Source organism: Amblyraja radiata, chromosome 8 (assembly GCF_010909765.2).
Source record: "Amblyraja radiata isolate CabotCenter1 chromosome 8, sAmbRad1.1.pri, whole genome shotgun sequence".
Taxonomy (NCBI): Eukaryota; Metazoa; Chordata; class Chondrichthyes; order Rajiformes; family Rajidae; genus Amblyraja; species Amblyraja radiata.
This window is the reverse complement of record NC_045963.1, coordinates 19,011,222-19,073,032: the sequence shown is the minus strand read 5'-3', so window position 1 is coordinate 19,073,032 and position 61,811 is coordinate 19,011,222. Positions and strand designations below refer to the sequence as shown.

Below are 61,811 nucleotides of genomic sequence, written 5' to 3'. Positions count from 1 at the left end.
AACAATAAGCGTTCGGTATTACAACTGCGCATGCCCAGGTCATGGGTCATTCGGGATAAACATTCTCGCCAGCTGAGCTACTGTGTGTGTACGGACCTGCGTATTCATTTCAATGAGATTTATAAATAAATTTATCCAAATATGTCAGCAGTGGGCCACAGCTTACTGCAGGCTGCACAAATCCACAATTGTATCTATTTAAATTATTGACTCAATACAGCACCAGCCTTGAAAACGCAAGAATGCCTGGAACGAACTTGTCAATTACCAAATCCCTGGCATTAGCCTGACTCACAGCCATTCAAATTCGATTTTGATTTACACGAATTACAAGTTGTGTGGTCAACCAATTTGAGACAGTACTTACATTCCAATCTAAACAACCTTCCTGGATTGAAGGAATCGAGAATGTGCTGCGTAGGGGTAGGTTGGAAAACAGATTGGATTTGAACAGGCTGGTTAAACTTTCGAAGTGGGTTGGATTAAATAAAGATGCTGTTGCTTTAACCTCTCGGGTTGGTCCTACCTGTCAGGGCACACAGTTGGGAGCCGGGTGACCGGGCAGTGATAATTATGAGAATTTGCAGCTATTTGAACCGCAGCCAAACTAGAGGTTTCACTCAGGGTGGGTCGCAGCTCCCCAGCTGAAGGGACCTCGTCTCGCTCTCCTTGAAGGAGGCGCCGACCACCCCAGCGAGTGGGCAAACGCGGAGCCAACCCGTAATATGTGTGGGAGCATTTTCTCAGTCAGACTTTGTCGACAGTTGGGGTGGGGGATCTGGGAGAGAGAGAGCTGGCGATGCCGCACAGTTTAATAACGACCCATTAAAATCCGCCCTTTGGCCACGCGACAACCTGGGCTGATCTGATCTGATCTGATAGCCCACCCGCTAGCTCGCTGCCTGCCCGATCCTAACGCAGAACTCCACGAAACCTTTGGGCTTCGGGTAACACCTGCACAAAGAGCCTCTGCTAACAAGGGCTGGTGAACTGTGCTGGTCAACGTGCTCTGGGCGAGATGGCTGGGGGAGACCCACCGCAAACTTGGAACAGCACAGACCCTCCACTCAATCTAACCAATAGTAAAGGGCAAGCATTTCGCTGTTAAATGTCTTATATCGGATTGGCGACTCCTTCACAAAGCCAACCCTGTACTCAGTTTTCCTCGAAGATGAATCTTAACGGTACATTCACACCGCCTGTAGATAAAGCATCAGCCCACATCACACTGATACAGTCGCTGCCTGCCTCAGATTAAATATATTTTTACACTTAAATTATGAATAAAGATAAGAAAATGTTTCAAACATGTAATATTTTCTAATTCCAGTAGCAAACACATTGAGGATTAAATGAAAATAATACATTCTTTAACTTTTTGAATATCTCATAATTGCAGATTAATGAACTGAACTAGAACTGGGACTGTGTAAGTAGTGTGTGAACAGCAGAACAAGAAAGGAAGCTATGGAGTTGACAGAATTCTAGATTAATTTATTCGTAGAATAGTTAACAATTTATACACAGTTTATACAGCGCTGCGTTCGCTTTATTTGTATCCCGAATGACCTTTGACAAATCCCATGATTCCTTGCTTTTATCAAGATACCGAACTCGCTTATTTCATATGAACAACACCCAAGTCCCACAGTCCCACACCATTCTGACTTGGAAATATATCACCAATCCCTTATCGTCACTGAATCTAAATCCTAGAAATTCCTGCCCAATAACACTGTGGTTGAAGAGGGTGGCTCATCCCACCTTCTCAAGGGCAATTCAAGTTGGGCAATAAATGCTGGCCTTGCAAGCAAAGCCCAGAACCCAAAAATCAATTAAAAAATTCCCAGATTTTGCTAAATATTTTTGCAAGCCAACACTTTATTTATTAAGTATGTATGTTTTCTTCATTCCGTCTCATGTCTAATCTTTCTCATGCTCTCTTCCCAATACTGTGCAGGGTCCACTTTTTTAGGCCATACGAACATTAGATGTAGGAGCAGAAGGAGATTTAACCCTTTGAGTAGGCTCCATCATTTGTCAAGATCACGACTGATCTGTTTCAATACCATTTGCCTTGATTTGCTTAAATAAATCAGTGTCTGGTATGGAATTCCAAAGATTCATCACCATCTACACCATCTTATCTCCGCCCTTTTTACGGAAACTGTGATGCACGGTTGTAGACTTCTCTGCCAGCGAAAATATCCTTCCTGTGTCCGTGCAGTAGGAATTTTGTAAGTTTCAATGAGACCTCTCATCCTTCTAAACTTTGCAGAATACAGGCCTCATCTACCCAAATTCTCATGAGAGCAAGCCCTCCAGCCCAGAAACCATCCTGATGCATGTACAAGGAGTTTAGAAGAATGAGGGGGGAACTCATTGAAAAGACAGAATAGTGAACGGCTTGGATAGAGTGGATGTGGAGAGGATGGTTCCACTAGTGGAAGAGTCTAGGATTAGCCGTCACAACCTCAGAATTAAAGGACGTTCTTTTAGGAAGGAGATGAGGAGAAATGAGGAGTGGTGAATCTGAAATTCTTTGTCACAGAAGGCTGTGGAGGCTGTCAGTGGATATTTTTAAGGCAGAGATAGATTCTTGATCAGTACAGGTGTCAGAAGGCACAGGGGAGAAGGCAGGAGAATGTGGTTAGGAGGGAGAGATAGATCAGTCATGATTGAATGGTGGAGTAGACTTGATGGGCCGGATGGCCTAATTCTACTCCTATTCCTTATGTCCTTATGATAACTCCAAGAGATTATCCTGGTTTGATTCTTCTGATGTACACAATTGTTAAATGTTTAATATTCTCATCAGGAACTTAAAAATGGATTGATTTGTTTGTAGTTGCAATTTTAAAGGATGTTATACGCTGAGTTCCATTCTCAAACTGTCCAAGCTCTGCCTTTAGTGCCATATGTAATTGAAGCCAGCTGCTCACTCTTATACAGTTTCCATTCTGCTGTATTCAATAGATTGTAGTTTCCCCCATTCCTTTAGCCAGTGGTAATACGTGATTCAAAACGTTTTTCTCTTGAGAAGAGATGACAGTATCGTGGATGTTTGTACACGGTGTGATGTTGGGGATTCAGCAGTGACCACACCGACACTCACGGTAGGGTGAACTCACGTATATACTTTATCTACCGTGGTAGGGAAATCCAGGACCACATGGAGTGGGGGCTGACCCTTGATGTCAGGGAACAATGGGAAGTGGCACTGGCAATCTCAGCCTTGTCCCTGGCAGCCCGATCCTGGTCTTCGAAGGAGGAGGTGTGACGATCTCAGGCTTCTCCCTGTAGTTTTCCCTCGATAGGAGGCACTGGCAGTCTCCAGTTTATCCTGGCGGCTCAACTTTGACTTGAATAGGCAGTGCTGGTGGTCTGTGGACTATCCTGGCAGCTCAGTCTTTGCCTGTCTGTGTGTGTGGGTGCAGTTCCTCGTTGTCCATGGGCAGGAAGAGGCTGACCAGCTGGCTGTCGAGGGCTTCTTTCCCTGCTGCCCTGTTTTGACCACACAGTGGCGCTGGTGATCTCAGGTTTGTCGCAGTGGCTCAGCTCTTCCCTTCCTCTTCCCTTTCTCTTCCTCTTCCCTTTCTCTTCCTCTTCCCTTTCTCTTCCTCTTCTCTTCCTCTTCTTTTCCTCTTCTCTTCCTCTTCTCTTCCCCTTCCCCTTCTTCTTCCTCTTCCTCTTCCCTTCCTCTTTCAGGTGGCCAAACCAATATCAACTAATTGTGCCAGGCTTATACTAATGATGCTGGAGATTGGCCTTTCCTGGCCTGGCAGCCAGTGATAGGGATCAGAGCAGCAGCCAAAGGAGAGGGTGCTGTCACAACAGTTAAAACAGAACCCTTTGTCTCTGGAGGATAGGGATTCCAAAATCTTAGTTCCTGAGACGTTTCAGTCCACCCAAACTATACTTGCGGTGTGTAAACTTGTGCAAAACCATTCGTACATTATTCCCAGGACCAATTTAATCTTCTGGGAGAGGTCAAACTAAATACAAAACTTATGTGTAGGAAGAAACTGCAGACAGAAAGCTGGAGTAACTCAGTGAGTCAGAGAACATCTCTGGGAAAACGGAATAGGTGATGTTTAGCGTAGAAACCCTTCTAACTGAGAGTCAGGGGAAAGGGAAACAAGAGATATAGACGGTATAGAGAGATATAGAACAAATGAATGAAATATATGGAAAAAAGTAACGGTGATAAAGGAAACAGGCCATTGTTTAAATATCTATCTATCTATCTATTATTATATAAAACTGTGTGCCTGCCGCCGTCCGTCCACCGTCCGTCCGGCTGCCTGCCTTTCTTCCTTTTGATTCGTTCCATCGTGTGATGTCACAATGCCCAATGTTCACTTATATGTCCAATCGGAATGGATCCATTTACATATGCCTTTGCAGGAGCCCCAGCCCCTGGTGAACGTTCCATTGTGTGATGTCACAATGCCCAATGATCACATATGTCCAATCGAAATGGATTCATTTACATATGCCTTTGCAGGAGCCCCAGCCCCTGGTGAACGTTCCATCGTGTGATGTCACAATGCCCAATGCTCAAAGACATTGTTGCCATAGAGGGAGTACAGAGAAGGTTCACCAGACTGATTCCTGGGATGTCAGGACTTTCATATGAAGAAAGACTGGATAGACTCGGCTTGTACTCGCTAGATTTTAGAAGATTGAGGGGGGATCTTATAGAAACTTACAAAATTCTTAAGGGGTTGGACAGGCTAGATGCAGGAAGATTGTTCCCGATGTTGGGGAAGTCCAGAACAAGGGGTCACAGTTTAAGGATAAGGGGGAAATCCTTTAGGACCGAGATGAGAAAAACATTTTTCACACAGAGAGTGGTGAATCTCTGGAATTCTCTGCCACAGAAGGTAGTACCCCTACCCCACTCTACTTTCCCTCCCAAATCTCTCCAGTTTCCTCCTCCTCCTCTCCCCTCCCTCCCCTCTTCTCACCCTCCCCTCTCCCCACCCCGTCTCCCTCTCCCCCCCTCCCCCCACCTGTGTGTTTGGGGGGTGGTTAGTGTGAGTGTAATGCCGCAGCCCCCCTCCCCCCCCACAAAAGCGCGTTGGGAAAACAGATCCAACGGGTCTGCACTTGGTCTAGTAATATCTAAAAGTTTGTGGATGACACAAAGCTGGGTGGCAGTGTGAGCTGCGAGGAGGATGCTATGAGGATGCAGGGTGACTTGGATAGGTTGGGTGAGTGGGCAGATGCATAGCAGATGCAGCATAATGTGGATAAATGTGAGGTTATCCACTTTGGTGGCAAGAACAAGAAGGCAGATTATTATCTGAATGGTTTAAGAAAAAACTGCAGATGCTGGAAAAATCGAAGGTAAACAAAAATGCTGGAGAAACAGCATTGAGGCTGTGAGGGTGAGGCAGCATCTATGGAGATTAGGAAAAAGGGTGGTGCATTGGGACCTGGGTGGCCTTGTACATCAGTCACTGAAAGTAAGCATGCAGGTACAGCAGGCAGTGAACAAAGCAAATGGCATGTTGGCCTTCAAAGCAAGAGGATTTGAGTATAGGAGAGGGAGGTCCGACTGCAGTTGTACAGGGCCTTGGTGAGACCACACCTGGAGAATTGTGTGCAGTTTTGCTCTCCTAATTTGAGAAAGGACATTCGTGCTATTGAGGGAGTGCAGTGTAGGTTCACCAGGTTAATTCCCAGGATGGCAGGACTGTCATATGATGAAAGAATGGATCGACTGGGCTTATATTCACTGGAATTTAGAAGGATGAGAGGGGATCTTATAGAAACATATAAAATTCTTAAGGGGTTGGACAGGCTAGATGCAGGAAAAATGTTCCCGATGTTGGGTGAGTTCAGAACCAGGGGTCACAGTTTAAGAATAAGGGGTAGGCCATTTAGGACTGAGATGAGGAATATTTTTTCACCCAGAGAGTTGTGAATCTGTGGAATTCTCTGCCACAGAAGGCAGTGGAGACCAGCTCACTGGATGTTTTAAAAAGAGGGTTAGATATAGCTCTTATGGCTAACGGAATCAAGGGATATGGGGAGAAAGCAGGAACAGGATACTGATTTTCAATGATCTGCCATGATCATATTGAATGACAGTGCTGGCTCGAAGGGCCGACTGACCTACTCCTGCAAGTATTTTCTATGTTTCTATGTTAGCTGTGGGCGAGGTGAAAACGAGTTACAATGAGACTCAACAAGATGACTTTGAAGCTAGTACGATGACTTGGGTGGGGGAGGCATGGAAGAGAGAGGTACTTTTGGAGTTACTTCTAAAGTTAGTTCTAAAGTTAGATAAATCAATATTCATATCGCTGGGTTGTAAGTTGCTCAAGCGAAATATGAGGTGCTGTTCGTCCAATTTGCATTTGGCCTCACTCTGACAATGGAGGAAACCCAGGACAGAAAGGTCAGTGTGGGAATGGGAAGACAAATTAAAGTGTTTGGCAACTGGGAAATCAGATAACTCCAGGCTGACTGGGCGCTTAGCCATTGTGCACTTGACCATAGACTCGACTTGACTTGATTCTGATGGGGAATTGAAAGCAGTCTGTAAGGCATGCCCCAATGAAAGTTCTATATTGTGCAGTGATCGCTTTTGCAGCCATTGGCAGCTTTGGCACTCACTTGAAAATACTTACTGCTCATTGAAGTACTTCTTCAGGGAGAAAATAAAGTCGGCATTTAATCTATTAGAATATCAGGATTGTGACCCCCAGTTCATCTAAGCTTAATTAAATATATATGCACTTTAATTAATCTGTCAATTTAAAGTTATTCTGATCTCCTCCCTTTCATAAAACGATTATGGTTTATTGACACTTTAATTAATGTATCGACTTCAACATATAAAAGGGAAGGGAGATCAGAATATCTTGAAGTAGACACATGAATTAATGTGCCAATAAAACCTTCCTCAATCGTATAATTAGGAAGATTGCAAAGAGAAATAAAGAATATAAATTATTATTATTATTATTATAAAAGTCAGAAAATAATAAGTGCCCCAACTGGTAAAATAAATGCAGCCCATAAATATAGGTGTTAATAAACGGCTCAGATAATGTATTAAGGTTGATAAGAATGTGGACCAGCCCCAACAAAATGTGTTTAAGGCAACAATGTGTTGAAGCTTCCACTGAAACAATGATCTGCCATTTTTCATTTTCCGACTGATCTTCGAGTGCCTCAATGATTTCTTCAGGATAATGGGAGGTTCAGTTGATAGGTTTGTGCCTCTGGGTACGGCATGACATGGCTTTGATGAACTGTCACCAGAGCACAGGGCGCTCTTTGTCTCCGTGTTGGGGCTGTACGTGTGCGTCTGTGGCGCGGCAATTATAACTTGGATGCACGTAACCTATCTTCAAATACGGCGCATTTACAGTGGCCTACATAATGTTTGGGACAAAGACCCATCATTTATTTATTTGCCTCTGTACTCCACAATTTGAGATTGTAATAGAAAAAAATCACACATGGTTAAAGTGCACATTGTCAGATTTTATTAAAGGACATTTTTATACATTTTGGTTTCACCATGTAGAAATTACAGCTGTGTTTATACATAGTCCCCCCATTCAGGGCACCATAATGTTTGGTACACATGACTTCACAGGTGTTTGTAATTGCTCAGGTGCGTTTAATTGATGCAGGTATAAGAGAGTTCTCAGCACCTAGTCTTTCCTCCTGTCTTTCCATCACATTTGGAAACTTTTATTGCTGTTTATCAACATGAGGAACAAAGTTGTGCCAATTAAAGACAAAAAAGCCATTATGAAACTGAGAAACAAGAATAAAACTGTTAGAGACATTAGTCAAACCTTAGGCTTACCAAAATCAACTGTTTGGAACATCATTAAGAAGAAAGAGAGCACTGGTGAGCTTATAGTAATCGCAAAGGGACTGGCAGGCCAAGAAAAACCTCCACAGCTGATGACAGAAGAATTCTCTCTATAATAAAGAAAAATGCCAAAACACATGTCCGACAGATCAGAAACACTCTTCAGGAGTCAGGTTTGGATTTATCAATGACCACTGTCTGCAGAAGACTTCATGAACAGAAATATAGAGGCTACACTGCAAGATGCAAACCACTGATTAGCTGCAAAAATAGGATGGCCAGGTTACATTGCCAAGAAGTATTTAAAAGAGCAATCACTGTTCTGGAAAAAGGTCTTGTGGACAGATGAGATGAAAATTAACTTATATCAGAGTGATAGCAAGAGCAAAGTATGGAGGGGAGAAGGAACTGCCCGAGATCCAAAGCATACCACCTCATCTGTGAAACACAGTGGTGGGGGTGTTATGGTCTGGTCATGTATGGCTGCTGAAGCCGTACTGGCTCACTTATCTTCATTGATGATACAACTGCTGATGGTAGTAGCATAATGAATTCTGAAGTGTACAGACACTTCCTATCTGCTCAAGTTCAAACAAATGCCTCAAAACTCATTGGCCGGCGGTTCATTCTACAGCAAGACAATGATCCCAAACATACTGCTAAAGCAACAAAGGAGTTTTTCAAAGTTAAAAAATGGTCAATTCTTGATTGGCCAAGTCAATCACCCGATCTGAACCCAATTGAGCATGCCTTCTATATGCTGATAAGAAAACTGAAGGGGACTAGCCCCCAAAACAAGCATAAGCTAAAGATGGCTGCAATACAGGCCTGGCAGAGTATCACCAGAGAAGACACCCAGCAACTGGTGATGTCAATGAATCGCAGACTTCAAGCAGTCATTGCATGCAAAGGATATGCAACAAAATACTAAACATGACTACTTTCATTTCCATGACATTGCTGTGTCCCAAACATTATGGTGCCCTGAAATGGGGGACTATGTATAAACACTGCTGTAATTTCTACATGGTGAAACCAAAATGTGTAAAAATGGCCTTTATTAAAATCTGACAAATGTGCACTTTAACCACGTGTGATTTTTTTCTGTTACAAATCTCAAATTGTGGAGTACAGAGACAAATAAATAAATGATGGGTCTTTGTCCCAAATATTATGGAGGGCACTGTATTAATGCGTAAGGACAAATTTGACTGTTTTGCAGTTCACGACAGGAATAATAACGTTATTGTTCCACGCTGTGGGATAGAGGGTATAACGGTATAAGCCGTTATATCCAATGTTAGTCCTATTTATAAGGGAAACAAGTCTCTCGGTGAATCTAAATGTTTAAATCCGGCTTATTCTTTCCAAATTGACCCAATTTTAGTGGCCCCATGCCAATAACATTCTTGAACAAATCAGCTTCTACTGGCAAGTTGTGGAGCAAGGTCAGAAATTCTCATCTCCTGTTCCTTTTTGGGAAGAGGCGGTTCGGTGCCCTTTAAACCGAGGGCGGCCAGCCTGCGTGACTGAGTGGGGTTTCGGAGATTCTTTCTTTCCTAAATGATAAACCAAGGCACGTGACTGAAAGTTGGCAAGCGCTATCCACGAAAAAAACACTCATGACAAAGTGAAACTGCCAAGACCGCTTTTAGTTTTACAATTACACCGCCGCGAAAGAGTTTTGATGAGCTGTGATCGATGGCAGTCGGCGCGCTGGACTTCTGTCCCACTACATGACCTGTCCCGGCTCTCGACACCAGTTCCAATGGGAAATCCGGCCTCTTGAAAGCATGCGACGCTGAACCCTCTCCTTTTGCAATCGCTTAACTGCTGTGTTTACAAACACGTCTGATTATTTGTGTGCCATGTCTGGGTTAGAGTCTGAAGAGTTCCTCGCTCACAGTTCAGCCAACTGCAGCGACACGGACCAGGCGTCTCAGGTCAGTAGAAAGCCCCCTCTTTACACTGTATGCAATGCACTGCTGCACGGGCCACTTCTCACTGCGTGTTGTAAAGCAAGCTCTGGTATTTGGACTCTAGGGCTGTGGGACGGAGAAGAAGAAACTTCGAAGAAGGGAAAAAAACAGAATTGCTGCGCAAAGAAGTCGGAAGAAGCAGACCTTGAAGGCAGACGAACTACACGAGGTATAGTGCTGAGACACAGATCCAGCAGTGGCTCGATATTTAGTAACATGATTTCCGGACACTCAAATGCGCAGACTACTATATTGAATATTTTAGATGCTACCAATAAATGCTACCAGTAAAATCTCCCTTCTGAGATAGTAATTAATATGTTTCCATATTAGTTAACCTCTGACGCTGGAACACAGCTTCAATTTAAACACTGCTTCAATGTAAATCTAATACGGTTAATTATATCTACTGGCCCAATAGTAAAACTGGGACTTCCTTTAAAAAAAATCCTGCAGCGTGTGGGGAATTTTCTTGCATTCAATTTGTATGCGGTATGGCTGTACATTTCCAAATCATGAAAGTATCGGTAGGAAGACATTAAATACACATTCTGCCAATATTAGTTTGCGTTATGTGCTAGAGGTTCCTTCTGTTGTGAATATTGAATATTATAGTGGGAAAAGGTGAAATATAACGGGATCTGGAGGTCGTTCATCAGTCAATGCAGGTAAGCGTGCAGGTACAGCATGCAGTGAAGAAAGCGAATGCATAACGAGAGGAGTTGAGTATAGGAGCAAAGAGGTCCTTCTGCAGTTGTATAGGGGGGTTGCACGTAAGGTCACTAGGTCATAGGGCTTGACGCACGGAGCCGCTCAATCCATCTGGAGGACATCGGTCACTTCCGGTATATGTTATTAATGCTAGAAACGCGTACTTTCCTACCTGTTAAAACCCGCCAAAATGTTGAATTTTTGCGCTGTAAAAAATTGTGGGAGTCGGGGTAAGTGTGAGAGAACTTTGGAATTCCAAATTATCGCGTTTGCTCACTGCATTTCATCAAGTAAGGCATTATTTGTGTTTTTTCTTGATTCCTTTGGTATCTAAAAAGTCTCAGAAGTGATAAATCTGGCTGTAAATTTTTCTTCAGATGCGTTTTCATTTTGTATGTAAAAACCCACTTGGGAACCATGGGCGATTTACAAAAATTACAGCCAGATTTATCACTTCTGAAACTTTTTAGATGCCAAAGGAATCAAGAATAAACACAAATAATGCCTTAGTTGATGAAATGCAGTGAGCAAACGGCCAATGTTCGCCAAGCACTCGGGCTGTTGTTGTCCCTTCAGCTCTCGCTTCTATCTACCGTCATTTCTCCTCACTTTTGGAATTCTGAAGTATGCTAAATGTCTCTCACGCTTATCCCGATTTCCATAATTATTTACAGCGCAAAAATTGACAATTTCAGCGGGTTTTAACGGGCCCGCTACGCTGGAAACAATGGTAAGTGCCTACCTGCAGTTCATCGCGTGTACTCCATTTGGAGTAGTGTAGCAACAGTACGGGTCATGGGTCGTGACCCTACTGCCGTGAAACCTTCCTATAGGGCCCTAGTGAGACCACACCTGGACTATTGTGTTCAGTTTTGGTCCCCTAATTTGAGGAAGGACATCCTTGCTATTGAGGGAGTGCATCGTAGGTTTACAAGGTTAATTCCCAGGATGGTGGGACTGTCATATGCTGAGAGAATGGAGCGGCTGGGCTTGTATACTCTGGAGTTTAGAAAGGATGAGAGGGTATCTTATTAAAACATATAAGATTATTAAGGGTTTGGACACGCGAGAGGCAGGAAATATGTTCCCAATGTTGGGGGAGTCCAGAACCAGGGGGCACAGTTTAAGAATAAGGGATAAGCCATTTAGAACGGAGACGAGGAAACACTTTTTCACACAGAGTTGTGAGTCTGTGGAATTCCCTGGCTCTGATGGCGGTGGAGGCCGGTTCTCTGGATACTTTCAAGAGAGAGCTAGATAGGGCTCTTAAAGAGAGCGGAGTCAGGGGATATGGGGAGAAGGCAGGAACGTGGTACTGATTGGGGATGATCAGCCATGAGCACATTGAATGGTGGTGCTGGCTCGAAGCGCCGAATGGCCTGCTCCTGCACCTATTGTCTATTGAAACCGGAGATGACCACAACTATAATTGGTTTCGGACTAGCCAAAATGGTTAGGGAATTTCCCAGGCACTCATATTCATGCACATCATAGAGTATAAGTGATTAGGAGTCGGATTGCTTAAAATGACTATGATGTGAAATGTTTGCCCATTTTTTCATTGACCACAACTTGGAAAATCCCACAGAAACACAACGTGAACATTTATCACAGGGAGACAAAAATGCTGGAGAAACTCAGCAGATGAGGCAGAATCTATGGAGCGAAGGAATAGGTGACGTTTCGGGTCGAGTCCCTTCTTCAGACTGATGGGAAGGAGAAAGGAAGAGGCGGAGACAGTAGGGTGAGGGTAAGCTGGGAGGGGGAGGGGAAGGAGGGAGAAAGCAATACATTTAGACTTATCACAGGATGATCACTTAGCCAGTCCTTTCTGTCGGTTAAAAAAAGGTGATTCAACCTAATCCTGCTGACCACAACTCTTCTCGTGCACATACAAGTATGGTTTAAACATGACCATTTCTGACTCCACTACTTTTCAAGTAGTGAGTTTCAGATCCCTATAACCCTCAAAAAATATTTAGATTTACCTTCAAAACCCAACATCCATTTTCTCAGCATATGGAGGAGGAGAAAGGAGCAGGGTGACTAGGGTTGTGGGAGATGGAGGGGGAAATGTATATGCACCAAGGTGGGGAGGGGCACAGGAGAAAGAGAGTGGGGGTAGGGGTGTATTTCTCAAAATTGGTAAATTCATTGTTTATACAATTGGGTTGCAGGCTACCAAGAGGAATATGAGGTGCTGTTCTTCCAGTTTATGTGTGGCCTCACTCTGGCAATGGAGGAGGCCAAGGACAGAAAGGTCGGTATTGAAATAGGAAGGGGAGTTAAAGTAGTTAGCATCCAAGATGTCCTTGATGGGACTCAAATGTTCGGCAAAACAGTCACCTAGTCTCTGCTTGGCCTTGCTGATGTAAAGGAGCATAGTGTAAAGGTTCAAAGAGGCGCATGTAGACCTCTGCCTCACCTGGAAGGGCTGCTGGGGCACCTGGATGGAAGTAAGAGAGGAGGTGTAGGAACAGGTACTATATTTCCTGCAGTTGCAGGTGAAAGTGCCAGACGGAAACATCGTCTGTCCATTCCCTCCACAGATGCTGCCTGACCCACCGAGTTCTCCGAGCACTGTGTTTTACTCAAATCTCCAGCATCTGTAGTTCCCTGTGTCTCCTCCAGCACTTTTTCTTTGCTCAAGATTTCAGCACCTGCAGTTTCTTGTGTCTTTTTAGTTTGTAATTGACTCTTTATGCATTGGTTGCAAGCAGGTTTTGTCTTTAGTTTAGTAGAGGTACAGTCCGGAAACAGACCCTTCGGCCCACCGAGTCCGTACCGACCAGCTATCACCCCATACACCAGCCCTATCCTACACACTAGGGACAATTTACAATTTTACCGAAGCCAATTAACCTACAAACCTATACGTATTCGGAGTGTGGGAGGAAACATAGAAACATAGAAACATAGAAATTAGGTGCAGGAGTAGGCCATTCGGCCCTTCGAGCCTGCACCGCCATTCAATATGATCATGGCTGATCATCCAACTCAGTATCCCGTACCTGCCTTCTCTCCATACCCTCTGATCCCCTTAGCCACAAGGGCCACATCTAACTCCCTCTTAAATATAGCCAATGAACTGGCCTCGACTACCCTCTGTGGCAGGGAGTTCCAGAGATTCACCACTCTCTGTGTGAAAAAAGTTCTTCTCATCTCGGTTTTAAAGGATTTCCCCCTTATCCTTAAGCTGTGACCCCTTGTCCTGGACTTCCCCAACATCGGGAGCAATCTTCCTGCATCTAGCCTGTCCAACCCCTTAAGAATTTTGTAAGTTTCTATAAGATCCCCTCTCAATCTCCTAAATTCTAGAGAGTATAAACCAAGTCTATCCAGTCTTTCTTCATAAGACAGTCCTGACATCCCAGGAATCAGTCTGGTGAACCTTCTCTGCACTCCCTCTATGGCAATAATGTCCTTCCTCAGATTTGGAGACCAAAACTGTACGCAATACTCCAGGTGTGGTCTCACCAAGACCCTGTACAACTGCAGTAGAACCTCCCTGCTCCTATACTCAAATCCTTTTGCTATGAAAGCTAACATACCATTCGCTTTCTTCACTGCCTGCTGCACCTGCATGCCCACTTTCAATGACTGGTGTACCATGACACCCAGGTCTCGCTGCATCTCCCCTTTTCCTAGTCGGCCACCATTTAGATAATAGTCTGCTTTCCTGTTTTTGCCACCAAAATGGATAACCTCACATTTATCCACATTATACTGCATCTGCCAAACATTTGCCCACTCACCCAGCCTATCCAAGTCACCTTGCAGTCTCCTAGCATCCTCCTCACAGCTAACACTGCCCCCCAGCTTAGTGTCATCCGCAAACTTGGAGATATTGCCTTCAATTCCCTCATCCAGATCATTAATACATATTGTAAATAGCTGGGGTCCCAGCACTGAGCCTTGCGGTACCCCACTAGTCACTGCCTGCCATTGTGAAAAGGACCCGTTTACTCCTACTCTTTGCTTCCTGTTTGCCAGCCAGTTCTCTATCCACATCAATACTGAACCCCCAATGCCGTGTGCTTTAAGTTTGTAAACTAATCTCTTATGTGGGACCTTGTCGAAAGCCTTCTGGAAGTCCAGATACACCACATCCACTGGTTCTCCCCTATCCACGCTACTAGTTACATCCTCGAAAAATTCTATAAGATTCGTCAGACATGATTTACCTTTTGTAAATCCATGCTGACTTTGTCCAATGATTTCACCACTTTCCAAATGTGCTGCTATCCCATCTTTAATAACTGACTCTAGCAGTTTCCCCACTACCGATGTTAGACTAACTGGTCTGTAATTCACCGTTTTCTCTCTCCCTCCCTTCTTAAAAAGTGGGGTTACGTTTGCTACCCGCCAATCCTCAGGAACTACTCCAGAGTCTAAAGAGTTTTGAAAGATTATTACTAATGCATCCACTATTTCTGGAGCTACTTCCTTAAGTACTCTGGGATGCAGCCTATCTGGCCCTGGGGATTTATCGGCCTTTAATCCATTTAATTTACCCAACACCACTTCCCGGCTAACCTGGATTTCACTCAGTTCCTCCAACTCCTTTGACCCGCGGTCCCCTGCTATTTCCGGCAGATTATTTATGTCTTCCTTAGTGAAGACGGAACCAAAGTAGTTATTCAATTGGTCCGCCAGTCACCCAGAGAAAACCCACGCGGTCACGGGGAGAATGTACAATCTCGGTACAGACAGCACCTGTAGTCAGGATCAAACCCGGCTCTCTGGCACTGTAAGGCAGCAACTCTACTGCTGTGCCACAGTACCGTCTTTTCTGATTCATTTCTCATGCTTGAACTATTTATCAAGAGCTGAAGACATTTCCAAAGCTAAGCGCTCTATTTGGCAGAGAAATGGTAATGTTAATTGTTATAGTGCTGTACTATCATATCTAAAATGTGTTTTTTTCTCGTGACGGTAACTATGATGAACACATTTTTTTGAAATGTATGCTCTAAAAGTGATACTGATGATGGAATATTTTCCCCTTGTTTGCATCTATTTGTCATTTCAAGCATTTACAAACATGGGAAAGCATTGGGGTTAAGTGTAAAGTTATGTTTAATCTGTCCTTTAATCAAACGTGAACCATCTCTGTTTGACTTATATTTTAAAATGTTAGTCTGAGGCATACATCTTGCACTGTTTAGTGTGACAATGCTTGAAAGTTTGCTCGATATATGAGTGCATTCGCTCAACTTAGATCTTAAACTATCGAATCAGATTTTTTTCTTCAAATTCATTGCAATGTCATCAACCTGAAACATTCCATCGTTGCAATGCGACCTGTTAAGTCTGCAAAATATTCCTTCTATTTTTATTTTTCATTGGTAGCACCGGCAGCATTTTATTTGGTTAGTTTTAATATTTATTGTACATCGACTCTTGTCGAATGATGATATAGGATCTCGAGGCATTCGTGCAATAAGAAAATGTCATGCTGATGCAGAAGAAATCGTAATTTAAAAAAGCAAGCAAAAATCGGCATATGCTGGAAATCTGAAGTAAAAACAGAGGATGCTGGAGCGGCTCAGCAGCTCAGGCAGGATGTGTGGAGAGAGAAACAGAATTACCATTGTAGGTCGATAACGTTTTATCAGGACTGAAAGGTCATTGACCTCTAATGTTCTCTCTGTTTCTCTCTCCATAGATATTGGCTTGTCAGCTGAGTATTTCCAGCATCTTCTGTTTCCATTTGTCATCTTATAGGTTGGGACATGTGTTTATGCAAAGCTTACTCTGGTGCCCCATTTAGCTGTACGCCACAGAGCACTAAGTCATTATAGTATTCTTCATCTTGAGTCCAAATACTCACAGGTATATGTTCAGCCCGCTGTTATGCCGGGAACTTGGCTTGTATATTCTCGTTCTCCACTGGCATTCCCACAATGAGTAATTGCCTATAGCTCAGTGGAGAGGCTATCTGTGAGGGCTGGCAAGAGGCAGGCTGTGGAGGCAATGCATTCACACCATGCTACAATGTAGGACAGTGATGGACCCTGGCTGGCAGAGTGAGTAAGTGTGGCCGTTGTTGGGGATGACAGTACATGTTTCATGTGTTGATGGATCATCTGGATCCTGTTGTCTCTCATCATAAGTTCATAAAATAAGTTCATAAGACACAGGAGCAGAATTAGGCTATTTGGCAGATCGAGTCACGGCTGATCTATTTTTCCCTCTCAATCAACCTTCTCCTGCCTTCTCCCCGAAACCTTTTACACCTTTACCAATCAAGAACCTATCATTCTCTGCTTTAAAAACACCTAATGACTTGGCCTCCACCATCTGTGGCAGTGAATCCCACAGATTCACCATCCTCTGCCTAAATAAATCCCTCCTCATCTTCATTCTCAAGATATGTTCTTTTATGCTCAAGCTGTGCCCTCTGGCCCAAGGTCCTCTCACTCCAGGAAACATTCTCTCCGCTTCCACTCTTTATAGATCTTTCATTATTTGGTAGATTTCAAGGAGATCCCCCCATGCTATATTTCAGTGGGAATCACCTTGTGGACTGGATGCGATGGAAGCACCTGTCTCCCCCTCTCTTTGTTTAGCTGTACAGTACTTCTAAACCCAGAGATTTATCTGTGGTAACAAACCCAACTGTGTCCCCCTGACCATTAAGTTTGTTACCACAGAGAACTTTTCTGGGGCTGAAGGAGAGCGGGACGGTGTGCAAGGGGAAAATCTATGCAGTAACGAAAGAGGGGGCAGTCAGCAGCTTTCATCACAAACAGCAATTAGCACTGAGAGAGTCTGTATTATCCAAGCCATCCATCACTGCAGGTGCCGCCTAACATAGACTGCACTCACTTGAGCCCTATATCTTAGTCCTGGGCAGCTACACCTCAGCTCTGACAAGCAATCGCTGCATTGCCTCAATGGTTCACTCACAAAGAATCATGCATATAATTGTTGCAGGAGAGCCAATGTGTAGCCGACTCCTCAACCAGGTTCCCTGCAGAGCACTCTGTTGGTAACACATCTCCACACTTGTTTAGTTTAGAGATACAGCGCGGACACAGGCCCTTCGGCCCAATGAGTCCGCACCCACCAGCGATTCCTGCACGTTAACAGAAGCCAACACACAATAGGGAACAATTTTACACTTATACCACGTATACAAACCCAAGCTATATGGCAGGAACAGGGTACTGATTGGGGATGATCAGCCATGATCACATTGAATAGCGGTGCTGGCTCAAAGTGCCGAATGGCCTACTCCTGCACCTATTGTCTATTGTATAAGCCAATTAACTTACGTCTTTGGAGTGTGGGAGAAAACCAAAGACCTTGGAGAAAACCCACGCGGTCACGGGGAGAATAATGGATGGGATTTATATAGCGCCTTTCTAATACTCAAGGCGCTTTACATTGCATTATTCATTCATTCCTCAGTCACACTCGGTGGTGGTAAGCTACTTCTGTAGCCACAGCTGCCCTGGGGCAGACTGACGGAAGCGTGGCTGCCAATCTGCGCCTATGGCCCCTCCGACCACCACCAATCACTCACACACATTCACACACATTCACACACAGGCAAAGGTGGGTGAAGTGTCTTGCCCAAGGACACAACGACAGTATGCACCCCAAGCGGGATTCGAACCGGCTACCTTCCGGTTGCCAGCCGAACACTTAGCCCATTGCGCTACAGGCAAGTGCCCGTAGTCGGGATCGAACCCGTGTGTCTGGTGTTACAAGCGATGTAAGCCAGCAACTCTACCGCTGCAGCACAGTGCCGCCCTGATGCAATAATAATACGATTCAGCACTGATTTCATTAAGGCTCTTGTTGCAGGGAACACATCCTGAGCATTGAACAAGTGTATATTGCAATTTGGTGTTGGCCTTGATGCTGACATTGAGTGTCAGAAATGAAAATAAACTCTATTTCCTAGGGCTGACAATCTTTGCCTTGAAAAACAAAGTTTAGTAAATGATGACTACATATTTACAGGTTAAACAATTCCTTTGAAGTTCACTAAATCCGGTGGTTTAATTTCGATAAAACAGGTGCTTGAGTAAGATGACGGCAAATAATGCACCAGACGCAATCATGTGCATTGACTGAAATAATTTAACACTTATTTAACACTTAAACATATTTAGCATTTATTTCAAGAGGGCTTGTATACAAAAACTGGGATGTAATGTTGAGCCTCCATGAAGAAAGTTTGACACGCCCCGACGCGAGGTTCGATCGTCCGGCACGGGGGAGCTGACATCCCCCCATGCAGGAGCTGATCGCCTCTACGTGGAGGGCCCAAACACCGCCGCTACGGGAGTCAAGATCATCCCGTCAACGGAGGGCTCGAGGCCCTCGACCGCGGGACAGCTAAGGGAAGAGATTGAAATTTTTTTTGCCTTCCATCACAGTGAGGAATGTGGAGGAGTCACTGTGATGGATGTTTATGTTAAAATATGTTTTGTGTGTTCCATCGCTTTGTATTTGTATAACTGACTTAGCAAATGAAATTCGTCATATGTTGCAAAACATACTTGGCTAATAAAGTATGATTGTGATTGTGATGTTGGCCGGTGTGGGCAAGTTGGGCCGAAGGGCCTGTTTCCACACTGTATCACCCCATGGCTCTATGACTCTAGGTAAGTGCTTCACCAAACAAGTGCTTCACTTCCCCCCCAAAATCTCTTTATACAGATAAAAGTGAGCCCAAAGCTACAAAATTGCTATTACATTCAATTCTTGAAAATACGGAGGATCCGATTTTGTGTGAAGATAGACACATAAAGCTGGAGTAACTCAGCAGGACAGGTAGCATCTCTAAAGAGAAGGAATGGGTGACGTTTCAGGTCGAGATCCTTAAGGGTCAATCTTTGGTTTAAACCAGCATCTGCAGTTCCTTCTTACACATCCTATTTTATGTGTTGACTTCCTGCAAGCATAGAATGTGTCTTCACCATCCCTTCTACCCACAAATGAACACTGCCAGCAAACATCTTGGGGAATGTGCACTTGTTAAAATGCCTTTATCCCAATTAGGGTTAGCACTAAATATAAACCCCCTGAAGAGAATTTGACAAGGTTGATTTGTTTGGGGTTTCATTCTCCAGAGTCCTGAACATGGGTGCTGCATTGTCAGAGTGCTGCATTGTGGGAAAGTTAAAAACCAAGGATCACTTCTTAGGTCACTACCTGAAGTAGACCTGTGGAATCACTTCAGATATTAATATCCCTAATCTGGTACAATTAATAGGTTGCTTCAAAAGTTCTTTAATTTGTAATAATAACCACAAAGATAATTAATTGGATATAAAATATTTGGGGATTTTCTGAGGTGGTGAAAGACAATTCAGTTTTTGCTTTTCTCATTTTGTATTGAATAATGGTAGTGTCATTTCTTGGCATACTCTGTTGCAGTTAAGAGTGTTACGTTATAATAATTTTTTACAGAACTTTCTTCTGCACCTCCTTCCTCCCAGCTGATCAGAATAGCAGTGGCAGAGAGCAAACTTTCAATTTCAACTTTTAAAGGACATTTATGCAGATATATGGATAGGAAGGGGTTAGAGGCCTAAGGGCCAAATGGGACTAACCTAATGTGTCAACTTGGTCAGCATGGACAAGGTGGGCTATTTCTGAGCTGTATAACTCTATGACTCTATAACAGAGAATGAGTTATTTTCCTACTCTCAGGAGGAATGAAGGTCATGGAAGTTTTATAAGAAGAGTAAATTGTATTATTCTGTCATCAAATGAAACTCGAAGTCTAAAATAAAAGCAGAGAGTATCCAAAGATATTTCCCTTCTGACTTTGATGCACTGCAGCATTTTTACCTGTTGCATAAAAAGAAAAGATAGACAACGACTGACTGAAAATCCATGGGGCCTTACCATGGGTAAGTAGAACATTACTGAGAGACCAAATTAATATCCTGAGCTACCAAACACATATTATACCATGTGCACCTGCTCCAACCTGTTAAAAAAAATACCCCGTCACACGTATTATGAGCACACACATTGACATCGAGCCCCAATACCATTATTACATCAACCCCAACCTCCTACCCCCAATGAGCTGGAAGCAGTACACCCTTAAGCTTGTGCCTCTGTAAAAAATCCACATCTTATTTCCCAGCTCCCTTCCATTTTCCAGAATAGCCCATCTCCCACCATCCTTTTTGAATTTCAAACTTCTGGGCAGGTGTTGTATTATGCGACCTAACAAAGATTCATTATTGCACAGAAAGAGGCCATTCATCCCATCAAGTGAATGTCAGATCAAGCTAGTTCCACCATGGACTGTAAATCCCAGTGTCGTCATTTCTGGCTCAGCCTGCTCCGTATCCAGCCCCCTGAATTTTCTGAACCATTGACGTAGACCCCCAATTGGGTTAATTTCTGGGATTCAAAGCCAAAGAAACTCGACATTGCGCAAACCGATCTATTAATAATCCTAGATTCAATGAACCCCGATGCAGAAATTTACGCACATGTTCTGCTTATTCTGCTTATTCACATTTTTTTAGAAAAATCTCTTCCTCTTTCAGCTTTCACAGTCTTTTCAGCTCTCACCAACTACCCCCTCCTTGTCATCTCTCACCGTGCTTGCTTTAATTGATTGGATAAAACTTTGTCTGCCTGAAAGTTGAAATGCTTCTTCTAATTTCTATCTACATTCATGATTTATCATAATTATTCGACAAGTCTGGGCAATTCAATTGTGAAACTTGCATTGAAGGGAGGTGTGCCCCATGAATTGATGCCGCCAGAAGGATTTCACCCCAAACTCTTTTGGTTTTGAACTCCGGCACTGTTAGATTGGATTCCCAAGTAGCATTGGTGAAGCTAATTTTATGCTGCATATTCTTTTAGCTTGCCCACTATTTTAAAAAAAAAATTGGTTTGAGTTCCTCTTCTTTAAGACTTGTTTTTTTTTTACACAGGAATACGAAGGGCTGGAACAGGAAAACATTGCTCTAAAAAGGGAAATAAGGAAACTTAGTGAAGAAGTGAAACATTTATCAGATGCTTTGAAAGATCATGAAGGAGTATGTCCAATGATACACTGTACCATGAACTTTGTCACATCACCAAGACCTCACTCTAATGTCATCACCGGCTGTTTATCATGCGAAGGCCAAAGTGGAGTCTCATAGATGATTTCAGCATTGAATTTTTAAATTTGATGTTTCTTTTAATGAAAAAATTGGACCTATAGTTTAATTTTTAAATGTTTCTGATTCTTGTATGCAACCTGGAGAGTCCCGAGAACATTATGCATGGACCATATCGTGACCCACATGATGCTGCTAAGGCCCCATGCATTGTTTGACCAAGTATAAGGATATAGACGTTGTAAGTTTATTATTCTGCGAGTACATTCTGCTCAGTTTAAACTCTACCTGTTGAACAGGAAGGAAGATTCTGAAAATGTACAGCTTTTTATTTTGGACAGTTTTAATGATACATTCCTCACAAATCAAATTTGCTATCCCCAAAATGTTCATCAATTATCTGACTGAAACATGGTACATTGAGACCACTGGTTCACAGAGATCTTAATTTGAAGCATGTGTATTCAGAAGGAGACCAAGAAACAGCAATAATTAGGTGCACCATATAATAAGAACTTTGTTGATTACAAAGTCGGCTTTTTGAAGGAAATCATTCTAATATTTGTTTATTTATGTAGTGGTCAACTTGAAAGATTGTTCTTCCTCATTAGCTAATTGGTCAATATCATATTGTTACTTCAAGTAGCATAGTATTGCTCCGTCTACAGTGCAACACTGATAACTGAACAGTTACATTTTGTGACCCTCTGCTTTTGGAGCCTTATGGTGTTTCAGTTCCTGTAAAACATGAGGGAAGCAAGCCATAAGGATCCTGCACTGAATGAAGTAATGACAGAGCTGTCTCTATATAGCCGAGAATTATTCAGCTTTTATTTAATTAGAGATGTTAGTAAGGAGCATCCCATCAATAACTCTGAGAAGTGATGCTACCTTTGTGTGAAGTAAATTATTTCCTTCGATTGGTTTACTTTCTGACTTAAATGGACTGTTTTCATCTTGCTTTTTACTCTAAAGTCTGACATTACTGGAAGCATGTGAGCCTGATGTCATGTTGTATTATTACCATTGAATGACCTTGCATGATGATCCACCAATGTCCTAGAAACTTGCCATTATTCAGTTGTCCTGTAATGAACTACACAACACTCAGTCCCCACCCTAATGTGATAACCCATTAGTCATTTAAAACATTCCTGTACTATTTAATGTAAATCAGTTGACACTTCTGTTTTCAAAGTAACACGATGAAATTCAAATGAGTTCATGAAGTGTTCACACAATGGTATTTAGATTCATGGAGCTGGCCAAGTTGGCATTCTAGCCTAGTACCATTGCCTGCATTTAGCTCACATCCTCAGGACTCTTCCTATCCATATATTTGAATTTTGAAAGTTGTAATTATATCCACTTCAATAGCTGCCTCTTGCAACTCAGTCCAGATACAGACTACCGTTTGAGTGAAAAAGTTGCTCCGGAGGTCTCTCTTCAAACTCTCCCAACTCAACTTAAGCCCATGCCCTCTAGTTTTTGAATCCGCTTCTCTGGAATAAAGGACTGTGAGGGTTCACTTTATCCATCCCCGTCATGATTTTGTGCACTTCAATAAGGTGATCCCACATCCTCCAATGCTCCAAATACAAAAAGTCCAAGCATATCCAACCTTTCCATTTAACTCATGCCAGGTAATCTCCTAGTGAAGGTACACAAAATTGCTGGAGGAACTCAGCGGGTGCAGCAGCATCTATGGAGCGAAGGAAATAGGCGACGTTTCGGGCCGAAGAAGGGTTTCGGCCCGAAACGTCGCCTATTTCCTTCGCTCCATAGATGCTGCTGCACCCGCTGAGTTCCTCCAGCAATTTTGTGTACCTTCGATATTCCAGCATCTGCAGTTCCCTTTTGAACACAATCTCCTAGTGAATCTCTTTTGCATCTCAATTATATATTTTCTATAGCTAGGCGACCGGAACTGTACACAGTGATCGAAATGTGGTCTCACCAACAACTTGTACACCTATACCATGATGTCCCAGGGCCTGAGTGATTAGCAGATCCATACCATAGAAACTGTTATGTTTCAATTGATGGTTTAAGATTTGAAAATATTTAACATGCGTGAATTTTTATTGTGACCTTCTTTAAATTACATTGAATTCTGTGGGTTTTTTTAGTGACTGTATACTACGTAATGACCTCATGGCCTTTTTAAATTAAAAACCGGAAAAAGTATTGATATGGCTCAGCTGTTTCCAATCAACATGTTAGCAAGTGTTTAAATGATAAGAAAAACTGTTACAGTGAACTGACAAGATTCATGCTCTTTTACCACCTCCCCATGAAGCTACTCTTAACATCAGAAATCCCGCAAATAAAAGCAGGGTGGAAACTTGATTCACCTTGGCTTAAATATCTTGATGTTCTGATGGAAGAGATCGTCCTGACTTTGGTTATAGATGTATACATACACTAAAGTTTACTTTGATCAATAAGAGTACGCATTTTTCATATCTCTGCATGCAAATAAAACTCTCCAAATATAACATGAACAATGCTGCCCACAATAAATATGTTTCAGCGGTTATTTCTGTCTTTTCTAATTTTATATATAAAATATATTTATAACCTCATTTTGGCTTTTTGCAATGTCTTCAACATGTTTCTCAGCACTTTGATTGTTGTTTTGTGTGTCAATCATTTTAATCTTTGAAGCATATTGGATCCCGAGAAGTCTTAAACCAGCAGCAACGAGAAGTGAATGCTTCCTCTTTTGGGAGAATCTAGAACTAGAGGCCACCGTTGATGATAAGGAGTCACTCAGTTAAGACTGGTATGAGATTTCTTTTCTCATACCTGTGGGTTGCGAGCCTATGGAACTCTCTTCCTTATAAAACAGTGGAACAGAGTCAATATTCTTAAGGCAAAGGTAGACGGGAGTTGAAAGGTTACCAGAAGTGGGCAGGAATGCAGGCCTCATGTGAGAGTCAGATCAGCCCTGATCTTATAAAATGGCAGAGCAAGCTAGCGAGACAGAGTACTTACTTACTTACTTACTTACTTACTGACTTACTGACTGACTGACTGACTGACTTACTTACTTACTTACTTACTTACTTACTTATTGCCTATTATGCCTCCTGGCATGTAGGGCAGCAACGAAGGTCCTCCACTCCTGTATTCCTTCAGTTGCTGTTTCCGTAACATATGTGTTTTACGAGACAGGGTTGTTAGCTCTGTGTTCAACCTCCAACCTGGAGGACCAGTGGATCGCTCTTCGTCTCGCCTCTACCCTTCGACCTGTCCAGCATGGGAGACCCTAACAGGAGACGAATCTCCCGCTGGCATAGCTCTAGGGGTCACTGAGACACACAAGCTCCCTGACCACGACAAGGTTGCAATCCAACGGGGAGAACGAGACAGAGTGATCTACTCCTACTCTTTGCTCGTGAAAACCTGCCACATTTCAATTTGATCCACTTCCAGTGACAGAAATCCAGAAATATTGAGGCTAGTATCTCACTCCGAAATATTAGCTAACCATGTCTCTGTCGTAAATATACTCCAAAATATGTCTCGTGCATGGAACCTGATAAAGCTGCGTAAAAGACTCCAAAATCAGGGGCTGTGCCCCTCCATCTGTCCAATGGCACCAGCGATCAAACCCTTGGTCTGTTGCTGAGATTCTGTAAAGCACCGATCAATTTGTTCCCACACATCTTGTGCAGATTTCTTTGTCTGCCGCAGGCTCTGACCACAATCGTGCCAGACCATAAAAAAACCCTAAAACGTGTCTGTCCCATCAGCTGAGGCTAGCCGGTTAATTTTTCACCATGTATAAGTTCTTGAGAGGAATAGATTGGGTAAATGCATAGCGTATTTTACCCATAGATGAGGAATCCAGAACCTGAGCACATGGGTTTATGGTGAGGAAGAACAGATTTAATAGGAACCTGAGGGGCAACTTTTTACATAAAGAGTGGAATGAGCTGAGGCTGGTACTAACTCAATGTTTAATAAACATTTAGACAGATACATGGATAGGACAGGTTGCAAGGGATATGGGCCAAAAGCAGGCAGGTGGGACGTGTAGATAGGCATGTTGGCCAGCGTTGTCAAGTTGGGCCCGAAAGGCCTGCTTCCACGCTGCATGTTTCTATGCTTTTAATTCAAGTACAGTGATCATTTGGAGCTTGTAATCTGGACTAATTTCCAGGTGTTGCATCTAAACGAGCAAATTGGATAAATGTTTAAAGCAAAAGAAAATGAAGACATTGGAGGGTGGTGTTGCAAAACATGTGGATCGCTCGAGTAGTAGATAAGGACCTGAGACAAGAATAAAGGGCAAATAATCCCCGTGTACAGGGTTGGGACTGGTGCTCAACAACAATGCTACTGGATGTGCCAATTTGATGGTGTATGTTAGGAGTAGGAGAACTCACAGCAGATGTTGGAACTGCATCTGGTTATCTGCTGACCAAAGCCCAATGAAATACATTTCCAGTCATTTCCAAGTAGATGCTGAACATTATTTGCTCAACTTAATACCATCTACACTGTTCAGTATTTAGAGATCATTTATGTACATGTAATTTGCAATAATTTGACCAAAAATTACAACTGCAAGTTACAAATACAGTGACATTTTAACAATAATCTTTTATGTCCACAACCTTGTAACCATAGGGTTAATTTTAAAGTGTTCTTCACAATAAACAGGTGCCTTTACCTCTAAATGTAAAGGCTTTCTGATGATGGATTATTTATCTGAAATGTTAATTGTGTATCTCCCTTCATCATATTCTTATTATTCCATATAATCTTAAGGTTATTGAATTAGATTAAAAAAACAATGATTACTTTCTTTAAACATTCAGCAATAGTTTAATAAAGATTATATATTCTAACATAGCCAGTACTGCACATCAATTTATCCTAGGTCACAAATTGATCAAATAGTTATAAATAATAAAATGCGTGGATAGATGTTCATTCATTCTGGCATGAGCTTCAATATACAGGATTGATTCACTCTGTGAATTCTTTGAGTATTTAAATCCAGATGTAGCTTTCAATTATGTTTTTAAGAAGGAACTGCAGATGCTGGAAAATCGAAGGTACATAAAAATGCTGGAGAAACTCAGCGGGTGCAGCAGCATCTATGGAGCGAAGGAAATAGACAACGTTTTGGGCCGAAACCAGGTCTGAAGAAGGGTTTCGGGCCGAAACGTTGCCTATTTCCTTCGCTCCATAAATGCTGCTGCACCCGCTGAGTTTCTCCAGCATTTTTGTCTACCTAAGCTTTCAATTATATTCTGTCGGAATTAACTTGTGAATTTTGAAATCTATGTAATGTAAGAGTACTGATTGCAAATGGTATTTCAATTTCCTGCATCTTTTCAGTTAAATGAAAAACTGTAATCTGGGGATTTATTGTACATATACAATAATGCATGCGTCCATGATGAGTCTTGGCTATTGCAGCTTCACTAATCTTCGAGAGCAGCAGAATAATTTCATTGATCTATTCCACGAAATGTTAATTAAATCTGAACTCTCCCTGCCAGGGAACTCTGAATAGTATTAGACTGATGCTGTTATTGATGCATTTTACACGTAGGCAATACTGTTCTTTATTGAGGCTTTGGAGAGCATAACTACACATGAGATTTATGATCCCATGCATACATCCCATTAACATACATTCACAGCTGTTGATAGAATATTCATTGTCTTCCCTGTAGTTCAAGACGTCTGGCATTGGCACCTTAAGGCCAATATTTATTGTTATATCAGGAATTGATATGCGGAAGCATAGTTTAATTTGTTTTTAGTTTGTTTGCAGATACAGCGCGGAAACAGGCCCTTCGGCCCACTGGGTCCGCGCCGACCAGCGATCCCCGCACATTAATACTATCCTACACCCATTAGGGACAATTTTACATTTACCAAGCCAATTAACCTACAAACCTGCACATCTTTGGAGTGTGGGAGGAAACCGGACATCTCGGAGAAAACCCACGCAGGTCACGGGGAAAACGTACAAACTCCGTACAGACAGCACCCATAGTCGGGATCGAACCCGGGTCTCCGGCGCTGCATTCGCTGTAAGGCAGCAATTCTACCGCTCCGCCACCGTGGCGGTTCAATGGCTCTTTACTCCCACATCCCAAAGACACAGGGATTAGTCAATAAATTGCCTACCAAATATTGTTTCCAGTGTGTGTGAGTAAGCGGCAGAATCTGGAGGAATTAATAGGTATATGGGGAGATTAAAATGGAATTAGTGTAGATTGGAATGAATGGGTGATGCTGGCGCAGACTCAATGGGCTGAAGGGCCTGTTTCTGTACTCTGATGTGACACTTATTTTATTTGCTCAAAACTACTAAACAATTGAGATGCAATTGACCATGATCTGATTGAAAGACAAAGTAGGTTTGAGCAGGAGATAGAACCATTAGTTGTGATGTTAATGGCCAAGTATCTAGAGGCTTACACTAATGGACCAGAGAGTGGGAGAGTCTAGGATGAGGTCAGAGCCTCAGAATTAAAGGACGTTCCTTCAGGAAGTAGATGAGGAGGAATTTCTTTAGTTAGAGAGTGGTGAATCTGTGGAATTCATTGCAACAGTAGGCTGTGGAGGCCGTCAATCGATATTCTTAAGGCACAGATAGATAGATTCTTGATTAGTACTGGTGTCAGGGGTCATGGGACGAAGGCAGGAGAATGGGTTAGGAGGGAGAGATAGAATTGCGGGGGAGACTTAATGGGCTGAATGGTCTAATTCTGCTCCTATCACATGACCTTATGACATCTTTAACTCTTGCAATGACAGCCAGGGGAATTAGTTAAATGCACATTAAGACACGGTGCAGGAAAGAACTGCAGATGCTGGTTTACACCAAATATGGACACAAAACACTAGAGTAAATCAGCGGGTCAGGCAGCATCTCTGGAGAAGAGGAACAGGTGACGTTTCGGGACGAGGCCCTTCTTCAGACTCAATGTCACCTCTTCCTTTTCTCCAGAGATGCCCCCCGTGATTTATTGAATCTTTTACCAACTGATTTTCATGCTATCAATTTTGTTTGCAAGCATGCTACTGTTGAATTAATATTATTTTCTGGTAGTGATGTAATATGATTAAATATGTTATATTGGTGCTTTATCCATTAACATGCATTGTGGATGGATTAAGTTTAAAACCATGAATCATTTAGTGCACTGCATCCACTAATATCATAATTAGGTGAATTTTTGCTTTACTAATCAGAGGAAGATTAGATTTACTCAGAACTATTTCTGACCTAGAAAACTCAGGGTCATCTTTGCAAACTGAGGATTGGTACTCTACAAATTGATCACCAAAATTGTTGCTTAATTTATTTTCTATGACATTTACACCCAACAGGTACATGGCCATGGTTCTTCTTCAGAGGAGCATCTTCACAGCCTTGTTCATTTATCTGATTGGCATAATCTAAACAAAACACAAGAGTGCTGGAGTAATTCAGTGGATCAGGCAACTGGAGAGAATGGATGGAGAATGGTTAGGATTGGCATTCAATCTTTTCACATCTAATCTTTTCTCCCTCATATTTATAGAGATTATTTTTAAATGGATCTATATTATCACGTCATGTACGTTTTCTGAAAGTCAATTCCTCTTTCTAAACAGTCCATGAATAAGGAGATATTTCCCAAATTTCCTATTGGATTAATGAGTGATTACTTTATTATAATGGTTTCTGGCTCTAGCCTCCTTAGCAAGTGGTCTTTGACCAAGCATTCGTACCACCTTTGGCTTTTGACTTCATCCTTGGTCATTTGCATTAAATGTGCTATATGGTAACAGCTGTGCCTCCTACTCTGCCTGTGAAATTTGGTTCCGTTGAAATCTGAAACATAAACAGAAAGTGCTTGAAATGCTCAGCGGAACAGGCAGCACCTTGCAGAGAAAAATACAAGGTAACATCTGAGTTTTACAACATTTAGTCAGAACTAGGATAGGTTTCAGATACAGAGATAGGGTTGAGAGCGGCAATGTTCGGGATGAGGGATTTTGTGTGGTGAGAATAAATGGGGAAATTGGTGATACAGTGGAAGGCAGAGGAGATTAAATGATAAAGATGATATAAGCGGTATTTGGATGTAGGGGATCAATGTCAACGTCAAATTTATTCATCACATGCACCAACCAAGGTACAGTGAAATGAATTTGCCAGCAGCGATACAGTTGGAAAAAAGAACACACAATACACAATAAATCCAACACAAACATCCACCACAGCTTTCTTCACTGTGGTGGAAGGCAACAAAGTTCAGTCAGTCCTCCTCCCTTGTTCATCCGTGGTCGGGGCCATAAACCCTCCGTAGTCTCCGCTACGGACGGCCGGATGTACAAGCCCTCTCGTCGGGATGATTGAAACTCTGACGTCGGGACGGTCGAACACACTCCGCTTGGAGTGCCACCTCGACTTCAGGATGTTATAGGTCGCAGGCCGGCGGTCGGAGCTCTTCTCCAGCGATCCCCGGCAAGAGATCCCAGACTCCGGATGGTAAGTACATGCCACGCCCGCGGCTAAAAGATCCGCAGACCACAGCCCCATGATGCCAAAGTCACCAGGCCGGTGATCGGAGCACTCCTTTCTGGTGACCATCGGCAAGGGTTCGCCCCCGCTCCGCAATGGAAAAGTCCACGCTGTGCCCGCTGCTGAAGCTCTGGGCCGCTCCAATCCAAGCTGTTAGGCCGCGAGAGGGGAGGCGGAGAAGCGACATGGAAAAAGTCATCTCTCCCTCGAGGATGCGACTGAAAAATGGTTTCCCCCTTTTCCCCACCACCACCCCCCACATAAGACATACCGAGAGGCACTAAAACAAACACAACTGGGCATACCAAAAAAAGTCGAAATAACGAACAGACTCGCAGCGGCCCCAACCAATCAAGGTCAGGAGAAGATTTAAATAGGGACTGGCAAACAATTTTCTGAAATTACAATAAGGAAAATTGTGACTGTGTTGGTCTTCTTCTTATTGAGTCCACACACAAGATTAGAAGTTGTTCAGCCACACTTCTCAGCATCTGCATGCAATGGCATCTATCTTGTGCTTCTTGTGCGTGGTGGTGGAAAGATTGGTGGAAACAGGTACGCTCTTTCCTTGACCCCTCTGTGTTGGTAATCTGAGGTGAAAATCCTGTAAATGCTGATTATCTGAAATTGTTGGACTTTAAATTGAAAAGGTTGGAAGTGTTGAAATATGAGTTGCTCTTCCTTAAGTTTACATTGAGCTTCATTGGAATGGTATGTGGTGAAAGAATAGAGAAGTCAGAGCTGGAGTGGAATGGATAATTAAAGTAATTGGGGTTGAAAGCTCGAAATAAACCATGAGGACAGAACAGAAAGGCTCTGCACATTGTCATCTGGTCTCCATTTGGTAGAGCAGACCACATTGTGAGTGATAGGGACAGTGTACTCTGACCTGCCTGGTGCAAATACTAATAAATACAAGTGATACAAATACAGTGCTTCACCTTGAAAGAACGTGTGCAGGCCTGGACACGTTCTTGCAAATGGAGTTGAACATTTGCAATCACCAGTCATAATCTCCACCTGACTTTATGATGAAAGAACCCTTTGTAATAGCGCCACCTTTGTGTCGGAGGATTGTTAATGATCATGAATAAACCACAGTACACAGTGCAGTCGATATGCAGTCACCAGCGTATATACTCGTGCTTTACGTCTTAGCATAAGATATCGCGAAATGGCGACGAGGATGGGATCGCGGATTCCCCAGCTTTATTTATTCGTGTAGATAAGGAATTCTGCAGATGCACGGAGAAGTGTTGTATAAATTTTGGCGTCACTGAAAGCTGAAAATCTGGTCACAAAGCTTGGGTTCGTGAAGCACGCGTGGTGAGACTGTTGGAATTCCAAGATGGCGGTGCCCAGTGGGTACATTGGACGATTGGGTGAGTTCGAGCAAAGCCAGAAAACGTTCAGTGCGTACATCGAACGTTTAGAGATGTTCTTTGCCGCGAATAACATTACTGAAGTAGAAGCTTCTGATGTGGAATCAAGACGTTTTAATGAAACAACTCAAGCTGGGAAAAGAGCAACTTTCCTTACTGAAATGGGTCCCGTTGTTTATGAAACGGTAAAGAATTTGTTAGCTCCAGCCAAACCAAAGGACACGCCATTGAAGGATATTCTTAAGAAGTTAACAGAACATTATGACCCTAAGCCATTAGAAAAAGCTGAAAGCTATCGATTTGGAACGAGATGCCAACTTCCAGAGGAGGACATTAGTCATTTTATTGTGGCACTCAAGATGTTATCAATTCATTGTCATTTTGGAAGTTTCCAAGATCGGGCATTAAGAGACCATTTCGTGTGTGGATTGAGAAGTGAGTGGATCCGCAGTAAGCTGATGACGGTGTATGACCTGACATTTGAAACAGCTTGTCAAACTGCTCCGTCAATGGATATGGCAGAGAGGGGTTCTGGAGAAGTCAGGACAACTTCTAGACAACCAGCAGAAGAGTTTGACAAGCTGCGGACCAGTAAACTAAGTCGACAAAGACGTCAGAGAATCGTCATCCAGGGAAGGGTAGCAAGACTACTACAGTCATGCTATCCCTTTTTGGGCTCACATCTAGCACAGACTTGTCCGTTCCTCAAGGCGGAGTGTTACTCGTGTCACAAGATGGGACATCTAGCGAAGGCTTGTCGCAAGGCTAAGCAGAGCAAGGTTCAACAACAAGTAAGCATTTTCAGTCGCTGCATTCTGTGGATCAACTGCAGGCAGAGGATGAGCCTCCCGACATGTACACCATCTGCAGCAATGCACTAGCAAACCAGAGGACAAAGAATGTGTGCGTGCAAGTCCAGTTGAATGGAGCTCATGTTAGCATGGAAGTTGACACAGGAGCATGATTCCAGAAACTGTGTATCGGGAGAAGCTGAGTCAAATTCCTTTGGAAGCTAAACGAATCGAGCCATGTGGTTACTCTGGAGAGATGATTCCAGTGTTAGGAAGCGTACAGGTACCAGTTAGGTATAAGGAGCAACAGGCGGAGTTGCCTCTCGTAGTTGTAAAGGGAGATAAGCCTGCTTTTGCTAGGCAGGAATTGGCTGCATATCTTGAAGCTCAACTGGAACGAGATATTCCTTGTTCATGCAGTATTCAAGTGTCTGGAGGTTGTAATCGAGCAACATCCGAAGGTGTTCAGCGACCGGGGAGAGCCAATCAATGGGTACAAGGCGAAAATACGCATGAAGCAGGACGTGACACCAGAGCATTGCAAACCCCAGGGCGTGCCGTATGCACTTCAGGACAAGGTTGAGAAAGAACTGAAAAGACGAGGCTGAGAAGTAGTGAATGGGCAACACCCATTGTAGTTGTACCTAAACCTGATGGTAGTGTCAGACTTTGTGGGGATTATAAGGTAACCGTAAACCAGGTACTTGAAGGTAGCAAACCAGATACCCTACCAACGGCAGAGGATTTGTTTAGCACCCGCACAGGCGGCCAAGTCTTCACAAAAATGGTCTTGACAAATACCAACTTGCAAATCCAAGCTGATTATCAAGTCTCCAGAGGTTTCCGTTCAGGTTTCTTAAGTGGGACAGGGGCATAAGACTGTAGTAAATGCAATTTTCGTTCAAACCAAGCTGTTTGAATGACAATAAAAGGCATTCTATTCTATTCTATTCTAAGGCACAGAAGTGTAAGTTCTTTCAGAACTTGGTAGAATATTTGGGTCATAAGATAGACAAGGATGGTCTACACCCCACCAAGGGTAAAGTTGACGCAATCAAGAACGCGCCCACTCCCAGAAACATCTCTGAGCTCCGATCCTTTTTAGGATTAGTGAACTATTAATGCGAAGTTCATGCCAAATCTGTCCACCTGTTTACATCCCTTGAATGAGCTCTTGAGAAAAGATGTGCCATGGAAGTGGACACGTGAATGTGACCAAACTTTCAAGTCATGTAAAGCTCAGTTGGCAGAGAGTACAATGTTGTTCATTATGATGTCAATAAGCCAGTGAAGTTAGCATGTGATGTTTCACCATATGGTGTTGGTGCTGTGATCTCTCATGTGCTAGAAAATGGAGAGGAGAGGCCAATAGCATTTGTGTCTAGAACACTCAGTGCCAGTGAGAGAAATGCGCAAATAGAGCGAGAGGCTCTTACATTGATTTTTGGCGTTAGGTTTCACAAATACTTGTATGGTAGAAGGTTTGTAATCGAGACCGATCACGAGCCTTGATCCTAAATCCAAAAGCACACATACCAACTCTGGCAGCAGCCAGAATGCAAAGATGGGCACTGATATTGTCTGCATGCCAGTATGATATTCAGTATGGTAAGTCAGCAGAGCACAGCAATGCTGACGCCATGTCTAGATTACCTTTGGAATCGGAGGTTACCACAAACAGACAGGATGTGTTTTATTTCTCTCATGTAGAGGAGTTACCTATCACATCAGGGGACATTCGAAAGGCTACTCGCACTGACAGACTTTTGTCAAGAGTGCAGGAGTATGTTACAAATGGATGGCCAAACAAATTGCCGGATTCAGAGGCAGAACTGAAACCATTCTTTGTATGTAGGAATGAACTCTCAGTAGACCAAGGGTGTGTCATGTGGGGAGCAAGAGTTGTAATCTCTGAAAGATACGGAGTCAAATTGCCAGGAGATCTTCATGATCAGCATTTGGGAATGTGTCTAACAAAGAGTCTAGCTAGAAGCTATCTATGGTGGCCTGGTCTAGATAAGGACATAGAATAAACGGTGAAAGAGTGTAGCACATGTCAAGCAGTTGGAAAGAATCCACCAACAGTACCGCTACAGCCATGGAAATGGCCGGCTAGAGTGTGGCAAAGATTACACATTGACTTTGCAGAGATAGATGGACAAGAATTGTTCATTGTGATTGATAGTCACTCCAAGTGGGTTGAAGTGTTTTCAATGAACACAACGACATCCAGCAAAACAATAGACATTTTGCAAGGATTGTTTGCATCCTATGGATTTCCAGAGGATATTGTGTCTGATAACGGACGTCAATTCTGTTCACAAGTGTTTGCACAATTCATGAAAGGGAATGGTGTAAAACACACTAGAATCGCTCCATACCATCCCACTTCAAATGGAGCAGCAGAACGCACAGTACAAATTGTGATGCGTGCATTAGTCAAACAACTGCTGGATCCACATCCAAAGAAAAGACAGTTGTCTCTGTCTCACAAACTGGCTAATTTTCTGATTACATATCGAAACACACTTCACACCACTACTGGTCGAACGCCAGCTGAACTGTTCTTGAAGAGAAAACCAAGAAGAAGGTTTTCACTGTTGAAACCAAACTTGGCTCAAACAGTAGAAGAGAAACAGGGGAAACAAAAAGCAAATCATGACAGAAGAGGAGTAAAGGAAAGGAGTGTTGAGTTGTATCAGAAGGTAAAGTTGAAAAGCCATCATCACAAGTGGGTGAAGTGGTTACCTGGAAGACTAGTGAGAAAGTGTGGACCACGGACATACTTGGTCAAGATGTTTGGAAGTGGGTAGGTGAGAAAAGTACACATTGACCATGTCATGCCGATGCAAGCACAGTCAGGTTTGCAACCAGATCAATTAGACGAGTCAGATAATATGGTTACCACTCAAGTACAGGTACCAACAGATGAACCAGAAATGGTACGAGAAGGTACACAAGATAGCGAGAGTTTGAACCAGCCTGAAAATAGAGGGCCAAATATGGTTGACTGTTAGGCGCTCCCCCCCCCTGCTGAATGCTATGTACTTACCTTTCTCTGTTTCTCTCCCGAGTACAGGCCTCGTGGCTGTGAGTCTGGAATCAAGGGGTTAAAGGCTCCTGTACCCGATTGGCCAAGCTGCGTCAGGTGACGGGTGACTCATCTGAAGCTTAAATACCAGAGTTTCCCAGGATTCTCTCTCTTCTTCGTATACCCTGACTTGTGAGCAGCCTGCTGGTGTGAGCTGAGGAAGGCCTGGCCACATGGCATAGAACTTTGTGTACTTTCACCATTACTTGTTAACAAATATTGAATTGGGACGGATAAGGTCTGACCTTAGTGTTTTCGGGCATTTTGTTTCAGGGTTATATATCTTTAGGCAGGTTTTAGAGTCTCCGGTTCGACGGCCCATTACGTGGCTGGCTGGAGCACTGTTTAATTGTTTGTTAGTCCATCCATATCCCTGACTGGGTTGTTTAAATCAGGTTTGGGTTTTTGTGTTCCATTGAATAATTAAAAGATTTTTGAACTTGAACCTGGTTTTTGAATTATGTTACGCGGCTCTGAAGTACCTGCATTGAGGAGTCGTAACATTGACAGTCAAACAAAATTGACTGATGGACTGGAATCTATGAATGTAGGTCAAAAGGAAGACTTGACTCAATCACAAATGAGTCCATGTGGTTCTAAACAGTCAGAAACTTTTGGTCGGGGAAGATATCCAGTAAGAAGGAGAAACCCAGTGGTTAAGTTTAATTTGTGAAATGCACATATCATTGTATATGCAACATATATGCATGATGCCCTCATTATATTCAGGTTATATACAAGTAAACTATCAGACAATATTGTAATAAATTCATACCGTTTTGTTACATTCTGGTAACATGAAGACCAGGATATCTCATGGCTAGCGAGTTATGATTATTACACTTGTGTTGTTAGATAACATGATACCAATTTGGTATGTGATTTTATTTTAAGAAGGTATGAAAAACCATTACACATATTAGAAGGTGAAATTGTGTTAATGGTGACATAGTTTCAATTATATGCTGTTTGTTGGTATAAGCCATACACTTGTATGATATATATTTTAAAAATGTCAACAAGGTGATAACTTTTTCATTAAGGTGCGAGGAGTTGTAATAGTGCCATCTTTGTGTCGGGGGATTGTTAATGATCATGAATAAACCACATTTAAGAAGGAACTGCAGATGCTGGAAAAATCGAAGGTAGACAAAAAAGCTGGAGAAACTCAGCAGGTGAGGCTGCATCTATGGAGCGAAGGAATAGGTGACGTTTCGGGTCGAGTCCCTTCTTCAGACCCTTCACTTTTGATTTAATATATTTCTATATTTCACCAGCTCTTGATTTTTTTTTCTGTTTTATTGCTCACTAGACTAAGTGAGGTCCCTGTCACACGGGAGGCCTGGTCCCCCAACGCAACCCGTTCCCCCAACGCAATATTCCACCACTCACCCATAGCCCCCAATTGCGCAGGCATGGCTCATTTCCCCTCATCCCCAGCACTCTCTCCCCCTCCTCTTCACCCTTCCTCTTTTTACCCCTCTCTTCCTTCCCTCCACAATCCCTCCCTCACCTCTCCCTCAGTCACTCCCTCCCTCCCTCCCTCCATAACTCCTCTCCCCTCCCTATCCCCTCCTCTCCTCACCTCCCCCTAGCCCCCCCACTATCCCTCTTCGCCTCCCACTGCCCTCCTCTCCCTCTATTCCCCCCTACCTCCCCCATTCCTCCCTCCTCTCCCTCTATCCCCCCCCCCCCCTCCACCCCCCCACTCCACACCTCCCCCACTTCCCCCTCCCTCCCTACCTCCTCCACTCCCTCAATATCTCCCAGTCTCCTTCCTCACCTCACCACTTTCCCCCCAAAGACACGGACACAGTCACGGGCTGGGCCCGGAGCTGCGCTCCTCCCTCCCCCTATCGGTGAGTGGTGGAATATTGCGTTGGGGGAACGGGTTCCGTTGGGGGAACGGGTGAGTGGTGGAATATTGCGTTGGGGGAACGGGGCTCAACGGGTCCCACTTGGTCTAGTCAGATCATAAATTTTACCAAAAAAAAGTTGGTGTGAGGTTTGTGATAGCAGATTTCAACAAAGCTTCATAGATATCGAATAATAATAAAACAAAATAATTGCAAGAGATGTGAAATATAAATTAAAAAACTACAGGAATTTCATGTGAACAGAGAAATTCTTTTGATTTTTAGTACCAATCAGCATACACCACAAAGAGAGTCTTGGAGCGGTATGAGCTGAGAAAATGCTATGTGCCAGAAACGTAGGTTAAAGCCCACTGCATCGCAAGCTAGTGCCAGGATTTTGCAAAGCCCCTTGGCAGCAAAATTCCATTGAACACCAATCTTAAATCTTTGCCAAGAGTCAAGAGTCTATTATTTTCATATGTCCTAGATAGAACAATGAAATTCTTACTTGCAATAATAGAATGGACCTTAAATAACTGATTGCAAACAAAGGCTTTTTCTGCATTGGAGAAGATGATGTGGTCCACGGATTGTGAAGATAAGGAAGAGGTTAGAGAAAGAATGGTTGTGTATGTCGGGGAGGAACAAGGCGAAGAGTTGGGGTCAAGAACATTGGAAAAAGGAAATTATGGGTAAGAGTGGCTCTGGAGCACGGAATGGCCTTGGTGGATTGGATCCATGCTGATGGGAGGATTACGTGAATTTGACTGATATAGAGATCTTCAGAGAAATGATTGGGGCAGGGATGGTTCAGACTAGCAGCCATAATAACATGAGCAGTAAAGGAGCAGGGGTGGGACAAAATGCCAGATAATATACTTAACAGAAGACCCACTCAGAAGATGACTAATGCCTTGAATTACAGTCAGATACGCATTGCTCCCTATAACTAATATCAAAGCAAGCTTCAACTCTTCATTCAAGCTCTGCTTCAGTGTATGGCCCTCATCATTCATCAGCCACAAATATGCTTGATGCTAAGAAGTAGTTTGAATTGCTCTGTGTCTGGCAGAGATAGACAAATTCTTGCTAAGAACTGGTGTCACGGGTTATGAGGAGAAGGCAGGAAAATGGGATTAGGAGGCAGAGATCAGCCATGATTGAATGGTGGAGTAGACATGATGGGCCGAATGGCCTAATTCTTTTCCTATAACGTGAACTTGTGAGCATAAAAATATTGCACTAAAGAGAATTTCTAGCTTGTAATCATTTGATCTTCAGATCCCAGCGTTGTTCTGACATCTGCCAATATCAGTTTCCTGGCTGCCACCTGCCCTCCATAATCAACCGGTGATCCTTGACTGTGGGTTTTGTCAAGACATGTTCTAGTGAGAAGCAGCATTACCAAACTAAAACCTGTCCTGACTCGTGTGTGCCTGAGATCAACCAAGGCTGTGTTCTACCTGTGTTCACCTCCATTCAGACTCCTTTTATTATCAGACACGGCCCAGCAATGTAGCTGGCTCCAGGCAGCCCACCTGACCATTGGATATCATTGGCTGCTCTATGTGGCGTCAAAAATACTCTAGAAAGTGCCTTTACTTCCTCTTTTGTGCCCAATGTAATTTCCTGATTAAAAGGGCAAGGAAACAAATCCAAAGTCCACAAATGTCAATTCTGAGTCACAGACAGTTGTAAAGTTGAAGCACTGTGCAGCACAGAAACGGGTCCTATGGACCAGCATGCCAATACTCCAAGTGTGTTCCAACCAATGCTTTGTACAGTCGCAACATGATATCACAACTTTTACACACAATGGCATGGCCTATCAAGACAAGCATACCAAATGTCTTCTTCATTACCCAATCCAGCCTTGTCATGACTTTCAGTGAACTATATGTAGACTTGCAGCTCAAGGTTCCTCTGTCCATTAATGCTCTTAAGGTCCCTGCCATTTACTCGATATGTCCAACCAGTATTTAACTTTCCAAAATACCTAATTAACTCAGCGGGACAGGCAGCATCTCTGGCGGTGGGCGGCGCGACTCTTTTCAGCAGCGGCCTCTGCAGTCCGTCTGTGTTTTTTTTTTTTTTTTTTGGTCTCGTTTTTATGTAGTTTTTGTTATTTTTTTTGTTGGGGTATGTGTGTGGGGGGGTGGGGGTGGGGTGGGGGGGAGGGGGTAACTTTAAAATATTTCCCTGCACGGGAGACCCGACCTTTTCTTTGTCGGGTCTCCGTTGTCGTTGGAGCTGTAACGTGGAGCGGCCTCCAACAGGAATGACCTGGGGCTCCAGTTGTGGAGCTGCCGACTACTTACCTCACCGTCGCGGAGCTGGCTGAGTCCGGAGCAGGTGGAGCGGTGGTGGAGCGCTGCTGCCACCCGACCCCCGGAGATTCGGAGGCTGCAACTGCGGGTCTGGCGGACGGCGGCACCGGGAGCCCGCGGGTCCCTGCTGGGAGTCCGCTTTTCGGGGCTTCCGCAACGGCAACTTCTCCCGCCCGAGTTGCGGGGTTGAAGAGCACCTGGAGCGGGGCCTTACAGCACCGCCCCGCGCGGCTTGGAATGGCCGTGGGACTTTGCGAGCGCACGCCGGGGGCTCTAACAACAAGACCCGGTGAGCGACCTTGCATCACCCGGCGTGGCTTTAATGGCCACGGGACAATCGCCATCGCCAGCCGGGGGCTTTGACTTTGACTCTGACATCGGGGGGGGGGGGGGGGGGAGTGCAGTGGAGAGATAAGTTTTTTTGCCTTCCATCACAGCGATGTGATGGATGTTTGTGTAAACTGTGTTGTGTCTCGGGTCTTTTTGTTTTGTAATGTATGGCTGCAGAAACGACATTTCGTTTGGACCTCAAGGGATCCAAATGACAAATAAATTGTATTGTATTGTATTGTATTGAATGGGTGATGTTTCGGGTCGAGACCCTTCTTCATCTGATATTTGTTTAGTTTTAGTTTAGAGATACAGCGGGTAAACAGTTGTTTATTTATATTTGTGAAAAATAATCTCTTCTGCACAAAATCAGCTACTACCTTTGAAAGTGAACAAATATCCCGTCCCAAAGAATATTCTCCAACAACTTCTCTAAATTCCAATGTAAAGGGCCTGCCCCACTTGGGCGTCATTTGCGTGTTACGCAGGTGGCGCGTGAAGATTTTGTGAATCCCAAAACCACAAGGGGCGCCATGGTGCATGGTCACTGCCACGCGTCGCTGCCTACGTCACCACGCACCATGCGCGCGTAATGCACGCCATGCGCGCATCGTGCATCGTGACGCGTAAATGATGTTGCGTAAATGACGCACAAATGACGCCCAAGTGGGACAGGCCCTTAAGGCTCACCAGACCTTAGCTTCCAGAGTTGTTCCTACTGCCCTTTTAAAGCAAGGTCCGAGATTACCCTTTTGTGTCTAATGGGCCTATCCCACCTAGACGATTTTTTGGACGACTACAGGCAACTGCTGCAAAATTTTCAACATGTTGAACATTTTTTTGGTGAGAGTGGCGACAATTTTTGCTGTCGTAGGTTGTCGTAGGTTGATGTAGGTGTTGTTGTAAGTTGTCGTAGGTTGATGTAGGAGTTGTTGTAAGTTGTCGCCAGGTGCCGTAGGTGAATTCCATTAAAACCAGTCCCTGGCAGTCGCCTAAAGAGTCACCTAAGTGAAACAGGCCCATAAGGGAACCCTACACTTCCTGGCTGCCTTCATACTCCTCATATGATAAACAAAATGTCTTGTACTACTCCTGAATCTTACCTATTAAAGATAGATCATGTGCAGGATGGAACTGCAGATGCTAGTTTACACTGAAGATAAACACAGAATGCTGGAGTAAATCAGCGGGTCAGGCAGCATCCCTAGAGATAAGAAATAGGTGACATTTAGGGTCGAGACCCTTCTTCAGACTGAGAGTCAGAGGAGAGGAAAACTAGGTGCACATTTTTACCCACGTGGTTTATAAGAACAAAGCAAACATGGAAAGATGATCCCTTATCACATTGATTTTGCAACTGAATCTAAGCAAATTTGTGAATTTTATTCTGTTCTTCTCTCCAATTTCTGGGTCAAGGACTATTTATGTGTAGGTCAGCTAAACCACTCCATTTAAACAATGTATGGGAGTGACAGTGTACCACATCACCAAATCAATAATTTCCCTACATACAGTGGAACCTTTGTGCAAAATGAAAATCAGTGCAGGAAACATTTCAGCTTCTCACAGCCTTCAAATTATGATCCATGTGGTATGAATATTATCTTGCCAGAGCCCTGGAGGAATTGGTAGTTATTCATTTGTTCTAAATAAAAATTTCTCCTTCATTTGTCATACCTTTGGAATTTTTATGTTTTAACTTGAAACATTTGAGAGTTGAGTAACTTACTTCTGTGATTCAGTGAGATTAAATGTAATAAACAAATTCTGATGAAAGAACATGTCAGATGTTTGCAACATGGTCTATGCATTATTAATCCCTTGAGAACCTAGCTGTAGTAAATAGGAAGGAATTACAGGCAAGTTCCCCGTGCAAATTCACGTACTTACCAGTGCATATATTTAGCTTTTGATGCTTCCTGTTATATTAACAAACAAGAGAGACCATGAAATGAGGATCAGATTATCAAGTAAATGAGAATGAACGAGGATCTTGATGGTTTCATGCCAGCCTGATAATGCAGATGGTAACTTCAACTTTGTGTCCTTGCCAACACTTGAAATGAAGCCAGTGATAAAAGGCTGATATCAGTGGCTATCTGCTGTGAGATGTTAAGAATGCTTATTGGAATGATCACTGTTCTTTATGATTGAGATGCTGGTAACCAGGGGCGTAAAACCCGAGGGGGCCAGAGGGGATACGTCCCCCCCATGTTTTGAGAGGTGGGGGACATCCCCCCCAAGTTTTTGTAATCCGGATTTTAAAACCCGGTGAAATCTCCGCTTTCCGCGAGGCAGTGGGGGTGGGACTGATGATCGAGGGCACCAATTGGACGAGAGAGACGTCGGTCAGCAGGCAATGGGGGCAAGACACGGTCATTCAGCACGATGATTGGAGGAGGGAGGAGTAGGGGGGTGGGACTGAGGATAGAGTGCAGTGATTGGAGGAGGGAGATGTGGAACAGACCTGCGCTTCATCCGCAGCCAGGATCGATCCCGGCCGGGTCTCCGGCACTGTCCCGAGTCCCCCCCCCCCCCCACGGGTGGCCAGAGAGGTCGGTAGCAAAGATCCTCCGCTATAGGATTTTTGGTCGGTAGTCAGACGGGCGCGGTGCCCCCAGGCCCACAGATAGCGCAGAGAAGCTGCGCTAAACCCAGCTCAACTCTGCCTGTCCCGCCAGGTGAGCCTACAGCCCTTCCTGGACTTGCAGGAAATATGGCCAGCGTGGAGAAGCAGCGCTGGTGTCCCGTCAGTCCAGACAAGGCTGTAGTTAACCCGGTGAGACAGGCAGAGTTGAGCTGCATTTAGCGCTGGATTGAGCCTCCGAAGCCGCGCGCGTGTGTGTGTGTGTGTGTGTGTGTGTGTGTGTGTGTGTGTGTGTGTGTGTGTGTGTGTGTGTGTGTGTGTGTGTGTGTGTGTGTGTGTGTGTGTGTGTGTGTGTGTGTGTGTGTGTGAATGCGCGCGTGGCCGCCAAAAAATTGTGTCCCCCGGTCCCCTCCATGTTTTGATAGCGAGTTCCGCTCTTGCTGGTAACAATGCTTTTGACTGAAAATCATATCAAATAATGTTTAACATATCCACCTGATCAGCCGTGCATCACCCTCCGTTTCCTGTTCTGCAAGTGCACCTTCCATTGTCTCTCTCCTCATCTACATCTCGCCCAGGTCACTCCCTCTACACCCCTCTCCCATTAAGCAAGAGGTACAGAAGTTTGAAAACGCACACCCCCAGATTCAGGAACAGTTTCTTCCCAGCTGAACGGTCCTCTCGTCAGCTAGAATGTAGTTCTGACCTCAAAACTACTTCATTGGAAACTTTGAACCATCTTTAATCAAACTTTATCAGACCTCAATGTTATTTCTTGCACTAAAATCTGTACCTTTTATCTTTTACCTGTGCACCATGGACGGCTTGATTGTATTCGTGTATTGTAGCGGCGCCTGCTGGCGCACGCAGATATCGAACCTGGCGTTCGGAAGCCGCGGTCACGTGACTCGGGAGGAGCTGCTATTTTCGCGCCACAGTAGTTTTGCTGACCACCGTTGTGATCAGACGTGTTTGCAGAGACCTGTTGCCAAGGAGCGTTTGTGTAAATAAAACCGTTCAGAAAACTCGGTTGTCATTTCTGTATCCGCTAATGTGTACTGTTTTCTTTGACTGGACAGCATGCAAACAAACAGCTATTCACTGTACTTCAGTACATGTGACAATAATAACAAATTAAACATTCCCCAAGGCAACGTTGAAGCTTGGTAACATGCATTAGATTTAAATGGGATAGCATCTGTAATTCACAAAATGGGTGCATTTGAGTCCACTTTCATAGACCAATGTACATCTGAAAATCAGATGACTTAATCTGGAGTAAAGTATTTAGCAGGGATCCCGAGTACTGCATAAAAAAATCAAGAGCTCAGTCACTGGCATTTTGGTCACTATAAATCTCTGGAGTAATGTCTGTCATTAATGAATGAAGAAGGGTCCAGACCCAAAATGTTGTCTATCTATGTCCTCCAGAGATGCTGCCTGACCTGCCGATTAACTCCAGCACTTTGTGCCAATCTGTGGAGGAACTTTACTGTTATTTTGTTAATTTCTTCCTCCTTTTCAATCTCTTGCACATCCACATTTTACTACTCATATTCTGCTCTTGCATTAAAATGAAAAGAAATAGATTTACTATACGCCATTTCAGGGGAACAACATGCCCCCGAATACCCCTCCACACTCATAAAGGAAGCAGATATGAGCTACAAGTTGTCTGTTTCTTGCCACATTCCTGTGGGAAACATGAAGAAGCAAAGTTATTTCATGAGTTTATTACTCATAGATGTCTGAGCACACTCAGATATGTAGACATGCAAGCTAATTTATCTTATACTTAATTGAAAACACTTGAAGAGGTAATTCTTCCAGCATTCTGACTTCTGGGATGTTGCATCAGCTCTGATTCATAAATGGCAGTGACTCAGTCTTCTGTGAAATACCTCAGCAGTCATATAATTAATACTGTGTCATTGGAAAAGTTGCAGGGAGAAGAACAAATTAAATCACTTTATATATCACGGCTTGAGAAATATATATGCGATTTGTTTACTTAAGTTTTCCTGAATTCCCAACATGTGCTGCTTGCAATGAAGGTATCGGAGACTAAAATTCCAGATTCAGCAGCTTCCTCCCTACAACCATCAGACTATTAAACACTACAGCCTCCAAACAAGCTCTGAACTACGTAAATAGACTGTTATTGACTTTGCACCATTACTGTGTATTTATTTGTTGTTTATCAAGGGTTTTACAGAATACTATATTTACACATCTTTTGTGCTTCTACAGTAAGAATTTCATTGTTCAATTTTGAGAGATATGACAAGAATACGCTGCAGACTCTTGATTCTTGAACATGTTACTTTCTGAAGTAACTCAGCGGGACAGGCAGCAACTCTGGAGAGAAGGAATGGGTGACGTTTCGGTTCGAGACCTTTCTTCAGACCCGAAGGGTCTCGACCTGAAAAGTCCATTCCTTCTCTCCAGAGATGCTGCCCCGTCCCGCTGAGTTACTCCAGCATTTTGTGTCTATCTTCAATTTAAACCAGCATCTGCAGTTCTTTCCTGCACATGTTACTTTCTGAACTGGCAAATCTCATTCAAGATATATTTGCTATATTTAAGAGGGAGTTAGATGTGGCCCTTATGGCTAAAGGGATCAGGGGGTATGGAGAGAAGGCAGGCACGGGATATTGAGTTGGATGATCAGCCATGATCATATTGAATGGTGGTGCAGGCTCAAAGGGCCGAATGGCCTACTCCTGCACCTATTTTCTATGTTTCTAAGACTTGTAAAGCTATTGAACGAAAGCAAAAAAACAAGGTTTGTGAACAGCGGAGAGGACGGAGCCTTAGAGCTTTGCAATTGGATGTCTTTTGCAATCACTAAGCGCAAAACAGTATTCAATAATTGAGGAGTCCTAATTCTATTTTAATGAAAGTAGTAATTTACATTAAAAGAGAGTGCTTTGCACCAGATGTTAAAGTCAATGCAAATGTTTCACTGGATAATTGGGCAACACGATAGCACAGCGGTAGAGTAGCTGCCTTACAGTGCCAGAGACCCAGGTTTGATACTGACCACAAGTGCTGTCTGTACAAAATTAGTACGTTCTCTCCGTGACCTACGTAGATTTTCTTCGGGTGCTCCAGATTCTTTCCACACTTCAAAGACGTACAGGTTTGTAGGTTAAGTGCGTAGGAAGGAACTGCTGATGCTGGTTTCTGCAGATGCTGATACAGAAGATAGGCATAAAATGCTGGAGTAACTCAGCAGGATAGGCAGCATCTCTGGATGGAAGGAATCTGTGACATTTTGGGTTGAGACTCTTCTTGTGACTGAAGCCTGAAGAAATCTGAAGAAGGGTCTCGATCCAAAACGTCACCCATTCCTTCCATCCAGAGATGCTGCCTATCCCGCTGAGTTACTCCAGCATTTTGTGTCTATCTTCAGGTTTGTAGGTTAATTGGATTCAGTAAAATTATAAATTGTCCCTAGTGTGTGTAGGATAGTGTTAGTGTGTGGGGATCACTGGTTGGTACGGACTCGGTGGGCCGAAGGGCCTGTTTCTGCACTGCATCTCTGAACTAAACTAAAGGACAACTGCAAGCACTTCCATTATTAAAATGGGATAACTACCAATAAGAAAATTGCCTATGGTTTTTTGTTCAATTTCTAATTCCTAGGCTAAGGATCATGTTTCTCATGAATGCATTGGGCAATGCCTGAGGTTGTTGGTGCGCTGGAGTGTAGTATTGAAGCTCCACCCACTGCCCTTCACTGCTGATATACAAAGGAATTTCCTGTCACACTGCTTCCAGGCTTTACCTCATGCAATAACCACAATCATTGTGCCTTTCCAGCGTCTTTGCAGTGTTTGTTAGGAGGGCCTCCTGGTTCCCTGCAGATATAGATCATCTCTCCATCTCCTGCACCAAAGAAGCCAATGCATCTCTTGATTTCTCCATTGAATCCCTTTTTGAATAGCAACATGTGCACCAAATATCTGCTGGAACATGTTGCAGCTTCAATGCACCTTGATTTCAAGAACTGCAGTATGGCTTTAGCTTGTGGACACTGCTTGTGAAATTGGATCCTTGATGAGACCAATGAACTAGACCAGATGACAATGAATGCACAAGACAAGGAGGTAGATGAGCAGATAGCACAAAGTTGGGCCTAGCCTGCAACAAGAGCAACAGAAAAGGGTTGATTGCACATTATGCATCTTAATTCAAGAATTGTAGTATGGCCTTAGCTTGTGTTCACTGCTTGTGAAATTGCATATTGCACTGTTTTTGGAGTTTTTTCAATGGACTCTGGCAGTCAGTTTTTGCAGCTTCCAAAAATTGAAAATTAGGTGATTAATTAATTAATTTGATCGGTTGGAATATTTTTGCCATGTTTACATGTAATTCAAGGAGGATTCTAAAACCTGGAACTGATGCTGTCATTAAGGACAGCACAGTGGCGTGGCTGGTAGATTTGCTCTCTCACATTGCCAGTGACTCTGGTTTAATCCTGACTTTGGGTGCTGTCTGTGTGGAATTTGTATGTTCTTACTGTGGCCATTTGGGTTTCTTCTGGGTGATCCTGTTTGCTCCCACTAACCCCAACACATGTGGGCTTGTAGGTTAATCTGCCTCTGTAAATTGGGAATGGATGATAAAATGGAATAACATAGAACTAGTGGGAATGGGCGATCGATGAGTGGTGTGGACTCGGTGGGCTAATGCGGCTGTTTCCACACTGTAACTTGAAAAAAAACTAATCCTACGATGGTTTTGTACAGCATTGTAATATTTAACATAGTCATTGGTATTGTAATAATATTATTTCATTTTGTATCCTACAAAGATTTCCTGAAGTGTTGTGTCATTTCTAACTTTTACACTGTATGCTCTTGTACCTTAGATTATTTTCATCAGTTCCAGCTCACCAAATCTTCAAATGCTTATCTGTGCCTTGCGATTTCAGTAGGTTTTCCGTTAAAATGCACTGCAAACAATGGTTTGATAGAGAAGGTTTATGCTGGGTTAAAATATCAAGCATAAACAAACGGAGAATAGCTACAGTATACCAGGCAGAAGGTATACTTTCATCTACCTCATCAAACAACAAATGACAAAAAGGACAACATCCTAATGCTTTGTAGACCTTTTAATTTATATTGTTGTTATTCCTTGAATCACTCCTAGAGGAGTCTAATTAATCAAAGATATTTGTTGGAAATTTGCCACATTTCCTCACTCTTTCAAGAGGTTCTAAACGGAAAACTTCCAATATAACCATTATGTTTATAATCTAATAGCAAGGAACTGCAGATTTACATCAAAGATATACACAAAATGCTGGCATAACTCAGCAGGTCAGGCAGTATCTCTGGAGAAAATGGATAGGTGACATTTTGGGTCGGGCCCTTCTTCAGACTGCTTTCTTTCTGTTCAGAACCATTCATTCTATTTGGATTTCAATAATAATGTTCTCCATCCTGTAGAAAATCAGTACTTGAAACATTGTACTTGTACAAGAATCTGGCTTGTCTGACTTAAACTCTTTCAGATGAGTTTATACTTGTTTCAATGTAGTATAAATGCATAATCGGGACAGAGACAACCAAACCAGATGAAGTATAAAATAGTAAGATTAAACGAGAACTTACCAGTTTGAAGTTTGATCTGTATTTTATGAGGAGTTACGATGAGGGATTACGTGAAGACCCCGTCCAGCACTCATGCGCGACATACTTCAAAGCAGCGTGGTGGACTCACAAAAACCACAATAATTGAAATAAACATAGTAAAGATAAGGAGAACTAAGATAACAGTTGGTCCAAGTTAAGTAGCTGGTAATGCTGCTACTAATTTGCCAATTACCTTTGCCACTTTGTCGAATGGTTGGTTGATTGTTAACCATTAATTTGTTACAGGTTTGTGCCAATTCTGCTGACTTTTCTTTTGGCAACGTTATAGACATGTGGACTGAGTTAATTGAATACCAGATAGTTCATAGTTGTGGATGGTGTCAACGTAGATTTATCCGGATGTATGACAAAGCCCTAGGTTAAATATGTTTTTGTAGCTAATGCTGCTGAATTAGCTAATTCCATGGTTTTGTCTATTGTTAAATATCATCGAGATATGCCATGACAATATGTTTCCTTAATAGTGTCAGGGCTGGTTTAAATATCTTGGAAAACTGTTTTGGCTCATATTAGGCCATTAGTCAATAATTTGTACTGCCATAGTTACCCCCATCCAGGTAAATTTTAGGTATCTCCGATGATCTTTATGAATGGGTACTGAATAGTATGCATCTTTTAAGTCGATGCCTACCATAAAGTATCCTTAGGAAATCCATTGTTTGGCAGTTACAAATATTTTCCATTAAAGTGTGTATACCTGACGAAAGTATTCAATGTGATTAAGTCAATGATGGTGCGACATTCACCATCTTTTTTGGTTTTAGTAAATTTAATACGAATTCCAAAGGTTCATATTTAGACTTCTTTATGACCCCTTTGTATGTAACTTCTCCAGTTCAGCTTGTCCCTCATGTTTTCTTTTTAGTGAGAGGGTAAAAACCTCTTTCAATTTTTATCCTTGAATACTTTTTGGTATATAACTACCAAGTGTGGTAGTTCTTCATGCTTCCAAAAACAGGTGTAGTTTCACCACCTACCTCCACTGTTGTTTGGTGGTGTGTTCATTTCTTCGGTTTCTGGTTCCTTGTCTGTCGGGGTGGTGTTGTTGGGGGGTGGCGCATTTTCCATGGGACCCGCTCTGGGCCCTGTCTCGAAAGACTTGCGGGGATGGTATGCGGGCCCCGAGCTTTCACCAGTACCATGAAGTAGACGCCTACTGGTGGATGCGTAGGGGTACGGCCATCTGGGTTTAGCGTGGTTTGTTCATTCCAGGTCCTGCCCTCATGAGGCCAAATGCCTTGGATTCTTCGTCCAGATTTTAGGCTTGATTTGGTAATTCTTTGCCAAATAGCAGGATCTGTGGTTCTGAGGCCGGCGTTCTACAAAGTTCTGCGAATTTATGAGGTTGAGGGCAGGTCTTATGACCTCCTTCCGGAGGTTGCCAATCACATACTGTGTTGCACAGTAGAGCCAGGGTGTTTTGTTATGTCAACACTGTCCATGGAATGAGCATGTGAAGTGATAGCCAACGTCAGGGGTATCTACATTTTTTGCAATTTTAAGTTTTTGTGTTTAAATACCCTGCTCAATGTACCCCCAGTAATGGTAGGTACATTGAGCAAATGCAATTTTGGGGAGGCGTGATAAAGTCCAACGCCTCAATGACTACCTGTCTTGGAGAGGTTTAAAGGACAGGTAGTAAGTTGGCCGCCAGTTTAGGCTGTAACGGCCTTCCCGCTCGTGGTGTTGCCACATAGCCCCAACAATACCACACCCAGCAGCTCTTCCTGGTCCTGTACCTCAAGCATACTCCCGATGTTCTTCAGCCAGTGACCCCTCTTCTTGACCAGCCCAGTCCTGTTCGCCAACGCTCCCCTCTGTTTTGAGGGAGATGCGATGGCCAGTGCTGTTAGTGCACTGGAGCGGGAGTGTTTGTGCTCCCTTGGCGAGCTTGCCCCATCTCCCGGTGCAAGTCTCGCTGGAGCTTTCGCTCCATGAGCCTTTCCATAAGGCTTGAAACGGTCACCTTTAACCGCTCTCGGGCGGGAGTCTACCGTGCCAGGCTCTTTTGAGTGAACCGGCAGGTCCGACTTCCATTGTGCCTTACATCCAGCCCGCTGCGGTTGGTCGCCAACGTTCCCTTTTGAGCTATGCTAGCGGCGCTGGGCTCAGCTCGGAATGCTGTCGGTGACTGTGGACCGCAGCGTTGTGCGGTCCAGGTGCCGCCGGTCGCCCCCCACTGCTGGAACCCACCTGGTCCATAGCAGCCCGATGGGAACAACCTTCCTTGGTGTTTTCCCTGTTCCATTCCTATTTAAAAATAAAACAGAACAAGGTTTCGAAAACACCATGAACTCAGAGTAAGATTTGCTTACCTGAAGGTCCGTTTTCAAATTGTTGCGGGAGAGCTCATACTCCCGTCCGTCGCTGTGCACTGCGTGAGACGCTATGTCGCGCATGCGTGCTGGACGGGGTCTTCACGTAGTCACTCACGTGACTCCGAAGTAAAATTGAGAATATATATTTTGGTAATCATTCAATATTCAGCTATATTAATTAACTGCATGCGGTTAGCACTTAAATATATCAAAAAACTATTATAAATGCAATTTCTAAAATGTTACCCGATTCTGCAGTTTCATGGCAGATTTTAAACGCACAATGCAATTAGTTTCAGCAGAAGTGAACAATATAAAATTGCAAAATTAGGGCAATTTTGAATGTAATTGCTTGCGAAATATTTGTTAAATATCTGCCTGACCTCTGCCAAGCTGTATATCATTCTCCTGTTGGAATCTGTTTTATTATTTTTGCAATCAAGACATTCTCAACTTTGAGCCATGCTTCTCATTTATCTGTTATCCAAGAGTTGAGACATGTTGTATAAGAATAGGTGTGAATATCGAGAATTTGGTCGGAACATTGGGTTTAGCACGATCAGCCAATAAACATGTCCCATCCCAAGACACAATGATGGCCAGACAGGCCATTGGGCTTTGAATAATGGCGTCAAAATTGTCGGCACCCACATGTTTAATATATGCAAAAAGAATTTCACTCTGCAGTTGCTTATGTGACATATAAGGCACTATTGACTATTGACTTGTCTGAGATGAGTGAGGATGTGAAGATTACAACTCCATCAAAGAGTAGTCATTTGGTCAGAAGTAATCTCACTCCGTTACTCCATCTGATCATCAGGTGATATGGACATATCAAAAAGGAAAGTTTTAGACTTCAGCATAATTGATTAACCAGGATACTTTTGAATAAATAAAAGTCTCCTGGAGATGAGAGACACAAGAAACTGCCACAGCTGGAACATTGACTAAAAAAACAAATGCTGGAGTGATGCAACAGGTCGGGCAGCATCTGTGGAGGGAAATGGACAGGTAACATTTTGGGCCGGGACGCTTCCTTAAGTCTAATTCTGCTGAGTTCATCCAGTGTTTGTTTTTCGCTATTCTTCTGGAGAAGCTATTGGAGAGAATGATTTTGAACACCCTAAAGGGCCTGTCTCACTTGGGCATCATTTGCGCGTCACGCAGAAGGCGCGCGAAGATTTTGTACATCCCAAAATCCTGGAGAGCCGCACGCGACCACGCCTCACTGCCTACATCACCACGCACCATGCGTGCGTAATGCACACCATGCGCGCGTCGTGGCACGTAAATTATGTCGCGTAAATGTCGTGCAAATGACGCCCAAGTCGGACAGGCCCTTTATGAAGGCAAGCTTGATCGTCTTGAGCCTCCATGGGTTTACTCTATAGTCAAATAGCTACCATATTTTTGTGGCAATATAATAAACTTTTCTGTAGGAAAGAACTGCAGATGCTGGTTTAAATCGAAGGTAGACACAAAATGCTGAGTAACTGGAGAGAAGGAATGGCTGACGTTTCGGGTCGAGACCATTTTGTATTGGTTTATATTGTCATATATACCAAGATACAGTGAAAAACTTTGTTTTGTGTGTTAACCAGTCAAATCATAGTGTACAATCAAGCCACATGTACACAACAGTTAGTGCAAAGAGAAAAATAAACAGAATGCAAAATATAATAATGCAGCTACTTAGAAAGTGCAAATTAAAAAATGCAAGGGTCACAACGAGTTAGATTAAGAGACACAAGGGATTGCAGATGCTGCTTTACAAATAAAACCTACAAAGTGCTCTTTTCAATAGTCTAATTCATCAGCGATGAATCTCGATTAGATGCTTTCTATACTGCATCTGTAAAAAAATTGGTTGAGTCAATGGAACTAAGCTGGATTTTTGTAGTCTTCTGAAGAAGTAGGGGTTTAGTTTAGTTTAGAAATACAGCGTGGAAACAGGCCCTTTGGCCCACTGGGTCCGCGCCGACCAGCAATCACCGCACATTAACACTATCCTATACCCACTAGGGACAATTTTTACATTTACCAAGCCAATTAACCTACACATCTGTACGTCTTTGGAGTGTGGGAGGAAACCGAAGATCTCAGAGAAAACCCATGCCGGTCACGGTGAGAACGTACAAACTCCGTACAGACAGCACCCGTAGTCAGGATCAAACACGGGTCTCCGGCGCTGCATTCGCTGTAAGGCAGCAACACTACCGCTGCGCCATCATAGCGTATTGAAGAAGTATAAAACTCTGAGAGGCAGGTTTTTAACTCAGAGGGAGGTGGGTATATGGAATGAGCTGCCAGAGGAGGTAGTTGAGAGGTATAGACATGTATATAGATGGGAAAGGTTTAGAGGGATATGGACCACACGTGGACAACTGGAACTAGCTGAGATGAGCATCTTGGTTGGCATGTATGACTCCATGGCTCCATTTCTATTTATTCTCCTATTTTAATTTGAAGGCTTTCATCAGGAGTTAATAACTGCTCTCCACACAATCAGAATAATGATCTTTATTTAACAAAGCATTCACAAATTTGGAACTAAATGACGAGTAAAGTTATTTAAATCAAAGAATAGTTTCACAATCCTTAGGAAAACTACTCAAAATAGCAGAAGAGAAACTTACTATTCTGAGAATAAATTCCAAAGTCTGGGACTTGTATACTTCAAGCCAGTCCATAATTTTAAAAGCAGCATTACTAGGGGTATCCGTCCACTGCCCCACCACTAAGGGACCTTTGTCTCAAGCACAGATTCATAATTTTCATTAGCCTAACAAAGTATCCTTGTCAATATGATTTTGAACTTTTGAAAGGTAGACAAAAATGCTGGAGGAACTCAGCGGGTGAGTTCTATGGAGAGAAGGAATATGCAACGTTTTGGGTCGCCTATTCCTTCTCTCCATAGACACAGCCTCACGCGCAGAGTTCCTCCAGCATTTTTGTCTACCTTCGATTTTTCCAGCATCTGCAGTTCTTTCTTGAGCTTTATAAAGCACTGTTATGTTTTGGTTTACTATCATCACGTGTACCGAGGTACAATGATAAGCTTTTGTTTGCGTGTTATATAATCAAACCAGTAAATCAGCTTGTGTAGGGAGGAACTGCAGATGCTGGTTTAAACCGAAGATAGACACAAAAAGCTGGCGTCACTCAGTGGGTCGGACAGCATTTCCAGATAAAAGGGATAGGTACCGTTTTGGGTCGAGTCCCTTCTTCAGACTGTAAATCAGCTTTTTTGGTGCCCAATGCAAGGATCATTGAAACAAAAAAATCAGTAATGTTCATTTCTACCTGCTCCAATAGTTCTTTTTCAACAAGTAAAACATACAATTCAGAAGAACTATTTTCTTGGAGTAGAAATTCTGTGGCTCAATCGAAATACATGTCCATGTATTGACCCCTGTACATTCAGCTGCATTGAATTCAATGGTTTTGAATGTGCAGAGATGGGATCAACTGGGATTGATATTCATGTATTTGGCATGAGCAACTAAAGAAAACATTCTCCCTGAATACAATAGAGAAAACATGTTAAAATGTTCAAGTCTGAACTGTGAACAGATGGCTATTGAAACCAATTGGGGATTTTTTGATGTTCCTTGTGTATTCCAAACCCATATATTAATTTGCACTTATCAGACCCAAATGGTAGCATTCTTGTTCAAAACTCACTGCTTAAGTTAGGCTTCTAAAATGCAGGCAGACACTCCAGCACAGAATTATAGCTTTCAGGCAGTGCTTCTTAAACTGGTGAATGGCTCACCCAAGGGCGAATGAAATTATTTTGGGGTGAATTAAACAAGAGGGGTGAATGAAGGGTGAATGACTTAATTTATTCAGATATTTATATATATTTTTTTCTATACTTAAAAAAGACGTTGCCATTAAAGTGGTTAGTAAGCTCTTATTGGTTTTAATGGCTGTGGAGCTGGAAATTTGATGTTTTTTTCTCTCTACCTATAGATTTCTAATTTCAAAGTAGCAGAATATTTCCCAAATTTACAGTAGTATAACCTTTTTGGGAAAACCAGACGAGCTAGTGGGATCATACATTTATTAATGGCAACACTGGAGGATCGCTGTAGGCAACTGTTGAACCATAACTTTACTTTGTGTTGCCAATTTACATACTCCATGGTTTTTCGAGCTAGTTTTCCAAAAAACAAACTGCAGTAATCAAAGCCCAAAAAGGTAGGAGGGGGCTGAACCCCAGTGTTTAGACATTGGAATGTTTTTTTTATCATTCTGATAGAATGATTTTTTCAAATCCAGTGGTAATTAAACTTTTTTTCACTCTGTTTTTTTTACATATTTTTAGAAACATTGAAACATAGAAAATAGGTGCAGGAGTAGGCCATTCGGCCCTTCGAGCCTGCACCGCCATTCAATATGATCATGGCTGATCATCCAACTCAGTATCATGTACGTGCCTTCTCTCCATACCCCCTGATCCCTTTAGCCACAAGGGCCACGTCTAACTCCCTCTTAAATATAGCCAATGAACTGGCCTCAACTACCTTCTGTGGCAGAGAATTCCAGAGAGGATGTTCAAAAGGTTGAATAAAATAAACAAGAAATTAGTCAATTTTTGTTTTTTTGCTCATGTGACAAAATAAATGATATATAATTATATCCTTTACCAAAATTACCAAAAAACATAAGAACATTTAGTCGAGGGCGAATTAAATTTTGTGATAGAAACTCAAGGGTGAATGACACGGAAATAGTCTAAGAAGCACTGTTTTAAGGAACTACGTATCTTTCAGAGCAGAGACTAAACTGAAGCACTACATGCCCAGTCAAGAAAAAAATACAAAATGTCAAAATAATATTACCTTAAAGAAGAGCTGTGGAATTAAATCCTGTTGGCGGTAATTCATCCCCTGCAGTAACTCAGCGGGTCAGGCAGCATCTCTGGAGAAAAAGACTCTGTGCATTCCTCTCATGATTTTGTACGCCTCCATACGAGTGCCCCTCATCCTCCTGCACTCCCAGGAATAAAGCCCTAGCCTGCTCAACCTCTCCCTATAGCTCAGGTCTTCGAATCCTGGCAACGTCCTTGTAATGGTTTTTGTTAGGTTTTAGCTACTCTCAGGCTAATCCAATAAAGAATTGAGTTGTACTGAAATTGAATATAGACCTTCTAATTTCTAACTAATTGGCAAGGCAAAACCCCCAGAACATTGTTAGCTTAGCACAGTGGTTCCCAGCCAAGTGAAACTGGTTCAGAATGAAGATTTTGGTGCACAGAAAAGTGAATCTTCTAACTGTTTCCAAAGCTATAGTTTCTTAACAAATCTTTTAATGACACTAAAACAAAAAGTTGTTTTGTTTAGATAAGTAGTACAAATCTTGCACTAGTATGAATCTTGTACTTGTACAAATCTTGTATAAAGTGATAGTCCTTTAATCCAAATCTGTTAAAAAAAAAAAAAATTGTGGATAGCTACAGATTTGCAACTTGGAATCCGAAATCAAAAATCAATGGTCACATTGTCTCAATGAAGAGCCTGCCTTGGGCAGATTTTTCGGACAGGGCACTGTATGACAATTTTGTTAGTGTTTTAATGAACAAATTCAGTCAAAACTATAAGCCACATTAGAACATAGAACATAGAAGAGTACAGCACAGGAACGGGCCCTTCAGCCCACAATGATTTTGCTGAACAGGACGCCAAGTTAAACTGATCACATCTGCCTGAACATGATCCATATCCCTTTACTCCTTGCACTTCCATGTGACTATCTAAAAGCCTCTTAAACACCACTATAGTATCTTCCTCCACCACCACCCCTGGCAATGAGTTCCAGGCTCCTACCACTGTGTGTAAAAAACATGCCCTGCACATCTCCATTAAACCTTTCCCCTCTCACCTTATAGTTATGCCCTCCAGTGTTGGCCATTTCCACCCTGGGAAAATGATTCTGACTCTCTACCCTATCCGTGCAGACTACATTACAAAGTCTACAGAGTTGGTGATGAAGAATGCTATAGGATATTGTCCAAGGTACAAACACTAAGATAGCTTTGTCGTCATGGAGCAGGAATTGGACTAAGTGTTGGTACATGGGAATTGTATAGATGGATATTTAATGCTGGGTCAAATAGTCTGTTTCTGACTCTTTAATCCCATGAAGGATAGATTCCAAAACAGAATGCAAAGTAGGTTAATGAAACTTGTATGAATTGCTCTTATGGATGTAACATAAGCAATAGAACACATTCACATCAATAAAATGGCAAATGTTTTTAATGTAAAAAACATATATCCTGCGCGTGCATATCTGAATTCTAGATAGTTAACCAAAGCATTTAAAGAGTGTGTTTTTTATTGCATAGAAGGTGTTATCACAACAAGAAGCTACGAAGAGGAAGTCTGCACAGTATCAAGGCCAATGAGAACAAATGGATAATTAGTCTTCAATAGCATGTACACCAGCAACAATAGTGAAGGGTAGAATGACTTCAAAGCAAAAATATAGTTAAATAGTCAGTGAATGGTCATGTGAGGTGATTGCTCCATTGCAGGCAAAGACGCATATCCAGATCGATCAACCAAATACGATCAATAAAGAGGAGAGTGAGTAAAGAGTACCGGGTGATGCTGTGAACTACAGAAGAGGAGCAGTCAATCAGAGTCCTGTCAGAAAAGGCTGAATCAAGAAGATTAAAGTAGACACTTTGCCTATCCCAATATCATTATGTGATCGAATATAGGTCAGAAAAAGATAAGATGCATCGTTAAGGCAAACTTTTGTGTAATTAGAAAGACAGACAATTGTAGAAGTTTATTTATTTGGTTACAACAAAAGGGAAAGCTGAAAAGATGCAAACATATATCATTGACAACTTTGGGGAATTGTGGAGAAAGCTTGGGAACCTCACTCAAAACTGCCCCTATATTTGGCAGCTCATGCAAGACCATTTTGGGTAGAAATTATTTATTCGCCGCTCAAACTAAATACACACCATACTTACTCACCAAGTTAAGTCCAATTTCAATTTCTAAGAATAGCAACAAGTTTTAAATTGCACATTTAGCACAAATAACTATGGGATAAACTTTAATCCTCTGATCCTCAGTCCACCTAAGATCTGTCCAGCCTAGTTTTTTTAACACCCGGCTAAATCACTGCACACCTCATTAGCCAGCAACGAGTTTCAGGCTGTGGAAAAATAATCTTATCCCTATCATTGTGCAACTCAAGATGTGGATGCAATTTATCCACTGTTGGAATATAATCAACCTTCCATTATTTTGTTTGCCTCTATTGAATTATCCCATGTCTGCCAACTTCTGAAGAAGCCAAACTTATATTTTTCAGAGGACTAGTATTTAAGATGGAAATGTTTTTCCTGGGCCTCTTCCAAATCTCTTCTGAAGTTACTACATAACTTTGTTTATGAGGGAACAAAATCTTGATGCAGAATTCAAAAAGCGACCTAAACATTGTCTTAGATGATTAGGGCAGCACTGTGGCGCAGCGGTAGAGTTGCTGTCTTACGGCGCCAGAGATGCGGGTTCGAACCTGACTACGGGTGCTGTCTGTATGGAGTTTGTACCTTCTCCCCGTGTCCTGCGTGGGTGTTCTCCGGGATCTCTGGATTCCTCCCACACTCCAAAGATGTCCAAGTTTATTTGGCTTGGTATAATTGTAAATTGTCCCTAGTGTGTAGTATAACATTAGTGTGTGGGGGTCGCTGGTCAGCACAGACTCAGTGGGCTGTCGGGCCTGTTTCCACAATGTATCTCCAAACTAAACTAAAAAGAAAATAACCAGCTTTATTGTTACTGCAAAAGAACAAAATAAACATGAAAAAATCTTTACAGTTTTAATGAGGAGTTAACTGTGCAATTTGATAGTATTTAAATTCATCAAGGGAAGGGGCAGGCTGGAGTGAGAAACATTATTTTTTCCAATATCCTTCCCAGTGTATTCATACACTTGGAAATCTTGAATTAGCAATTAGGAAATGCATGCAATGAAATGTATGCATCTACGTAAACGTAGAACATTGGAAAATAATATTCAGTACTCAAATAGTTAGAGGAGATGTTTCAACATCAGTATATTCATTTTCACTATCAGAGTCCGTGAGCAATCTACTTTTGGGGATTCACCGCTTCCTTTTTCTTTGTGTTCATCTTTCATTTTCTATTGTAACTTGCAGCTTCCAGTATTTGAGGGGCGCTGGGGTTTCTAAGAGTTGGACATTTTTAAGTCTGGGGGATCTTTTAGCTTCCAAGCATCGTTAATGTTCAGGGTACAGTTCTTTCCCTGCTGAATTGTTATCTAGTTCTATCCTGAAATCATTTGTGGAAGCAATGCAGAATGTATGCCTGCCTAATCATAACATTGCGATTGCAAAATCAACTGCTCTGGTTTGATGTTGCAACATCAGAAGAGGATCCGAAAAGAATGCAATTACAGTTAGTCTACCCAGAGCAATTCTTGCCCTCTTTGACCACAGAAAATAGGGGCACATTTCCTTCTTATTTGCTTTCTATCCTTGTACCAATAGAGAAGTAAGTATCCATGGGTGCTCTGGAAAGATATTTACAAGAGAGTTTCCTAGATCTATAGGGATGAAGATTGCCATAAATCCCTGGGAGTATGGGTATCATCTGATGAGTAAATGAAAATTAGAGTGTAGCGTCTTCTTAACAAACCTTTCTAATGGAATCCTGCAGGAGGAAGGCAGGAACTGTGTTTAACTCACCTGGTAAACTCTTAGCTAATGTTGTTAATAACATCTCATCTCATCTGACAGGGCATTGACTACAGCCTTACAAATTCCACACTGAATTCTGATGAAGAGTCATATAGAGTCATACAACATGGAAACAGGTCCTTCGGCCTAACTCGCCAATGTTGACCAAGAATCCTTATCTAAGCTACTCCCCATATCCCTGTAAATCGTTCCTACCCATGTGCTTGTCCAAATGTATTTTAAGCCAATGAGGGGTCAATTACCTTAAAAGTTAATCTGAGCCTGAAAAAGGGTCACGACCCTAAATGTCACCTATCCATGTTCTGTAGGGAATATAACCGACCCGCTGAGTTACTCTAACATTCTGTGTCTTTTTTGTACTTTACATGTTAACACTCTTTTACTTTTCATGGGACATTGCCTGACCTGCTGAATATTTCAAGCAGTTCCATTTTTTTATTACTGAATTCATATTTTTAGTTAAAATTAATTATTCTAGAATTTGATTTTCACATTTCCACTGCTTATTGTTATTTTTCTTCTGGTAATTTCAGATCATTATTCAACTTGTCCCAATCCAATCTTTTCTTATCCACTGAAGCCATTGGCATGTATTTCACCTTACAGTATCAACCTCACCATTACTCAATCACCCCTGTCTTCCACCACGTGACACACCTTCCTTTTTGTTTTCTCATCTTTCCTCACTTTTCCTGCAACTTAAAACTTATTTTATAACTAACAATTTGCAGGTTTTAACAAAAATGCTTTAAGTCTGTGTTTTTCTCTTCATCAATGCTGCCTGTTTGATTTTAATTTTATTTTTAAATTCCCAAAATCTGTCGTATTTTACTATTGTACCTTGACTAAATTTCTCAATAATCTTTTCCTGATAAGACACAAAATGCTGAAGTAACTCAGCAGAACAGGCAGCATCCCTGGAGAGAAGGAACGGGTGACGTTTCGGGTCGAGACGCTTCTCCAGACTGATGTTTCGGGTTGAGTCCCTTCTTCAGTAGGGCCTCTTTTCCCAATACTCTGTGACAATGTAACACCAGCCAAGCTAAGCACCAAGGCAGGGCACACAGTCACAGAGAGCAGACAACAATTGCACAAACACAGAATGATAGACCTACCTTGGGGTCGGAGGATGCAGGGTTTAAATTATGAAGCTCCCAAAAATGGGAGCAGGAATTGGTATGGATGAGCCTCGGTAAACGTGACAGGGTGGATGGAGTAAGGGATAATGTTTCCCCTGAATAGAATGTCTAGGACCAGTGGTCCCAGACTCAAGATAAGGGACTTCCCATTCAGAAAAGATATCAGAAATAATTGTTCATCCAGAGGACCTTCTAGCCAGTCTGCTGTGAAGGGTTGGCTGCTGAATATGATCAAGACACAGATTGACTTTTTTATTCAGCATAAGGGAAACAAGGGATATGTGGTTAAGTGTTCAGAAAGGAACTGCAGATGCTGGTTTACATTGAAGATAGACACAAAATGCTGGAGTAAATCAGAACTCAGAACTCGGGTTGACCCGAAACGTCACCCATTCCTTCTATCCAGAGATGCTGCCTGTCTCGCTGGGTTACTCCACATTTTGTGTCTATCTTCCGAGGTGTGGTTAATGCAGGGAAGTGGCATTGAAGGAAAAGATCAGCCGTCATCTTAATGAATGATGAAGTAGGTAGAAGTGACCAAATAGTAACCCCTGCTTCTACTTGTGTTCTATTTGTCCTTAACCTACCCTTGCTTTGATTCAGATGCAGCGTCAAAGTGACTTTATTGTAGTGTACAGCCTGTCATTGATGTTAATATTAGTTTAAAAATAGTGCCGGAGAAATTAATGTGAGTGAAATTCAATAAAACCCGAGATCCTGTTATCTTGCAACAAAGAGTGCTAAAGAAATAATCATGGAAGCAGTGCATGAATTGGCTGTCATCGTGTGAAATTCTACAGATTGTGGAACAGAACCTGCTGAACAGAAGAGGCCAATAAATGAGGGAGATCAAGGAGCCGCAGGTCAGTGGTACGGAAAATGTTCAAAGTCTATTAATGCAATAACAGTATACCAGAAAATATCAATGGGAAGGGAAACGTGGCTTTAGAAAAGGGAAAGTGGGTTTAAAAAACGTACTGAGCCTTTTGAGGATGTAACTGATAAATGGTGGATGAGCAGTGAATATTTAGATTTTGAGAGGCCTTTGATCATGTATTTGAATGCGTGCCTTTACAACCAAGTCAACAAAATACAGTAAACCCTTGTCATAACGGACTGTAGGGGGGGAATAGTGTCCCTTATTGCCGATTGTCAGCTATAACCGAGAAAAGTATAATGGATCTCGTTGAGATCAGGCCCACAGAGCTTCCACGCCCACTTCCAGACCGCGTCTGCCACCACCACTGCAACTGCTGACCCTGACCCACATTTAGGAAGGACAGCGAAAGGGAAATAGAGTGTTTGGCTTTGTTGAGAAATGATCTAGGTGATGATGATGATGTAGAACTAGAATCAATTTGAGTCAAACTATTACAGCAAATATGATTCATCAAGACTATC

At 42.7% G+C, this 61,811-nt stretch overlaps 1 protein-coding gene across 2 annotated transcripts; it reads left to right on the top strand.

Annotated features, from left to right (window-relative positions):
* The first annotated feature begins 9,294 nt into the window (after positions 1 to 9,294).
* batf3 (basic leucine zipper ATF-like transcription factor 3) lies at positions 9,295 to 23,227 on the top strand. 2 transcript variants are annotated; one of them, XR_004412811.1, is made up of 3 exons: positions 9,295 to 9,786; positions 9,887 to 10,018; positions 21,459 to 21,562. XR_004412811.1 is itself a non-coding variant. In XM_033025312.1 (3 exons), exons 1-3 carry the CDS (start codon positions 9,712 to 9,714, stop codon positions 21,669 to 21,671), a joined length of 393 nt encoding a protein of 130 aa, XP_032881203.1. In that variant the 5' UTR covers positions 9,298 to 9,711; the 3' UTR covers positions 21,672 to 23,227. The 2 variants fall into 2 exon arrangements, 1 of the variants encoding a protein (XP_032881203.1); XM_033025312.1 differs by having other exon boundaries at positions 9,298 to 9,786; positions 9,887 to 9,991; positions 21,459 to 23,227.
* Positions 23,228 to 61,811: the final 38,584 nt, after the last annotated feature.

What these genes read in the sequence shown, in the direction of transcription:
- batf3 (XM_033025312.1), top strand. Translation starts at nt 9,712, where the DNA reads ATGTCTGGGTTAGAGTCTGAAGAGTTCCTCGCTCACAGTTCAGCCAAC. An exon ending in ACACGGACCAGGCGTCTCAG is followed by an intron (nt 9,787 to 9,886) that starts GTCAGTAGAAAG and finishes TTTGGACTCTAG; the next exon opens with GGCTGTGGGACGGAGAAGAA. An exon ending in AGGCAGACGAACTACACGAG is followed by an intron (nt 9,992 to 21,458) that starts GTATAGTGCTGA and finishes TTTTTTACACAG; the next exon opens with GAATACGAAGGGCTGGAACA.